We start from the raw sequence: 72,089 nt of genomic DNA on the forward strand, positions 1-72,089 counted from the left end.
AAAGGTGATGCCTTCATCATAATGGTCTTTATATAAATGAAGGCCCCAAGTGTATCCTTGTGCCCAGATTGAGGCTTGTTTCCCTTTTTCAGTGAGTGTGATAGAGAGAGGATTGCACCAACCTTTGGTCCTATTTTCAGGTTTGCACTTGGGGAGTATTTCAGGGTATTTATGCCCCTCAAAAGGGTTGTGGGAATCATTGGCTTTGCCAGTGATAAAATCCCAGGAAGAGGAGGGCTTCCAGTAGGTATCTCCTGTAGTCTCACACCCCCATGATGCACAATAATAATCTGTCTTGCCTCTGCATTTATGAAGGAGGTGACGGGGCCGGTGTTGCCTGGGACAAACATAAAAGGGATATGACCTAAGAACTGACTGGCGCCCCGGGTCAGAGCACCCAGGGTAGGCGAGACCTGCCCGAGGGATAAAAGGTGCTTCACTCTGCTTGAAGAGATGTTCTACTCCCCAAGGGGCTCCTGCAGCGAGGGCCAGCTTACAGAGATTGGGCTGTAGCCCGTTTGGCCACCAGACGTCTGGTGAGGTTTGAGAGCAGGACCAAACAATGTCTCCTCTTTCAGACAGCACTATCCAGGTGTAGTTCCAGGGGAAATGCCAGGACTTCGTGGGTGGTGGTGCTGGCTGATGACTCAGAACTAGTCGTGATCAGGAGAATGAGGATTGTTGGTGACTGCATCTGCAATGGAAGGAGAATTTGTCTCAGGCAGAGAGGGAAACTCCAGTCTGGATGGTGGTGAGTTAGCAGTTTTAACTAGTCTCTCAGGGAGCCATTGAGGCTTGGAGTTTTGCTGGTCATAAATGCAGACGGACCCTCTGCCCCAGATTATAACAGTGTCAGGACCTTTCCATGCGAAGGTCAGTGGATCTTTCTATTTTACTAACGCTTGAAGCTCATTGGTTTTTGGGTGCCATAACCAATCAGCAGCTGAGCATCCATGGGAGTCGAGTGTCAAGAAATTAATGACAAACAAGGCATGGCTAAGTTGGTTATGGGGGCTGATAGTCGTATACACGAGGGGATTGTTCTTGAGGTGGGAGAGCATGTTTTTAAGTGTTTGATGAGCTCACTCTACAATTCCTTGTCCTTGGGGATTATATGGGATGCCTGTGATGTGTTTTATCTGGAAGTCAGAACAGAAGCGCTGGAATTTAGCTCCTGTGTAACCTGGCCCATTGTCGGTTTTTATAATCTTTGGCTTGCCTAGCACTGTAAAACAGCGCAAGGTGTGGGTAATGACATCTTTAGAAGCCTCTCTGGTAAGGGGAGATGCAAAAATAAAACCACTAAAGGTATCTATAGTAACATGAAGATATTTCATCTTTTTAAAGGGGGTGAAATGAGTGACATCCATTTGCCAAATTTCATTCAGGATCAGTCCCCGAGGGTTCACTCCTAAATGAGGAACAGGAAGATGTGGAGCACAGTCATTACATCTTTTGACAATTTCTCGGGCTTGCTCTCTGGTAATTTTGAACATGAGCCGCAAAGTATTTGCTGAAAGGTGGTGGAGGGAGTGAGCATGCTGAGCTTGAGTTAGGGGTACACTACTAAAGGCTGGTGCTATTAAGGGAAGAGTATGGGTGGCTTGGTCAGCAAGGGCATTGCCTGCCGAAAGAGGGCCAGGGAGTCCTGTGTGAGCTCGCAAATGGCCAATAAAAAAGGGTTTGGAGCATCGGACTATGAGATATTGAATTTGTTTGAACAGATCAGCGGCGTTAGATGAAGGTTTAATAAAGGGAGTGGTTTCTAGGAGAGGTACTGAGTGGGCTATATAAGAGCTGTCTGTATAAAGATTGAAAGGGGTATTAGGGAGTGATTGGAACACTTGGAGAACTGCATAAAGTTCAACAAGTTGGGCAGATGAAAAGGAAGTGAACAGGGAAACAGGGGTTTTACCTTGAATAACATATGCTGCTTGTCCTGTTGCTGAGCCATCTGTAAAGATGAGGAGGGCTTCTTGCAAAGGAGAGGGGGAGGTAACTTTGGGAAAACCTAGGGGATGCAGTCTGCTAAACTGAATCAAAGGGTCAGTGGGATAATGATTATCTATGGTCCCAGCAAAGGAGGCACAAGCGATACCCCAGTCATCATTGGTTTGTAGCAACCAATCTATCTGCTCTGTAGTATATAGAACTACAATGATATCGGGATCTTTACCAAAATACTGTCTGCTTAATTTTCTCCCTTTTATGATAATAGAGGCAGTTAGGGAAAAGTAAAGTGTTATGACTTTTACAGGTTTGTTGGAGAGGTAGACCCAAAGAAGAGGCTTGCCTCGTTGTTCAGGGGTCTTGGCTGACTGCCAAAAAACTCCTACTGGAGCATGGGTGGTGGCACAAATGATAAGATATAAAGGAGAAGAGTAGTCAATCTGGAAAGAGGTTTGTAGAGAGATAGCTTGCTTTATCTGTTCTATAGCAGCAACTGTTAAGGGCATTAGGGTGCGGGGGGAGAGGGGATGTGAGTCGCCTGCTAGTAAATTGTTTAAGGGAGTTAAGCTTTCAGGGGGAAGTTTCAGGTATGGCCTTAAAGACTGTAGGTTGCCTAGCAATTTTTGAAAGTCGTGCAGCGTTTTGAGAGAGGAAGTTTGGAGCTCTATTTTGGGTGTGAAAATCCTGTGAGCCTGGAGGCTATAGCCTAGATAAGTATAGGGTTCAGAAAATTGAATTTTATTGGGAGCAATTTTTAAATGAGAGGCCTCTAGGGTTTCTATAAGGTGTTGAAAACAGGCAATGCCTTGGGCTTCATCAGGAGAAGCAATAAGGATGTCATCCATATAATGAAGGAAGTAAATATGAGGCCATTGTCTCCTGACGGGGACTAGAACTCGAGCTATGAATTTTTGGGCTAGGGTAGGGCTATTCGCCATACCTTGGGGAAGAACGCGCCATTGATACCTAGGCATTGGTTTGTTAAAGTTGATTTGGGGAAGGCTAAAGGCAAAATGAACACAATCATCAGGATGGAGAGGGATAGTAAAGAAGCAGTCTTGCAGGTCTATAACAATTTTATAATAGTTTATGGGTATGGCTGTGGGGGACGGGAGACCGGGCTGCAAAGCGCCCATAGGTACCATAACTTTATTAATGGCTCGAAGGTCTTGCAGCGGCCTCCATTTGCCTGATTTTTTTGCAATGACAAAGATGGGGGTATTCCAGGGGGAATTGGAAGGTTCAATATGACCTGCTGCCAGCTGCTCCTGTACAAGCTGCGTGGCTGCATGTAATTTTTCTGTCTTCAGAGGCCACTGATCAACCCAGACAGGCTCGGTTGTTTTCCATGTTATTTTATCGGCATACTGCTGGGGTATAGGTATGATTGTGGCCTCTAGGAGAAAGGGAATCCTAGTCCCCTTTTTTGAGTATTTGATATGATGGTCACAGGAGTTTTAATGCCTTGTGCATTCTTTCCTAACCCTTGGCCTGGCAAGTAGCCTTGTGTCAGCATCTGCCTGGTCACTAACTCATTTGGGCTACACATAATAATATTCATTTGAGAGAGAATGTCTCGTCCCCAAAAATTGACTGGAAGCTTAGGAATTACAAAGGGAATAACTGTCCCTGAATTCCCTTCTTGGTCTGACTGGGAACTAACTTGAGGGTTTTGAGACTGCCCAATTCCTTGTAGGTGGGTAGTGGAGTCTGTAAGGGGCCAGGAAGAGGGCCACTGCTCTTTAGCAATAACAGTGGCATCTGCTCCTGAGTCTAGGAGGCCTTGAAAGGCTTTCCCATTTAGGGACAGATTTAACATGGGGCGGGCGCACGTGATTTGTTGAGCCCAATAGACGTCTGTGGTGCCAATGTCACCTGTTTCGCGGTGCTCTTTAAGGCACTTGTTAGAGGAAGGGATAAGGGGTAAGAGGAGAAGTTGAGCAAGAGTAGTTTTTGCTGGGATGTATAGGGGGCCCTTAAGCATGGAGGCTAAGATTTGGATATCTCCCTTGAAATCTGGATCAATTACTCCAGGGTGTATTTGAAGCCCTTTTAGGGAGGCTGAAGCGCGTCCCAGAATTAAGCCAAAGGTGTTAGGGGGGAGGGGTCCTCAGATGCCTGTCTGCAAAAGCTTTGCCCCTTCTTCTGGAGTCAATATTGTGCTGGTGGTGGAACAGAGGTCCAATCCTGGGCTGTTTTTTGTGGCTCTCCAGAGGTCTGAAATTGACTTTGGGTTACTGTCTGACATTGATTTTGGGTTGCTGTTGAGGGGATGAACCCAATTGCCCCGGGGTTCATCTTTTGCAGGGGGCCCGGCGACTGCCCCCTGAAGGGGTTTCCCTGGTTCTTAACAGGGAGGGTCAGACCTTGAATATCAGTTTTTGACCAACAGTCTCTAGCCCAGTGATATCCTTTTTGACATTTGGGACAAGGGGTGGAGGGGGGGAATGAATTAGTTGATTTAGGGGCATTGCCTGAACCACTAGGGAGGGGCAGATTAAAGCTAGAATTGGGGGGTCGAGGGTTTCGAGGCAGTGGGCAATCTTTGGCAAAATGACCAGGCTGCTTGCAATTAAAGCAAGTTTTTTGTGTTGAGCTAATGCCTGCCCTTTGCAAGGCAACTCCAATAGCCAGTCCAATGGCATGACTAGTTCCGGCGCCTGCGCAGAGGCGCACAAAGTCAGATACTGACTCTTTACGATGATGTCGAAGTAGGTCCTGGCAGACTGGATTGGCATTTTCAAAAGCTAGGTGCTTGATAAAAGGGTTATCAGGCTCTTGGATTCTGAACATGTGTTCGGCAGCCTCTGTAAGATGGCTGACAAAGGAGCTGTAGGGTTCATCTGCTTCTTGCCATATCTTAGTAAGAGTGGCAGTAGCAGCTCCTTTAGGGGGTAACTTTTTCCAAGCTCCAAGGCCAGCTTGTCTAACTTGAGCTAGGAGGCCTGTGGGAAAGCATGCTTGGACTGCTAGAGTGTTATAAGGATCTTCACCTAGAATTCTTTTTGCTGTCCAGTCCCGGGAACTGAGTCGAGTAAGATTTTTACTTTCAATTTCCTTTGTGAATTCGGCAAGGTCGGCTTTCCAGAGAACAAAGTCTCCTCCGCTTAAGGCTGCACGAGCAAGCTGATGGAATTCGTTTGGGGTAAGCCAATCATTAGTGATAGATTCTAGCAGAGCTAGCATGAACGGGGCCACAGACCCGTAATTGGAAACAGCTGACGTGAGCTTTTCCAAAGCTCGAATATCTAGAGGTGAAAAAGATGTTGCGGGAGGCCCGTCATTAGGATGCGGGCCCCCATTAACTTGGTCCTCGGGGCCATCGCCTAAATTGAGGTCATCACGCCACAAATCTCTTTTGGTTCCAACCCCAGGAGCAGTATTCATGGGATGTTCCTAATCTATATCAGGGTCACCACTTTCTTCTTCAGGGTTATCGGGGTCAAATAATCTAGGGGAGGGGCTCCAGGGAATAGAAACTCCACTCCATAGGGAGACAGGGAAAGTTAAGACAGGGTTGGATGTTTTCTTTTGTTTTTGCCCAAGTGATTTTGAGCAGGGGTGGGGGGAATGCTCTTAGGAGGAGGTTTTGGGATGTAAGTTATGTGAGTCAATTTGGAGAGCTCTTGATCTAAATCATGGATGGCCTGCAGGAGTTGAATCTGCTCTTTTCTGTTTTTGACCATGTGCCTGAGGACTGAGAGGTCATTTGTCATATGTAGACGCTCACGGGAGAGAGTTGATGAGACAGGAAACACTTGGTCAAGAACAGGGAAATAATAAGGTGGCAGTGGGAGGAAGGGAGGCAGGCTTACAGTTGGAGGGCGGGGCGCGGCGGCAGGAACAATAGCAGGGCCTTTAGATGGCCAGTCAGGATTATTATGGCGCGCTGCCCTTTCCTCTAGAGTGGCCTCATCACCGGGACTAAGGGGCTCATCAGGGTTTAGGTCGATGAGAGTAGGGTAAATACTTGGGGGAGGAATAACAGGATCGGCAGAACTATCAAGGGGAGGGGACGGAGAAAGAGACTCCATTGTTGGCAAGGGCGGGAGTTTGTTTGGGTCCTGGGAAGAGTTTGTAGCGGGATCTGAAGGCTGTGTTTTAAAAGAAGGGGAAGCTAGTCGGGAGGCTTCGGAAGGGGGACGAGAACGGGATTTCAAGGTTTTTTCTCCCTCAATAACAACTTTCTGTAAATCGGGCCATTCGTGATGAACGCGCAGGATATCATTAATGAGATTCCAATAGCTAAATGCTGACACAGGTACTTTTTCTGGACCAAAAACTCTGTAATAGTCTTGAAGGCAATCGCCCACGCATTGCCACTTCTTTTCACTAATGGTCCCTTCTTGAGGGAGCCAAGGACAGACATCTTCTAGAAAGACAAAAAAACGTTTCAAATCTTTTTTCTTAACCCTTGTTCCTTGTGTCCTGAGGGACTCCTTGAGTCTGGCTATAAATAATTCTTCTCGGGAGGATTCTTGCCCCATAATAACTTTACTTACAGTCCTACTTCATTGCCAGGGAAATACACATGAGTCTGTCTCACGCCGGGTTCAGAACGTGGCGACTCAGGCGAGGGTCTCACTGCAGACACCTCCTTTCATAGGTGGGCAGACACCTCCTTTCATGGGTGGGCACACCCTCCTGGGGGTGACGTTCCCTCCTCTTTGGTCGATCGGGCCTTCTCACGGACCGTCTGAGGCCCCACGTTGGGCGCCAGTTGTCCCGACCTGCAGGACTATCAACGGGGGTCGACAACCTGGAGGAGAGAATTGAAAAAAAAAAAAAAAGAGAGAGGCAAGGGACACAAAGAACGACCAGCAAGACAGGATGTCTGATCAAGCTGGCACAGTTTATTGTTTGCAGGCTCAATTTATACAGGTTAGTAAGTAAGGGGTGGGTCAGGAGATAATTGGACCTTAGGTGGCGCCGGCAGAGAGGTGTAGAGGGGTGATTGGGTCTTGGTTGGCGCTGGCAGGAACGGAGGACCCAGAAGAGAAACGGGGAGTTCGCCATTTTGGGGGTGGGGGCTCTTGGGAGGGAGATTTTAAGGGAGGGGCTTTCCCCTGGGGCAGAGGGTGTTTCTTGATTAACAAAGGACAGAAAAAGCACATGTTGCAAGGTAGCCTAACCACTAGCTCTAACCTAGAAAAGCACATGTTGTGAGGTAACCTAACCACTAGCTCTAACCTAGGAGTTCACTAAATGCGTTTCTTGGTAATAGGAGAAAACTTGTTTCTAACGCGTGGATGGATTCATTGTTGCTGACTTTACAGGAAAGACTTTACTCAAACGTTGCTGTTGTCTTAAGGCTTTTGTGACCGAGTCGGCCTAAAGGCCCACAGGTTTGCTCCCAACACCACATAAACAAAAAGAAGGACAAAAATCACATAATCATCTCCATAGACGCTGAAAAAGCATTCAACAAAATCTAGCATCCATTCATGACAAAAACTCTCAACAAAATGGGTATAGAGGACAAGTACCTCAACATTATAAAGGCCATATATGACAAATCCAAAGCCAACATCATACTGAACAGCAAGAAACTGAAAGCATTTCCTCTGATATTGGGAACCAGACAGGGATGCCCACTCTCCCCACAGTTATTCAACATAGTACTGGAGGTCCTAGCCATAGCAATTAGACAAAACAAAGAAATACAAGGAATCCAGATTGGTAAAGAAGAAGTCAAACTGTCACTATTTGCAGATGACATGATATTGTACATAAAAAACCCTAAAGCCTCCACTGCAAAACTACTAGAACTAATATCGGAATTCAGCAAAGTTGCAGGATACAAAATTAACACACAGAAATTTGTGGTTTTCCTATACACTAACAATGGACTAATAGAAAGAGAATTCAGGAAAACAATCCCATTCTGAATTGCATCAAAAAGAATAAAATACCTAGGAATAAACCTAACCAAGGAAGTGAAAGACCTATACCCTGAAAACTACAAGACACTCTTAAGAGAAATTAAAGAGGACACTAACAAATGGAAACTCATCCCGTGCTCTTGGCTAAGAAGAATTAATATTGTCAAAATGGCCATCCTGCCCAAAGCAATCTACAGATTCAATGCAATCCCTATCAAATTACCAACAGCATTCTTCAACAAACTGGAACAAATAGTTCAAAAATTCGTATGGAACCACCAAAGACCCTGAATAGCCAAAGCAATCCTGAGAAGGTAAAATAAAGTGGGGGGGGATCTCGCTCCCCAACTTCAAGCTCTACTACAAAGCCACAGTAATCAAGACAATTTGGTACTGGCACAAGAACAGAGCCACAGACCAGTGGAACAGAATAGAGACTCCAGACATTAACCCAAACATATACAGTCAATTAATATATGATAAAGTAGCCATGGACACATAATGGGGAAATGATAGCCCCTTCAATAGTTGGTGTTGACAAAACTGGACAGCTACATGTAAGAGAATGAAACTGGATCACTGTCTAACCCCATACACAAAAGTAAATTGGAAATGGATCAAAGACCTGAATGTAAGTCATGATACCATAAAACTCTTAGAAAAAAACATAGGCAAAAATCTCTTGGACATAAACATTAGTGACTTCTTCATGAATATATCTCCCCAGGCAAGGGAAACAAAAGCAAAAATGAACAAGTGAGACTATATCAAGCTGAAAAGCTTCTGTACGGCAAAGGACACCACCAATAGAACAAAAAGTTGTCCTACAGTATGTGAGAATATATTCATAAATGACAGATCCAATAAAGGATTGGCATCCAAAATATATAAAGAGCTCACACACCTCAACAAACAAAAAGCAAATAAGCCAATTAAAAAATAGGTAGAGGAGCTGAACAGACAGTTCTCCAAAGAAGAAATTCAGATGAACAACAGACACATGAAAAGATGCTCCACATCGCTAGTCATCAGAAAAATGCAAATTAAAACCACAATGAGAAATCACTTCACACCAGTAAGGACCGCCACTATCCAAAAGACAAACAACAACACAAGCTGGCGAGGTTGTAGAGAAAGGGGAACCCTCCTACACTGCTGGTGGGAATGTCAATTAGCTCAACCATTGTGGAAAGCAGCATGGAGGTTCCTCAGAAAGTTCAAAATAGAAATACCATTTGACCCAGGAATTCCACTTCTAGGAATTTGCCCTAAGAATAAAGCAGCCCAGTTTGAAAAAAGACAGATGCACCCCTATATTTATTATAGCACTACTTACAATAGCAAAGAAAAGGAAGCAACCTAAGTGTCCATCAGCAGATGAATGGATAAAGAAGATGTGGTACATATACACAATGGAATATTATTCAGCCATAAGAAGAAAACAAATCCTATCATTTGTAATAACATGGATGGAGCTAGAGGGTATTATGCTCAGTGAAGTAAGCCAGGCTGAGAAAAATAAGTACCAAATGATTTCACTCATATGTGGAGTTTAAGAACAAAGAAAAAACTGAAGGAACAAAACATCAGCAAAATCACAGAACCCAAGAATGGACTAACAGTTACCAAAGGGAAAGGGACTGGGGAGCATGGGTGGGAAGGGGGGATAAGGGGGGGAAAAGAAAGGAGGCACTATGATTTGCATGTATAATCTGGGGGGAGGCATGGGGAGCGCCGTGCAACACAGAGAAGACAAGTAGTGACTCTTCAGTATCCTACTTCTCATGGACAGTGACTGTAATGGGGTTTGTGGGGACTTAGTGAAGGGGGGAGCCTAGTAAACATAATGTTCCTCATGTAATTCTAGATTAATGATACCAAAATATATATACATATATATGTATATGTGTATATATATATATATATATATATATATATACACACACACATATATGTATTTGTCCTTAGAATAAAGAAGAGAAATAGAGATGAAACACTATTGTTTTTTAGGCTGGGGCAGCTTCCAGAGAAGCTCTGGGTTAGACAACTGCATATCTTCTTAGCAAGAGAAAGAAAGGGAAAAGTGGACCAGAAAATCGCCTGTCCAGGAGAAGAAATAGCACAGAAATTCTGGTTTCTCAAAATTTATTTTCAATCATTTCAGAGACTAGGACTAAAGATGGAGGCTGGGTCTACTACCTACATGTGGACTGAAGCCTCCCAGGCACTCTCTGGGGGAGGCAAGGTCAACATGGTTATTCCCACTACATGAAAAAGGAAATGTGTGGCTAAAGAGGTAAAGAAGTTTTGCAAAGAGCTCTCTAATAGTGGTGAAATCCGGCATAGACCAAGCCTTTCTAAATGTGCACAAGGCTGTGCACGATCATCCCCTATTCCAAACCTCTGAGAACTCTTTCTCCTGTCACACATCCTGCAACCAGTTCCACTGGATTCTTTGCTTTCTTCCCACATGCCACATGTTCTCCTGCAGCAGGGCCTTTGTGCCCTCTGCTCCCTCTGATTAGAGCTGTCTTCAGATAGCTCCATGGCTTACTTTCTAATTTAATTCAGGTGTTTGCTTAAATATCACTCAATGAGACAAGGCTTCCCTGACTTTACCATCTGAATGGCACCTCATCACCTCTATCCTCAGTACTGTTTTACTTTTCTTTTTATCTCTGATTACCACCCAACTTATTATAATGTGCTTATTACCTGTCTCCTCATTATCTAGCTCTAAGAGGGAAGGAATTTTGTTTTGTTCTGTAATATACATCTAGACTAAAACAGTGCCTGGCAGCAGTAAAATATTTTTAATGGGAAAGCATCCGATCCTGAAGTCTGATCCTCAAATATGTCCCACATGACAGTTTTGTCTTACTCTGTCAGTTACCTGAACACTGGCGGGCCCCTGTCTGCTGGTCCGGCCAGATTTTTGATACCAGCAAGGTAGCATCTGGGTCATGGGTTGGCCCCTCCTCTCATTTTTCTCTACTAGTTTGAGCCTAAGAACACTTTGACTCCAAGTTTATGAGTAGAAATGATTTGGTAAAAATTATTCCCACATTGGTTAATTTTATCCAAAAAGCATTTCCTAAAAGAAACTCAACAAACTATTTAAATTCTTCAGTGCTCACCTACTAAGCCACTGTATATGCAACAGAAGGCTGTAGCCAAGTTTAAGAGCGACACACGCAAATCATAATTATTACATCAAAGCCATTTCCTGTCACTCTTTTTTGACAAAGACAGAACGGGCAATGCCACTATTTAAAGCAACCTTACACAAGTTTTTCCTACAGTATCTTGATTTTACCTGAAATTGAGATTCACAGTGGCAGCATTCCAAAGTCTGGACATGTCTTGGGTAAGCTGAATGCCCCAGCTGCACAGCCTGTGCATCATCACCACTCAGATTCAGTCAGGAAAAAAGAAACCATACCAGCCATTTAAACAGAAAGAACCACATAGGAATTGGCTAAACAGGTAGAGGAGGACTGAGAAAAGCCAAAAGAGAACACCAAGGTCACACAGAGATAACAAGTGCAGGAGTCAGGGGCTGGTATACCTGGAGCCTGCAGCTGTGGGGGGCCCCAACTTTCTGAGGAGGTGATGCTGGGGGCTGGGGCTGGGATCTCTGAGGGAACGTGATGAGGTTAGCTCTGGAATGACAGAAAATGTCTGGGAACTGGGACCAACTGCCACAGCAACCAATCCTGCCACTGGGTAAAGAAGCATTAGTGGGGTGATATGGGGAAAAAAACAGAAAGAAAATGGAAGGAAGCAAGTCCTCGCCCTCATCCAGCTCTCCACTCCCCCTCCAGCACCCTGTCAGCCGAGCTAACAGGGACATGGTTTGCAACTTCCCAGCCACAATATATCACAAAGCAGAGTGTCAAAGGGTGGTTTACAGATCAGACGCAATAGCTCAATAACCAGCACAGCATCAAAATAAGGCCAAATTAACATTAATGTCCCAATTTTGCAAATTCGTAGCATATACTGCCAAGAGAACTATTTCCTTCCTCTGCTTACAGTCCAGCCAAGAGTCAAGAAATAAGAACATCCAACATCTGAAAAGTTTTCAAAAGAAATCTGTACTTCCCTCTGCTGTCTTAGTAATTTCTCCAAGTCACAGCTGATATAGCCTGTCCTGAGGTCATTCACATGTGAGGAGAGAAGATTACCACTGTCCAGCTGCTCTGCCTATAGCTGGGTGGTAAATACTCAAGTCCAAACATGTTCTCTAATCCAATCTCACCTACAATGAAGGTGGCATCTGGAGTTACCACTCCTACAAACATATCTGAATTTTTTCACAGCCTGGAGAGGGATGAGGTATAAATAATTTTCTGTCTCTCAAACCCTTAACACTGGCTTGCATAAAGTGTGAGGCATATCTGTGTCTCTATCACCCTTCCTCAATCTTCCCTGCTGCAAATCTGCCCTCATGTCCGGGAGGGTCTGGGATTCCCACATTCTCACACCAGTCTCCTTGCCAAATGCCATCTCTTAGAAGCCACCTGAAGAGCTCATCTCAGCCTTCAAGACATCATGCTTCCCTGCCCAGGGAGATGCTTCCCAATATTCCAGAACAATTCCTGGACTCCTCTTATTCTCCAGTACCAGAGCCATGTTGCTTCCAGGCAAGCATGAAAACAGCCATCTCCTCATCTGTAGACCTTGTCATCAGATTTCACAAAGATTTCTGGTCTGTGGGTAATATCAAAAACTCCAGCCAAGTACTAATCTCAGTTTTGCTTGGGAAAGAGAACAGATGTCAAGCTGTTTTCTCCACCAATGAGCACAGAACAGCTCCCTTCTGAGCACTGGAGAATGGGCCAGAACATCCTGCTTGTGGGCCTCTTTCCCTCCACATCTATCAACTCCAGAAACCTGCTGCCTGGGGAAGGGATGGTATAACCAACCCCTCGCTTTCATGGATATGATGAAGCTTTGAACCTAAGTTTGACTCAGCTGATGTTTGGACACTATCACTTTGTATTGATATAGTCTTTGAATCTAGATCCTTTCAGTTGCAAATGCTAGAAATCCAACTCAATCTTAGGCAGCAAAGGGAAGGTAGCAACTTATGACTCTTGATCATGGTGTTCTAATGATACCACTAAGACTTGGTCTCTGTCTTTCAGCTTGGCTTCCTCTTAAGCTACTTTCACATTTAGCAAACTCACATTGTGGTGCAATATGTCACCAGTGGCTTAGATGTCAGGCTTAAATTTCTACCAGCCCAGCAACTCCAGCTGAAAAACAACTGCACTAACAAAAGTTTCAACAAAAATCCCAGGCCTGAATACAACTGGACCAGTTCGATTTACATGGACATCCCTGAATCAACAACCAGGAGTTGGAATGGGCTAATTGGTCAGCCCCTGGACCGATTCAGAGATAGGATCAGCCAAGCTGAATCACAGAACAAAATACGGGCCAGGGACAGGTTCTGCAAAGGAAATTTAAACTTTACCAGCAAAAGAGGGAATAAATGCAAGGCTAGCAAAACAGCTGCGTTTTTCAAACCACTGATATTTATCCTTTTTACCTCTTTTTAATTTTGTTATGATTTACATTTATATTATATTTACTTCTTATATATTCCCTAATAACATGTAAGCTTCTTTATATTCCCCGAACCACTTGACAAAATCTAGGACATAGTAGAGGCTGAATAAATGGCAGTTAGTTGTATTATCAGAATGCTTTGGTACCCAGTTTTCTTTAAGAACTCAAGCCTCTTTGGAATTATAAAAATACATTGGGGGATGCAAGACCATCTCCAAATGGTGAATGGGACAGTTGACTCTCTTGACTCTAAAAAATCCTGGATACTGAGAGGTGTTTAAAATGAAACACTTAGCTATGATCAGTCTCACCAAAATCAGAGCCTGAAGCAAGAACTTGGGAGCGGGTGGTTTATATGGCAGGTGATTTCAGGAGGTAGCAGAAGTGAGGAAGCAGGGACAATAAGGGAGGGGAGGTGTTTAAACCAATATGAGGGTGTCTTGTTGAGGTCACCAATGTGAGCAAAAGGGGCTTCATTCTGCTGGGACCTCTTGAGAAGCATATAAAAGGCTTCCCAGAATTATCACCTCAGGTTAGGAGGTAGGGATATTTCCCCTGTTGTTTCCACTCCTTATTGTTGAGGGATACTCCCCAGAGCAATAATTCCCCAACCTCCATTTCTTGGGTATAGCATCAGAGAAGCCCTGGGTCATAAACGGAGAGAAACACAATGGGAGCTTGAAGCCAGAGGCTATCAACTCAAGGAGAATCTGAGTTTTCATGGGATTATCTGACACAGCTTGGGCTTTAGTTGGAAGAGGGATGATGTAGTCACCAAAGCATCTGTTGCAAAATGTGTCTGGCAGAGTTATGCCAGATCATTTTCCAGCCTGGGTAGGAGACAGATGAAAATGGCAGGATTAAGCCTCCATTCTTATTGGAATTGTTTGGTTATCTTAAAAATTATCAAATCTCTGATCTTGCCAGTACCATCTCCCTCTGATTCTCAATACACATACTTTCCAAAACACCTGGGGACAAAAGTGCCATTTCACATCAGCTTTCAGCATTGCATCCATGAAGCCAGTAGATGTGCCTGGGAAATGGAGCAGTGCCACAGCCCAGGTATGGTAAAGTCTCAGTCCCAGTACCGCTCCCTGGGTGACTTCAGCAGTGCTATTTTCCAGTGAAATTGAGACCAGAAAAAGACAAAAATCATCTTCTCTGGGTTTGTTCACTCATCTCTGGGTGTAAGGCTGGATTGCAACAGAGCTCGTGACTACAACCTTAAAAAATTGAGTTCGGTCAAACTGGAAAATATATTTTCCCCAACCAAACCATAAGGTTCCCTTCACAGATGACAACAGCTGCACAAATCTGTGTTTCAGTTGTTTCAAATCAGTCTCCTGTGCTCTCTTAGATCCCTCACACAGATACCCATCAGTCTGTCTATGGGGAATGGGCAGCTGTATTTAGTGGGAAAGGTGGGCTGACTGAATGGGCAGCTCTCCCCAGAAACACCAAAATCATGGAACCACCATGGGAACCCAGTCATCCTGCAGCAGACACTGTCTTCTCTGAGGGACGGACTAGATTACTGAAGATGTAGGCTACATAGCGACCTTGACTGCATTTGTGAACTGATTACAAGTACAGAAACTGTTGGCCTCTGTCATTGGTCGACAGCTGGATGTCTTTCCCAGGCCTGTCTGTATTCCTCAGCACCAAAATAATAGTTGAGGTGAGCCAAGTTTCTTCATTCTAAGAGTCACTCATCTGTTTTTAGGTTTTAGGAAATGAAACTTAGAGTTGCTCAGGCAAGATCCTCAAGGTTGAGTTTTCTCCCTAACCCTGATATATGACTGGCATCAGAAGCACCCAGACGTTTTTCTGACAGGTCATCCTCTAGGTAGTTCCTTCCTCATTTCCTCCTCACTTGGAGGCCTCTTCCCTGAGCAGGACTCCCCTGAGCACACGTTGAGACAGGCTCTGGAGGAATCCTCACTGGGTGCATCCAACACAGGTAGAGAACCCAAGGCAAGGATCTCTGGGGGCAAAGGCGGAAACGTTCATCTCTGGGTAGATGCAGGGTGGGGGAGGACACAAAAAAGGTGCCACACTTCACCTGTCCCTTTGTGCCTCAGTGCTTTACTTTCATGTCAGCTCCTCAAACACCCTGTCACCATGGGCCTACCAATGACTTTCTGCATTCATCCTTACAAATTATTTAAATAGTATCATTTTTGCGAATGTTCTCCTTCATCTACCTTCCAGTTTCAATGAGGTAAACTTCTCCCCTGATCCATACACACACATCATTGTTTCTGTGTTCTTTTAACCTGGATTTCCTGGGAAATAGACCCTAAGATAACCCTAAGTTCCCCATTTGAGCACAGGTGGGAGACAATCCTATGAAGCATTTACATATGAGTGAGGAAGGGGCAGCAAGACAAGGCAGACAACATAAGTTACATTCACTATCTTATAGCACTCAGGTATAAGCAGTTGGGGCTCAGTTCCCCCAAACACCTGGAAGATGGTACAAAAAAAGGCTCCCTGACTGTCCCAGCTGAGGGATCATGGGTGTTTATCCACAAACACCTACTCACTGCTGAGGGAGCTCACAGGGTGACAGTATCCTGAACTCCCAGCCTGCCTTGCATGTGAGCCAGGAGAAAAGCTCCAGGCCTTGGAGAAACACTGTGCTTGTACGAGGACATTAGGGACATACAGAATAGGGGAGAGCATGGAGATATGTGCAGGTCACCCACAGCATCTGCTGTAGGTGTGAACCCCATAAGTCCTCCAGCCTGCCTAGTTTCAGCTACTGTATGACTGTCATTTCTATGAGCCTAGAGTCACAAACTGCCTCCTTGTGTCTGTCTCTCTGCTCCATCCCTCAGAAGATTCAGTTCATAGCAGATGCTTAGCAGAGAATTTAAAAATAAACAGAGCAGAAGCATGAGATAATTGCTGACCAAGAGAAATTGGAAAAGATTTGCTTTGGCAGGAGAGTAGGACCAAGTAACCGACCAATTAATAACAGAGGTGAGGAAGATAGGAGAGAGATCTCTAGGACCTGTTCCGATGGGAAAATCTGTTCTTCTTGCCTTCTTTGCTGCCTTGGAAACGAGCTCAATGATACTTCCCCTGGAGAGCCTGCAAATACCCACCTCATCCCCAAGAACAGGGAACAAGCATTACTAGTACATTTTAGTTTGTTTTTGCCTTCCTAGCCATCAAAGAGGAGAGAACAAGTTTTCTGTAGCTTCAATTTTGTGCTATGGAGGCACTTCCTCACAGGTCTTGCTTGGTGCAGGGGACAGCATAGGTGGAAGCTGGGCAAGGAAGAAGGAGAGGTCTGGCAGGGAGCTAGCTGTATGGAGGATGTGGGAAAGAGCCTTGCAAGGCAAAGTCCTTGACTGAGTGAGCACTTCACAACAGCTGCCCCTAGGACTGCCAGTGGGAGTGGTGCCACAGCACAGCTGCCCTTTGAAGAGTCCCTGTCCCCTCCCCCAGGACAACTCTAAGATCGAAGGACATCCGGCAAGGGTTAGAGAAGAGTATCTCCCATACCTGATTTGAAGAAGAAGGGGAATGGAGTTTGTGTTTAAGGAATTACCTGGGGATCTGGCTAAAATACAAATTCTATTCAGGTGGTCTGGGATTTATAATGATCTATAATCTGCATTTATAATGAACCCCAGTGGATGCCCTTGCTGCTGGGTGGTGGATCACTGCGAGCAGGAAGGGGCTAAGTATCTTGAGCTGCACAGTATGGAATGGGCACACCCATTACAGTTAGAAAGTATGCAAGACACTCTCCTTATTTTGGTTCTCATCTGCTTTTTATTAACTTACTTTTTTATTAAAGTATAGTTGATATACAATATTATATTGGTTTCAAGTATATAACAGTGATTCAACAGTTACACACATTATTTAATCCTCAGCCCAACTAATGCAGTTACTATCTGTCAACATACGAAGATGTTACAGAATCATTGCCTATATTCTCCATGCTGCACTTCCATCCCCATGACCAACTCATATCATGATTAAGATTTTGTTCCTCTTTATCCCCCTAACTCACCTACCCCAAACTTTCCCCATAGTAACCACCAGTCACTTCTCAGTGTCTCTGAGTTTACTAATGTTTCGTTCATTTTGTTTTGTTTTTAGATTCCAGCATAAGTGAAATCATATGACATTTGTCTTTCTCCTTCTGGCTTATTTCACTTAGCATAATGCTTGAGTCAATCCATGTTGTCATAAATGGCAGGACTTCTTTCTTTTTATGGCTAAATAATATTCCATTGTGTATATGCACCGCATCTTTTTTATCCATTCATCTATTGATGGACACTTTGGTTGCTTCTATATCTTGGCTATTGTAGATAATGTGGCAATAAACATATGGATGCATATATCTTTTCAAATTAGAAATTTTGTTAGTTCCTATCTGCTTTCAATTTACTATTGTGTCAGTATCCCTACAGGGAAGAGATTGTCTACCCAAATTGGACAATTTAAGGAGCACTTAATGAAAATAAATGTAAAGGTGTTTTCAGGGCATATAAAAAACACAAAGGATAGAACAGTACCCCAAAATTAGTTACACAGTTGATATAGAAATTCAGAGTGAGGACAAGGAAGCTGTGGGAAGTTGGAGTTTACTAAGAGCCTTGGCTTGGACCTAGAGTGGCAGCCGACCCAAGTGCCCTGAAGGGAGACCTTGCTCCCCTTCCTTCGTCTTTTCTCTTGTGCCCTCCCACTAGTCAAATAACCTGAATCAAGGAAGCTCTGGTACAGGTCAGCCTCCTGTGGTCCAGCCAGAGTGGGGAAGGATGGAGAAGTGGAGGATGGGGAGACACAATTAAATGATCACATTTTATAAATCTTTGTTCATTCACTTAAGCTTTTTGAGAACAAGTAAAGAAACATGTAACACAGGGATAGGCAACTTTGTGAAGAACCAGACAGTAAATATTTTAGTGTTTGCAGCTAATACTGTCACATCTACTCAATTCTACCTTTGTAGTGGGAAAGTAGCTGTAGACATATGTAAACAAATGGGCCTAGCTGTTTTGCAATGAAATCTTATTTACAAAAACAGGCTAGCAGACCACATGTAGTTTATGGACCCCAGATATAAAGAGATACAAACACATATATTACCACCCCGTCCCTCTCTCCGCCTTCCCACTCCCCCTCCTCCCCTCTGCCTGTACTCCCATTTCCTCTTCTCTTTCTTCTTCTCCCTTCCTGCCCGCTCCAAACTGCACTGCAGTAAGAAGAGGTGAAGCCAGAGCTGGGTGTTGAGGACAAGGAGGATATGCATAGGTGGTGGGTAGAGACAGAACATTCCAGAGAAAATCTGTGAGCAAGAATAGGAATCATCTTTGTGTAAGGGGGAAACAGATAAGAAAAAATGGGCTTAACAGTGAGTACTTTGGAAATCAGGCAAAAACTATGGACCATCTTCAAGGGCCATTAGACAACCCAGGAACAGGGATCCCAGCTGGAGAACAGGCCATGGTGTAGAGTCCTCATGTGAGCCCTGGTGAGTATCTGCAGAGAGCTATTTACAGTCATGGATCCCATGTAAAACTATTTACTCATAACACAATTTAAATTTGTCTTTTTGTCAGTAAACTTGTATCCTCCCACAAGTTGTTAATTAATTCTGCAGATGGAGTGCTTGCAAAAGCTTCCTCAATGCAAAGCAGGAGCCAAAACCACTAGGCAGTACATTCAGTAATGGACTCTGACACACCTGCATAAAAACAAAGAGCAGATGTGGTCTTCCAGCTAGCAAGACTGGAGCACTGATTACAAATATGGCAAGCTCCTTGTGTCAAGTCTCAAGGAATGATCAGCTGTGGTTCATAGGAAGAGGGCAGCAGTGGGTAAATGCCCACCAAAACTGTTCTTGCAGGCTCTTCTTAAGGAAAGATCCCCTGGGGAGGGAGACTAGCAGAGAGCACTTACCTAGACCCTCTCTGCATTCACCTCCTGGAAGCATCCACTCCAAGTGTTGCAGCTCTCCCCAGACAGGCTGGATGCAGGAGGGGATTAATGCCATGCCCCTACTCACAGCCTTTAGGGAAAGACAGAGATAAGTTGAATTTAGAGCATACATATCCATCCTTTTCAACCTACAGGTAGTGCAACTCTGAGGTATCTTCCATATCACCTCCTAAGAGTTTCAGCATCTGTGAACCCCAGCTGCCATCAGTGATAGATAATTTGCTCGTGAACACACCCTGTGTGGTCTTCTTCCTCTAGCTCTCACTTCCCCAGTCCCTAGAGTTGCTTCTTCCCAAGTGAACCACTCTGCTCAATCCTGGTCTACAGAAGTCCAGCCCAAGATATTTGTGTTCAATTCTTTGGGAGATGAAGAGGTCAAGCGCCCAACCCTGCAGAAAGTCCCTGCTTCCCAGCTATAGTCAAGATGAAGGTCAGAGGGAAGCATACTAACTCATTCAGTCAGTTGGTTCTTCCTGGCCTCTGTGTGCCCAATCCCATGCTTGCTGTTAGGGAACTCAGAGAAGAATCAAACTTGTTCTCGTCACAACACCATATTTTACGTTTAAGTAAATCCAAGTTACTGACTTGTATCCACTATGAATCTCAGTCCATAAATGAGGGTGTGCAAAAAATGTTTCATTGTTCTTTTGTTTTTAAGTTACTGTAATTTCAACTCGGAGTCCCCATTCCCCTGACTTCAATCACCCTCTGAACTGCCCATCCTCTTTAAACCATTCGTTACCCCACCCAAGTGACACAACACCCTGGTTAAGACATGGACTACACAGTCAGTGACCTGGACTTCAATTCTGGCTCTCTCTGCCAATTATTAGGTGGATCACCTTGGGCAAGTTATTTGACTTTTCTGGCCCTGTTTTCTCCATCTGTAAGAGGAGGATAAGAGTAGTACCTATCTCACAGGGATATTGAGGATTAAATGAAATGTGTGCAAAGCACTAAGGACACTGCAGGAAATTGGAAGGTACTATAGAAGTGTTCATTGCAGATATACAACCCGTCCAGTCTGACCCTTTTACAGCTATTCTTGAGATGTAAGAATGGGAAACCCATACATTTCTTAAAGTCAGAAACCTTTCCCCACTTCTAGCAACAAGGAATTTCATTTGTATCTTGGGACATCCCTCCCACTGTTTTCCTCAGTGGCACCCCCTCTTCAATCTCCTCCCGGGACACCTAGCTTACCTCCCTGAGGTACTTGTCAGAAAAGAAACCAGGACAGGTATGGCCTCTCTGACTGTGCTTTGTTCTACTCTTCCATTCTTCTTCAAGGCAAGAAAGAAGGAACCTGCTGCCTCCTTAAATGGGAATGGCAAATGGGAGAAAGGAGAGTGAAAAGCTTACATGAATATACCTCCTGGGGTTGGCTGCTGTACATTAATCATTTGTCAAACATTTATTATCGACCTAGTATGCACTAGGCACTGTGCCAATCACTGGGAAATAATGCTAGAGAGGACAGTACTAGTGTTAGTTTCTCTTTTACAACTTCTTACAGGGGGGTTCCAATGTGAATATGCACACAAATGACCTCCAGAACTCCCATGCCCCATTTTACAGAAAGCTAAACTCAGTAGCTCAGAAAGTGGCCTAGAAATATACATTTTTAATAAACATACCAGCTAACATAGATGTGGTGTTTCTCAGGCCCTACCTTTAGGGAAAGCACGGGCCTAAAATTCTAAATACTAGAGGAAAGAATCCATTAGGTGGCTACTAGTTTGCAGAATTTGTTTGCAGATGAGGATGCTGTGGCTTGACCTTATGTGTCTTCTCAGATGGTATACAAGGAGGAGATGCCTCATACTGAGTTAGATGCAAGCAAGAGTTAGTATAGGGAAGTTGCAAGGTACAGGGTCCTTTATCTGATGGACTGGGGGAAGGGTCTGGAAAGAGCATAAAATACAGCCAATACCCCAACTCCAGCTAAATTCCTCTCTGTCTTTCTTCCTCACCTCCCTAAGGGAGCTGAGTTAACATGAGGACAGCAAATTTAGGCTCTGGAAAAAGCTCTTGTGGTGATCCAGCCCAGGCGGGAATGCCTCCAGCTCTCTCTGACTCCTGGAAGATGGGCTATAGGGCTTGGGAGTCTGTTCTGCATGTCCCAGAGAGGTCCTCAGCATGATTCTCAGCCATAAGCCAGGGCTGGGCTTTCAGATTCAAAATTATTTCTCTGATAAAAATATAGATGCCTTAAGAAGAAAGTCTGAAGACAGGAAATATCATCAGGAAAAAATTAGGGCAAATGTATGAATTCTCTGAAAAATCATTTGTGTGGCTCATTTTTCAGTAATATCCCTGTAAGTGGTTTTTAAATAAGAAAGGAGAAGGACTGGTGGGGAAAAGAGAAGAGAATGGGAAAGATGAAGAATGAAGCAGAGAGTGAGGGGATGGGAGGTAGGAGGAATATGAGAATGCAGTCATTGCAGGCTGGTGTGCGAGCGAACTGTGTGTAGCCTACCTTCCAGCATGGGACTGGAATTTTCTGAGATTCTAAGATTTTGCATAAGGAATCATGAGACTTCAGTCAGAATCCAATCAGAGCAAAATACCCTGCTATATAATAGTACCCAATGAGTACAAACTTTGGGCCCAGCAGGCTTGGAGCAAAGGCAAGAGAGTAAACCTGGTTTGTTCCCACATGCAGAGGCTGCCCCTGCTCCACCAAAGCGCCTTGGTGAGAAGCTCACATCCAACCTCATGAGCAGACTTCTGGGGAATGTTGCCATTCTTCCCCTATAGTAACCACCTCTGTGATGCTCTGATAATTTATAGTCTCCCCTTAAGTAAAATGCTCATCACCACATCCAGCAGACTATTACTGTCTATAAGGCTTGGGTTCACTGTACATTTTTATTGATTTTAACACACAGCAAACTAACATTCCCCTGATGTGAAAAAGTAAAGAAATGAAGGCTGGGCCCTCCCCTCCTGTGCTGAATATCAAAGTGCAGCCTTGTTTGGGTTTCATTGGGGAACAAGTGGCTCAAGTACAAAGCCAAGATCAGGAGAACCAAAGGACATGAAAACATTCTGTCCTCTCAGAGGAAGCACAGGTCATACTGAGGACCTTTTCCTTAGTAAATGTCTGTGACAGTATGAAAGACCAAGGGAAAGGGTGAGGGGTTGCACACGTGGAGGAAGGGCTCAGGCATGGCAGTACCTGGGTTTTGGGGGTTCCCTGGAAAAGTGCCTTGGTGACCATTCTGATACACTTTTCTCCTCATCCATCCATCCATTTCTCACTTTCAGAACACCCCACATACTAAAATCATATCCATCCTTCCAAACATCACTCTCTATACATCTCTCCCTTGCTCATAACCCTTGCCTGACTCTCCACTTCCAAAAGCTCAGCCTTTCAGGCCTCCAGTTTGGCCTACTTCTTGCTTCCTCTGGGCTAGTCAGGTCAGGGCTTCCTCCAGACACTAAAATAAGACATTCATCTTTACCTCCAAACTTTTGCTTGAGTTGGCCTTTCCATTTGCTCCTCCCTTCTGCCCATCCAAATGCTACCCACTCCTCAAACCTATCCACTCAGGAAACCCTGTGCCCATCCAGTCATTGAGGCCTGGCTCATGCAGGCAGTACTCTAGGAACCAAACAGTTAGTACCTCCTTCCCCCAAGCTTGGCTCCATGCTCTCAGCCTCTTGTTGAATATTGTCCCTGAGTTTTTCCTCATTGATCACAGGAGACTATCTCATGAGTCTATGCCCCCTACTCCTACCCAGACCACCAATTACCTGTCAAGGTAGAGTTATTCTCCTATTGAAACCCCAGGGGGTATACAAGGATGCTGGACATCAGCATGTTCCCAATACATGCTGACATGCTGTGGCTGGCACTCCTGGGCACCCAGTCCCCACTCTAGAATGACAGAATAAAAACCTTGCATGAAGTTCCAGAATCTGTAGTTTTTAGCATCTCCAGATGTACCATGAAAATAAGAACCAACAAATTGATGTCTGTTGGTGAACGATTTGATATGAGAGGGAAAGAAGCTACTTGAGAGAAAAAAACTAGAAAAAAAGAGAAAGGAAATACTATTCTTCCCTGAAGCCCTCTTGGGGAGAGGGATGGAAGATTATATTTACTGGGAATATGTCTTGGTGAGCATGCTCAGAGTAGAACTTGGCCAGCTCTAAGGCTGTGGCACTGGAAAGTGAGAAACAGCTCTGCATGAGACAAGCAAGAGGAGTATGTTTGCTCTGAAAAGGGGCAGGAGGAAAAGGTAAAGGAAAAGAGAGAGAAGAGATAAATGGTAACAGCAGTGCAGTGTGCAAAGTTACCATCCCCCATGGCCCCAAATCTTATAAAAATTTTATGGAAACTCATTAAATATTTGCTGTGAGGAAATTTTTAGTGAAACCTATGGGAAGAACTTGAGCTGGGTGCACAAGGAGACATGGGGCTGAACTGAGAAATATGGCAGAAGCAGGAAATCTATGTGAATTTGCTGAGACTTTGAGGAAACCTAGGGCTTCCCCAACTTATACAATCAAATGTAATTTGACAGTCCCACAAGGATAAAAGAAGTAAATGGAAAATCCATATAATCTCATGGAACTGAAGCTCTTATACTACCAGTCAGAGGCCTGTGCTCTTGAGAACATAGTGACGTTGACTGTCATGGTAGGAGCTTGATTACTCAGTATCAAGTGTCCAAGAGGAGGCAGCCTGCCAAAGAGGAAAGCCCAGCCCTGGAAGTTTAGATACTGTGGTTCCCCAAGGCATGTACTCATTTTCACCTCTTCTTTTGGTTAGAGCTCTCAGAACATGTCATCAGGATTATGTATAACCCAAGGCTGCCAGGCCTCACTGGTCTGTGAGCACCACTAAGGTGGTGACAGGCTGTGTAGCATGCCTATTTCCAGCTGATGAATATCCCCCTGGAAATGTGGGCACTCAGCCTTGTATTATCAAGGCTCCTCCAGTGTCTCAATCAGAAGTTAGCCAGAATCACTGGGGGAGCCTTGCTGGGTCTCGCTGCATACCCGGATCAGTCTATTACAGTCCTCAGTGGGTTGATGCTATATTTCTTTAGCTCACCTTTGAGCTACTGGCCCTGCCACTCACCCCAGGGAGGCTTGGGACACTCCCAGACCACTGACAGCATTGATGTGCACCATCTTGCTCAAGGTGGTTATTTATTGCCTCACTACCATATGGGTACAGAAATGGTGCCCCACCTGTGTTAGGCTCACTCACAGAAGCCCTATAACAGAATAGCTAGGTTAAGCCCCAAAATGTTATTGCCTTCTCATCTTTGAATATGTTCAACTTTCTACCCCTGAAAGTATACACATGCTACAATGGGACTCTCAGGAGAGAATCACATAACAGATACCACACCAGACCCAGAGCTGCCAACTCCCTTCAGAACCTCAGTCCAGTGTAGAAACTGGTTCTTCCTTCCACACCCTCTTCCCTTGGGAGCTTCTTTCTCAGGGGCTCTTCTATCTGGATTCCTACTTTGACTTGTATCTAGTCTCTCTCAATATGCTCACCCATATCTGAATGGCAATCCCTGACACTGAGTTTTCATTTCAACTCAGTCTTTACAAATAGAAAGAGTAGAGAAGGTACAGATCTCCCATGGCCACATTGCCCCTGGGGCTCAGCCAGGACACTCTGGGCATGTCCTTTAATGCCTGTCTCCTCCCCCAGTGGTGATTCCCTGGAAAACAGGGAGCAGCATGTCTTATGAACCACACTAATGCCTGCTTTCTCAATTGTGTCTGCTCCAGTTCTGCCTCTCATTCACTGGGTGACCTTGAATAAATCCCTTCCTCTTTCTGAGTCTCAGTCTCCTCATCTATAAAGTGATGATGCGATTGATACACAGAAGTGCCAATAAGACACTGTTGAAACTCCGAGAGCCAAATTACAAAAATAAAACAATGGATTGAGATTAATGGACACACAAGAATCTTAAGGACAGACAGCCTCCCAGAGCCAGAGCAGGAAAAGCCAACAGAGTTCAGCAGAAGCCTAAGGGCAGTGTCATAAACAGGTCTAAAGAAAGACCAAGTCAGAGGAAGGGGAAGAATCAGCTCCAAGGCAGCCTGGCTCATCTCCCCACAAGTCTCTCCCAGGCAGGGGCGGGTGAAAGTGGGCCATCACAGCAGAGAGAGAGCCGGTCAGGCCTTGGAGACATTTGTCTAATTCCTCAGCTCTGACTCCATCCATACCAAATAGACTTCTAATTTATTTTTTTTCTTTTTTCCTTTGCGTGGATAAACTAATGCTTTGTAAACACTTTGTAAAATAGAAATCATTGTACACAGTTAAGAGCTCATTATTTTGAAATGAAGATGGATCTTGATATCAGGCCTTTAAGCCACATTCATCTTCAAGAAGAAAAACAACCACCTGGTAAAACTACAGAAACATTCTGTCAGCTTTTTGTAAACTTCCCTAAACTCACCAAAAGAGATATTTTCAAGAAAAAGCAAATCATCCTATTTTTTGGATTCCAATAAATGTGAAGTTTTAAAGGATCATCTGATTTACACTTAGTCCTAAATTTAAACTACATTCTAATAATGCCATAAAGAAGTGTTACTTAATTTTTTTTGGAAACTATCTTAGTTAAGGTACTGCTAGTTTCTATAATAAATAAATGCCAAAATATCAGTGGCTTAACACAATAGCTAATATGGGTGTTGGTAGTTAGTGACTTTCCTCAAGTGGTGATTCAGTGACAGTTTTATTCCATCTTGTGATTCTACTATCCCCTAAGATCTCAGAGGCTTCTGCATTCAACCAACCAACCAAAAGAGAAAGGTACAATGTAGGGGGCACCCCTACTCCTTAAAAAAATACAAATCTGTTGTGACATATCTGCCAAGAACCATTCACATAGCCACATGAAGGTAAAGAGAAATGTGTCTCTGGATAACACCTCCTCCCACCAGAAGCAACTTCACACTATGGAAGAAAGTAGATTTTGACAGACAGCTGGCCAACACTGCCACAGATCATAACCCACTACTGAAAAACAGATGGAAACTGAGCACCTTCTCCCCAGAAAAAAAGAGGGCCTGAGTGGTCCACTCATTCATTTATTATCATTTTACCGATTAAATCTCCCCCTGAAGGTTTTTGGACAGAGCAAATACATACATATATTTATATTCATTTCATTCTCTCTCTCTTTCTCTTTCTCCCCCCATCTCTCTTCCTCTCCCTTTCCCCCTGCCAAAGATAGAAAATAAATTGAAAAGATAGAGAAGAGAGGAAGACATTAGAAAACTAGGTATTTCCACACACATTTCTGGAACATTAAGAATACAGAAGAGTGTTTACTCATAAAATAGAAAGGAGGAAGCTGGTCCCAAGAGAAACCATGGAAGGCTCTGTAGATGAGGAGACAGCTCTTAAAAATAAGAACAGAATGCCTCTTAAAAGGGAAAATTCCATGAACAAGTTCTTGGAAACTAAAAATACAATTGTTGAAATTAAAAATGCAAAAGAAAGTTGTGAAGGTAGGGTAGACTAGAAAGAGAAGGAGATGGAAAATAAAAGCATAGTTTACTGCTGGTTGATACATCAGCTCCTAGCTACACCTGTAAGCAAGGACACCAGTGACAGAGGAAATGCGGGCAAGGCATGCCTCTCACGTCTTTGTCATCTGTGCCATTTTTCCAAGCTAGGAGGTGTTGAAGATGTACTAAAATCACTAATGGAAATCACATTTAGAAAAAGTTGAGTAGGGAATTTTAAACTATATTTTAAATGTGGCTTTTTCCTTTGTCTACAGAAAAGCATTCAAGAATTTAAAACTTTTGGGGAGGGAGGTTGAGCTACTCGTTCCTAACCTCACTATCTACTCACTAGGGCTCGGAGAAACATTTGCTTCTTCTAATCTGAATAGGCAATTAGCTACCAGCTTTTGAAAGCCCCATCCACCCTGTGGCTTTCCACTTCCTTTCCAAAGCAGTACATTTCCTCAAGTGTGAATTAACCCTTCTAGAATAATGCAGTAGGAGGTCTGTGGTTGTAAAACCCACTACAGTGTTCTAGATTGCATCGATGCCCCAGACCTGATGGCCTTGAATTAATCTGAGTTGAAATACACACTATCTTCCAATTATCCAGCAAGTAAATTTTGAAACATGCATTCACACACACACACACACACACACACAACACACACAAAGGGCAAACTTAAAATCTCAGAGACAGCACAGTCAAATGAGTATTGGGGCCAGGCAGTTTGGGGTGCTGAGTGCTGTGGGAAGAATAGAAAAGTGGCAAACTGTGGAGTCCATGACCTCCTATGTCCATATAAAGAAGCAGCTACTATTCCATGACATCAGGTCTTGAAGCCATATTCTATGTGTTGCTATTTGTTCTATGTGTTGTAATTTTGACACAGGTTTGTCAGATCAAATACATTTCTTGGATAAACTAGAAATGTAGATTTTTATGTAAAAACCTTCAAATATTTAAATTTGTTAAATTCAATTGAAATACTTTGTGGGCTAAATTTGGGTGTCTGTTTACCATTCCTGGTTTAAATTAATTTTAAAACTGGATCATGTCCTAGCAATTTGTAAAGCCTTCTCTCTCACACAAAGTGTGAATTCTCTGTGGAGATTGCAAAGTAACTTTAGCTGCTTTCTTCAGCCACTGTCCTCTTTCATGTGACACTAGAAAGCTGTGGCTGAACTGTTGGGGATTGATACATGTCTGTTTTCTTGTAAGGGGCCATTCTTTGAAGTAAAAGAGAAGACACCCATGGCCTACACGAGCCTAAGCTTGTATATAGCTAATATACCACCAGACACAATTTCAGTGCAGCAAAAGATGCAATATGATTTTTTCTGTCCTGCAGGTGCTGCCAGAGTTTGAAGAAAAGAGGCCAGGTCAGACCAGAGATCTCTGAGCTTCCTGGCAGAGGTGGGGCTGGAACTTCATGTCCTCCCATGAAATGTGGGCTGGCATCTGGGACAAGTTCCTGACCTAGAGGTAAAATGGAGTGGGGTGTGAAATGGCAGAGACTCAGCAGTCTCTGCCGTGTAATGTTAATTGTGATACTCCTTCATTTATCTTTGGGTCTATAAAAGGAATAAAGTGGAAAAGAAGTGGGACAGGAGCCTCCTAAGAAGCCAAGGACGTGGACGAGTGGGGGAGAAAGATACAGTTTAAATGCAAGATGTTCATCAGAGAAAGGAGATTGTGTAAGCAAATGTTAACTAAGTGCAATTTGAAAGAGCTTATAGTGTGCGTGTCACACTGTGGTAGTTCTAATTAATCTCCAACATTCCTTTCATGACCCATGGATTTCAGCCACTTCATTTGTGATGGAAGAGTGTAGCTTGCATATGGTGACTATTATTCAAATTAAAATATCCCCTCTCTAACACATGAGAAAGATGAGCCATCCATCTTCATAACATAATTCAGACATAATTCTCAATAACAAAAGAGAAATGGAAATGTGATACAACTCTGCTATAAGTCCAGACTCTAGTCCAGACCCTCTCCAATCCATCTTTCTTGCTGTCACTGGAGGTTTGTTTTTAAACCATAGATCCAATCATGTACTGCCCTTCTTAGCATCCTCAAAGTTTATCCATGGACACTGAAGCTTTGGTTATCACAAAGTGGAGCTATAATTGAATCAGAAGCAAGCATGTTTGAGAAGGAGATGGTAGTGCTTATGACATTTCACATGCTTACCACTCCAGATTTTGATATGCTTTCTCCAACCCAACCTAAAAAGGGGATACCCAAATATGGGTGAAAATAATCACTACTCTATTTAGCCATCATTACTCAGGAGATTATATAACATTCTGACATATATGGTTTAGAAGAGAAAAGTCCTAATACTCAAGCCTGGCACATAATGTCCTCCTCTGATATTTTCCAGAAGACAGGATGAAAGATGGTGTTAAGAGGCTAATATACCCAGCATCAAATCACACTGAAGCACAGATCAAAATTATTTTTAGCTTTCAGGATTTATTTGGTCCTTTTTTCACACAAGGAGAAAGTTTCTGTTTGGGCAACCATGTGTTTAGCAATACTGTAGTCAGCATAGGCAAAGTGCTATAACAAACCACCCCAAAACCTCAGTGGCTTTACACAATACAAAGCTATTACCCACTCAGTGAGGATGTTTACCCATCGACCTTCCATGTGGACACTCCAGCATCCAGCTTCCTCCTGTCCTGTGGCTCTGCTATCTCCTAGGGTCACAGAGATTTTTGCTAGCTCCTCTTCATTCAAAGAGAGAGGATGTGAAGAATTGAATGGAAGGTTGTTATGTGCCAGGACTTGAGGGGGTACTCATCACTCTGTCTAGTTCCACTGGCTAGAACTCAGTCATGTGACCCCAGCTGGCTGTAAGGGAGCCTGGAACATATGGTCAAGCTACATGCCCTGAAAGAAGGCTCCTGTGATCTCAGAGAGGTGCTTGCTAAAAAGGCAAGCTATCAGAACTGAGGAACAACCAAGAAACAGTTATGTTAGGCAGAATTTAACATTAGTTTGCTTCTGTTCTACTTATTTTATGCCATCATCTATTTTTGGCAAGTGAAACTGGTTTTCCTTCTATGGCAATAGTATAAAATTTCCTTTCAAAATGAATTTAAATTTAAAAAGTGAATCTATTTAAGGAGAAAATATTAAGTAAAATACAAGAGGAACATGGTAATGGCAAACTTTAAGAGAACAGATCAATAAACACTACACCATTTGACATACCTTTGAATTAACTTTCCAGCTTATTTTTAAGAACACTGCTTCCATCCCCACCTTCTGACATCAAGTCCAGTAACCCTCAAACCATCCTGCCCTTGAACACTGGCTTGCTGTGTTCTCAGGGGAAAAACATTATGTTAGTAAACCAAATTTAGTTTTTAACTAAATTCAGTTTTTAACTTTTTTCACAAAGATTAAAAAAAATACAACTTGGACAACTTGGCTGCTGGATCCACAGTGAGACTTTGACAATATTGTGTATTTATTTGAAATTAAGTTTTAATATATCAGAAGGTCATGGTATTTTACATTAAGATTTTCGTGCCTCTTCATCCTGCACCCAACCCAAACCCCACCCCTTTTGTAACTTGTCACTTCTCAGTGTCTATGAGTCTGCTGATGCTTTGTTTATATTGTTTTGCTTTGTTTTTAGATTCCACAAACAATGAGACATCCAGATGAGCTACCTTCCAAACAAGTTAGAGAATTATGCCACAGTGTTTGCCGTGACTTCATCCACACTTCTCCCCTATTCCAAGGCCCCCAAAACCCAGTCCATTACCCAGTCCTACCTCCTAGAAGTCCCTCTTGTGTCCACCTCATCCCCCACCCACACTGCTACCACAGCCTTCCTGGACAACAGCGTGCCCTCCTCACACTTCCCACCAACTCTTTCCAGACCCATTCTCCACCCCTACAGCCTGAGCAACCTTCTTAAAATCCAAATCTCATCATGCAATTTCCTGATTGAAACTCTTAAATGTTGCTCCATTTCTCCATGGGATAAGCATCAGGTTCTTGCCTGATTCATGCAACCTATGGAGCTTCATGCCTGCTGCCATGTCCAGCCTCATGTCCCATCAGCTCCCCAAACAGCTCCAGCCTCCTCTCCCCATGAGTCACTGCCTGAGATTCCCTGTCTACTCAAGACAGCATTCTTTTCCTCCCCTGCTGCCAAAGAGCCCACTTTGCCAGACAAGGCTTGGCGGGAGCCCCTCTTCTGAGCTCCCATAGCACCCTGTGCTCACCATTTTCATTGCAATGCTCATTTGTTCAGACCTCCCAGAAGATACCGATTATGTCTTATTAATCATTATAGTCCCAAGGCTAAATTGAATGGCTTGTAATAGATAACTCAAGTATATTTAAGGAGCGTGTTTTGTCTATCCAGAACTTCTCCTAACTTCTGCACCTGACACCTCTTGTTTTTGAGAATTGCTCCTTCCCCTCTCCAGCCAAGGGGGCTTCAGAGGCTCCTGTTCATGAAACCTGGTTGCATCTCATCTCTCATCAAGCCAAGTCAAGCCAAGCCAATCATGGGGATTTTTCAAACTGGAATTCAAGAAAAGACTGATTTTTCTGTGATAATAAAACTGAGAAGTGTGTGGATGTCAGATCAGGACAAGGTGGATGGGAAGAAAAGGCCACACACAGAACAGCTGAGCTGAGAGGTGTCAAGGGGACACAGTCATCACTTGACCCTATAGTCCAGCCATGTCTAAGGCCTGACACACACCAGCCCTTTCCCTGGTTATAAAGTCTTCTCATAAATTCCCCTTTTCTCAAGTTAGTTTGTGTTGGTTTCTATCCCAGAAATTAATTAAGAGTCCTAATTTTAAAAATCTTCCTTAGATTTTGAGCTCCTTTGTGTCAGGTGTAACGTTAACATATCTGTGTCTCCAGTGACCACACAGTGCCTGGCAGAAGGTCAAAACCTGTAGCAATGGGGAGGCCTGAGTCTGCCCAGCTGTCATCTGACTCCCTGTGTTTGTGTCTAGCTATGTCCTGGTGAGAAACATTCCCTACTCCCTCCTATATCTATTGCATGTGGACAAGCTATATAACAACAGAGATGGAGGCCAGGGACAAAGAGGTTGGCATTCCCCCTTCATTTTATGTATAAATATAAAACGTCTAGGGAAAGAGATGGTTTGATTAACATTTTAACCAAATCCAAGCTACTATAAAGTGAAAGAGAAATTCACTGTATTCAAATAAAAACGTGCTAAGTTCAGTTTTTGAAAATTTTAAACTTTCCAATGAGCTACCTTGCCAATAAGACATAAAGGTTCTTACGGCATAAACTGTCTTTATTTCAGTGTCTGCCTCACAGAATCCAGCTCAAGGCTGGGCGTGAAGCTGGTGATTTAGAATGGGAATGAGTGAGGAAGGAGTCTGCAAATGCAATGTCTCAAGCTATTTTTCTCCAGAGTTAAAAAGAACTTTGTAACTACAGTGCAGATGTTTTTCCCTCCTAGATGGAGTTGACGTACTTAACCTTATCTTCAAACCTGATTCCATGGCCTAGAGCTGTGCGAGGTGTTACCACTCTCTCTCCAGGGTGTTTCTCAGCCTCCTGACCTGTGTGTGCTGTCTCTGATTTGTCCCAGATCAGTCTGAATTTCAAAGTTCAAGCTTTCACTGCTTTCCATGAGAAATACCATCACTTCCAGCATTTCATGCTTTTTGGAGACTTTACTGAGATTTACAGGGAAAACTCACAACACAGAGCACATCACACCCACCCCCTCATTGTTTCTCTTGCCCTTTCACATTTCTGTCCCCACTTCTTTTCCAGACTAACAAATTCCTCACCTTGAGTCATGCAAAACATTTCTGCTCATGTCCAGGTCCTTTAAGGTCCCATGTCCTCTCTACTCTTAGAAACTTATCAAAATATCCCTGCCACAGATACCCAGTGGCCTCCCCAGAAAGAATAATGGTGAATGAATAATTCTCCATTATATGATATGGTCACTCAAAAATTCCAATAGAAATTTAGAATTTCCCAATAAAATATCCCTTATTTTATTGTTCTTATTGTTTATTTATTGTTATTGAGGTATAGTTGACACAATATTATATTGCATTCAAGTATACCACACGATGATTGAACAGTGGGTAACATCATTATATCCTCACCCCAACTAGTGCAGTTACTATCTGTCAACATAACAGAATCATTAACTATATTCTCCGTGATGCACTTCCATTCCAATTTATAATTATGATTGAGATTTTGGTGTCCCTTTACTCCCCTCACCCTCCCGACCCTCTCCCTTTCCCCCTCCCTCAAGATAACCACCAGTCACTTCTCAGTGTCTTTGAGTCTACTGATACTCTGTTCATTTTGCTTTGCTTTGTTTTTAGATTCCACAAATAAGCAAAATCAAATGGTATTTGTCTTTCTCCACTTGGCTTATTCACTTAGCATAATACCCTTTAGATCCATCCATGCTGTTGAAAATGAAAGGATTTCTTTTTTGTTTAATGACTGAATATTCCATTATGTATATGTACCACATCTTGTTTATCCATTCATCTATTGATGGACACTTTAATTACTTCCCTATATTGGCTATTGTAAATAATGCAGCAATAAACATAAGGGTATATATATCTTTTTGAATCAGAGATTTTGTTTTCTTCAGGTAAATTCCTAGAAGTGGAAATACTGGGTCATATGGTCTCTCTAAGTTTTTGTTTGTTGAGGAACCTCCCTACTGCTATCCATAATGGTTGCACCAATTTTCATTCCCACCAACAGCATAGGAGGGTTCCTTTCTCTGCATCTTCACCAACACTTGTTATTTATTGTCTTTTGGACAGTGGCTATTCTAATTGGTGTGAGGTGATATTTCATTGTGGTTCTGATTTTCATTTCCCTGATAATTAGCTAGTGGAGCATCTTTTCATGTGTCTGTTGGCCATCAGTATTTCTTCTTTGGAAAAATGTGTGTTCAGGTCCTCTGCCCATTTTTTAATCAGGTCATTTGCTTTTTTGGTGTTGAGGCAAACTTTCTCAGGGTATTCACAGACTGAACAAAATATTCATGGAGGAAAGAACAACAGAACTAGAACCAGTAACTAAAAATATTTTTATGTTAATTGCAATTAAAGCAAACTCCACAAGATGAAAAGTTACCAAACACAATCTGGGTGGAAATGAACCTTTCAGCACATAGTAGCTCTCAAGTATCTGCTTCAGAATTATCAATCAGGGAGGAATACCGCAAAGAGGTATTGAGATAGATACTTCTAATCAGTACATGCAGTTCTTAACAACAGACACAAACAGGGTGGCATACCATGCTCAGACTGGGCCTGCTATTTGTCTAGAGGCAATCAAAATAGGCCTGCCCTGATGAGAATGTCCTGAACCCAGTGATGGCAAAAGCAATCTTAGTGATTTTTACTCAGAATAAAGAAGTCAGATTTCCCCTAGGTAGCAGTCAAGAAAGCATATGTGGCCAACTTGGAAATAATGTGTTGCTATCTGCCCAGCATCCATGGGTATTCACTTTCTTTTGGTATTAAAAACCAATTTTGAAAAATAATTATTCAGTGTTTCTTGGTTTCAACCCTATTTTTTTCCATAAAGAAGTCTGTATCATTAAGTTTCAAACATCCCAGTCCTTTCTTAGAATTACTTGGCTCATGAATCCTGCTGTGAAGCTTTGGTGAGTACTGATCTACTGAGTGCCAAAGATGGCAGGTCTCTATGAAACCATAGAAGATAAGATTAAATGCATGTGTGTGTGTGAATGTACAGGCATATGCACACAGAAGTATTGTGTGCCAGGCACTTTTATGTGTTTTGTGTAAGTTCCACCCATGGAGTTTACAGCTTATCAAGCATACATATAGAATTATGAGTTAAAAAATGCACAATACATACCTAAAGAAAGTTCCACACAGGGGGCTTGGGGGTCCAGAGGCTAGAAACATCTGGCTGGGTAAACAAGGGACAGCTTTATGCAGGAGATGGCATTGTATGTATTGCCATTGCCTGTCTCCCTCCTCTTGCTATGTATTTGTTGAAAGAATCCCAACAGAGCCTGAAGGGGGTTGTAGACCCTGGTTGTATATGATAAACTGATGGTTCCTCCAGGTATCTATTTGCATGAGTTGATATCATAAAATGAATAAGGCCTGAAGCAAGACATTTCACATTCAGATCCCTGGGGGTAGTGTAAGTAGAGGCAGGGAGAGGAAGAGCTGAGCATTGCCCATAGGGATAACGTCTACTGGGAGAGGCTCTGCAGGGAGAAGATGAGAGATTGTTTCCATGAGGTGTAAGGCACAAGTAGCCATGCTTTGAGACCCAGGAGGCAAAGCATAAAACACAGACTCCTTCTCCTCCTTTCTATGGAAACTGATACCTCAAAGGAACAGGTGCAGGACAGGGGAATAACGTTTTCACAGAGGCTGCCAGCAAAGAGCACTGCAGACATCAATGATTCAAATGGATAAGTCCTGGAATGTGGGCTCTGTCACCATGAGTGGTGCAGTTGAGGGTGGAGGTGATGAGAGGCTGCATATGGCTTAGCTGCTGTCCAGACCTGCCAGGTTCTGAACAGGTGACCATCCTGATGATTCAGACAGAAGGCTTTGCCCTTCCAGAGCCACAAAAAGATGTAGAAACTGGCATGCAGGCACATTTCTGTGCCTCTTCCCAGGAAACCAGATACTCAGGATGGGGGAGAGGCTTCTCAAGCTCAGATCAATCTTCTATAAAAATGTGTAAATCTACAGTAATGTTTAGAAAGTTAGGAACAAATGAAAGCACCAAAAACAAAACAAAGCCATCAGATTCATAACTGGATTCTATGAAGTTAACAAAAAGCAAACTTAGTGGGAAGCTGTTTCATAGTCTTGAATTCTCACAAATGTCTACTTTAAAATACTACAGCTCCTTACATGACCACCATATAAATAGATCCCAACCTGTTAGGTAGAAAGACAAAAATAAGCAGGATGAAAAGGAGAAAGGGCTCCCGAAAGATGACTAAGGGAGTTGAGCAGATAGAGCCAGAAAACCAGAAATGACTCAGAGAGTTAATCAGATGAAGAAGGCACAGTGTCCAAGAGTGACTCAGGAAATGTCCAGGGTCCCCGCAAATAAGAAACATCAGAAGCACAGGCACAGCACAGCCCCTGTCCCCATTTCACCAAACAAAACAAACCTAGAGAGCTGACAGCTGTCAATCACGCCCTGCCAAAACCACATAAAAGAAGCCTCAGAATGAGCATCCACACCTGCCTGTCATCTGTTACTCTATGCAGAGTATATTAAAACTTACTTTGCTTTCTTGACTTTGGTCTCTCAGTCTCACTATATCTGACTTCCCTGTGACACTGAGCCAAGTCCTTTCCTTCCTAACAAATCTACTTTGGGGCCATTCTTATTAGCATCTCCAACAAATATATGTGAACCAAACATGCCAGCCACGAAGTGGGCCAGAGGAAAATCAGCCAGGTAGGCAAGTTAGAGGAGATGCAACTGAAGATTCTTGTTCATGATTAGGGATGCGAGACAGGCAGAAGCCTCTGCATCACCATTAACCTCATTTAGAGGATTGCAGTTTCTGCAGGTCTCCAAAGAGCTTTAGCCAGTGGCTCTGGAACTCTATGGTCCTAACCTTGCCTTGCATCTTTCCTCATCAGGTTTTTTTCTCTGCCTCTGCCATTTATGGAAATGTCAAGTACTTCCCTGGAGAACACACTCAAGTCTTGCCATTAGAAACCTGAATTTGCTTTTAAAAGCCTGCTTGATTTCCAGACACTAGAAGAGAGAATTGGACCTGATGGACTTATCAGCCCCCATCTCTCCAGGATGTCACCACTTCCGCATTTCTGGAAGTAATGCTGATAGAAATCACCTTCCATACCATCACAGTTTTCCTAAAGAAAGCAGGATCCTCTGGCTCTGCCACACTCCTATATATTCTTGAGGGAAGAAGAAAGAATAAAAGCATTTCTGCTCCTGTTTTTTTCTCTTCCCTTCTTACCACCTCCTGAAACCATATAAGCTCTACAATGAAAAAATAAAGCAGAATGTGTGTCACCACCCAGAGGAGTCAGCTTCATCTCATCAAGGAACTCTCTAAACACCAAGACCTTCTCCTGGGGAGAGGCAGCAGGGCGGGTGGAAATGCTCTGGCAGGAGTCAAGATGCAGCCTCTGGGGACGCACGGAGGAGGCCACACAGAAAGTGAATGTTCGAGAAGCCTTCATCACATGCCCTTTTCAAGGCTCGGCTGCTGTCCCTTGGTTTGTCCCTTTTACAGAAAGGGAGATCAGGAGGAAGAATAAGACAGTTGAAAGGGACAAGAAGGTTAAGGAAAATGGCTTAACTGAAAATAGAGGCTCTTACTTTGATCTACAGCTTCCTTATTTACACAGCCCATTATCTGTTCCCATCCCCTGAGGTGATTTCAGCACCTTTGGCTGTCATTTTCCCTCCTGACCCTGTCCTCATTTCAGCTCTGGGATGTCTAAACAAAGTCTCTTCAAGCCTGAATCTCTCCACCTCTTCTTTCCCCTAATCTACCTTCCCATCAGTTATACACTCTAAAATGGTCCTCCTTGAACAGATACACTTCTCAATTCTCTCTAGAGGGACATTAACTATTTTGTTTCCTATCGCGTCCCACCATCTAGGGTGACGGCAGGAGAACGATCACCGAAGGCCTGGTTCGTTAGGAATCTTTATTATGGGCGTCCGAGCATCCATCTAGCGAAAGGCAAAAGCAAAAAACAACAACCACCCACATCCTCCAGGGCAGCAGCTTATATAGCATATCCCAACCAATCAGCTGACTGATCACACGCCAGGTTCAGTCTTATTGGAAGCATGTGAAAAGCATGCTATGAGCACAAGCATGGAAATGGGGACAAGCCAATCATGGAGACTTCCTTATGCCCTGAGCTGTAGGGCCAGGAAGGGTGGTGTCTAGGAAGCAGGCGCCATCTTTAGGGCATTGTCCAGCTAGAGTGGGGCTCAGCCTCGGCCGTAGGCTGGGCCCCCACATCTCCCCCTTTATTGTTTTATAACCAAAGGGCTGTCGGGATCATGCCTGTCTTAGGTCATCCGGAGTCTGCGGCATTCTTACCCATCCTCAGGCAACAGACAGCTTAGGTCTACGCCCTGTCTTAGGTTGATATGTGCAGCTCCTGATCTTACCCGTCCTTGACTACTGATTCAGCATATTAAGCCATACTCTAGGGGAGATGCCTTCCTCTAGCGCTGCCATGGCCTGCAACAGGACCTTCTGTTCTCCCTGTTGCTGTTTTTGTATGGAACAGACTTTCCTCCCCAGCAGGAGGAGGCCCACAATTAGCAATATTCCTATGACATCTACACCTGACCAGGCTTTGGTGGCGTTTAACATCTTGCCTAACTGTCTGGACAGGTTGGCAGCTTTAGAATAATTATGAAAAGGAATACCAGTAATACACCCCTGTATAAGAATGGACGCAACCCACAGACAAAACCTCCCCCAAGAGGTCCAATTGTTCTTGAAGAAGGTTCATGCATTGGTTGACCAAGGCCATCCCATTCTTAAAATGGCCGTTGATGACGTTCTGCATTGTCATTGCGTCTCTGCTGTAGGAATGGTGATATCCACAGCAGGAGCAGAAGCAGTGCGATCATCTTGTACCTCCGCTCCGGGGTTTTCCACTCTGCATATCAGATGTTCAGGCACCCAAACGGGGTTCTGCTGGTCCTGTGGAAAAACACAAACCGAGCCTCAGGTCCAGATTATCACTGGGTCCAGGCCTTTCCATGTTCCTTCCAACACATCCTTCCACAAAACTTTAGGCATGTGTTTTGGATTGGATTGTTGGCCGTGCCGCTCTGCTGCACTGCGGCCATTTTTGTCCAGTGTTAAAAAGTTTAAAATGAATAATATGATGTTTAATTTGTCTCTGGGGGATCTAAAGTCTTCTCCTATTCCCCCTTTTTGTTTATATAAGGCATTCTTGAGGGTGAGGTGGGTGCATTCCACCATACCCTGACCCTGAGGGTTGTCTCTAGCTCCCTGCTGCTCTCATGACACAAAACGATGTCATCCATATAATGATAGATGCCTTAGGCAGGGCCATGGGCAGTGGCAAACCCAGTTGTATCGAGCCCATAAGCACCATCTGCTTATTTACAGCTCTAAGGTCATGTAAAAGCCTCCACTTCAGACAAAGGAATGGGCTTTTCTCGACCCGACAAGTTCTTCCCAAGTCCACCTGTCCCGGGGCAGCCCTGTCTTTTCATAATGCAGTTAGACTGTTCGCTGTAGAAAGTTTCCGTGGTCAATTTGAGATTCATTTGGGTTAGTACATCTCTTCCCCAGAGGGACACGGGTATGTTTAGCACGAAGGGTTGAATTATCCCCTCGTGCCCTTCTTGGTCCATCCAAGACAGTGAAGCAGCACTACATAGGGGGGCTTGGGCTGTCCCGAGTCCTCTTAAGGTTTGTGCAGCTCGATTTAAAGGCCATTCCTTTGGCCATTCATCTTCCTTTATGATACTATGGTCTGCTCCTGTGTCCAGCAATCCTGAGAAATGCCTACCTCTGATCTCTAAGGTGTGCATGGGCCTGGTTCCCAAATCCAATGTAAGACAAGCCAGCGGAGCCCCAGAAGACCCAAACCCTTGCTGTCCTCGAACAGCATTTTTATGAGCATACAAATCATGTTTGCTAGGAAGCATAAGAATTTGAGCAATGCGATCTCCTGGGCTAATAGCCATGATTCCTCATGGGGAGGAGACCATAATTTTAACTATTCCTTCATAGTCTGGATCTATAACTCCTGGGTGTACTATTAACCCTGCTTTAGTAGTGGAGCTCTGGCCCAATAAAAGACCCACTACTTCTTTTGCCAAAGGTCCCTTAAAATCTGACTCTACAACTTGAACTCCCATCTCGGGGGTCAATACGAGTCTAGTGGCAGCACAGATGTCCACTCCTGCGCTTCCTGCTGTTGCTCTCTGTGATCCCTCGGTGCTGGGTGAACTTCCTGATCTGTCAAAGGGTGGTGAGTTCTGGGTATCTGTTGAACCACCCCATACATTTGTCGGCCCTGAGGTAGAGGACCCCTCCTCCCATTTTTTGGCTCTTGAGGGGGCAGCGGTCGGCCTTCCACATCTACCACTGACCTACACTCACTGGCCCAGTGATTTCCTTTTCTACATCTCGGGCATAATCTTGGTTTGGGCCTGCTAGCAGGTTCATTGGCTTCCTTCAACTTGGGACAATCTCTTTTCAAATGACCCATTTGTTTGCAGTAGAAACAGGCCCCAGGAGGGGTTGACCTGCCACGAGCATCTCTCAATCCCTGAGTTATGGCTGCGGCCATAACCTGTCCTTGCACCACGCTGTCATTAATGTCCCTACAAACCTTAATATAAGTACTCAGATCTTTGTTCTTCCAGGGTCTTATGGCCTCCCTACACCATTTGTTGGCCTGCTCATAGGCCAGCTGCTTCACAAGGGGCATAGCAGTATCAACATCACCAAATATGCGACCGGCTGTTTGCATCAGTCTGGCTAGAAAGTCTGCATATGGCTCATTAGATCCTTGCAACACCTTTGACAGCTGACCCTGTAGGTCACCTGTGCCTTGCAGCGTCTTCCAGGCCCTCACTGCTGCCGCGGCTATTTGCATATATACTGCTGGGGGGAATCCTACCTGATTCTGTTGACCCAAATATGGACCCGTGCCCATCAACATGTCTAAGTTCCATTGATGATTACCTGCTGCGGCATTACGCCAAGCCGTGTCCTGTGAAAATTCTTGCCAGGCTGTCTTAAATGTCAGGTACTGACCTCCTGAGAGGGCTGCTCTTGCTACATTGGCCCAATCATCCGGCATCAGATTAAGAGAAGCTACTGACTCCACTAAAGAAACAGTGAAAGCTGCCTGGGGGCCATACGTTGTGGATGCTTCCTTCAGACTTTTAATGACCTTGAAATCTAGGGCTTGATGATACCTCTGTTGTGTATTAGGGTCTTCAAATACAGGGAAAGCCGCACTTCCTTGTTCTCTCAGCCACTCCCTCCACCCCCTTCTTTCTAGTCCGGAGGAAGAGGCGGGGCTGAAGGCACCATTTTCAAGGACGGTTTCAGGGTTGTTGAGAGGGGGGTATCCTCCGACTCCTCTTCCTCTTTCTGTTGCCTCAGCTGCGTTAGGGAGGGATAACTGCAGGGGATAGGGTGTTCCTTCCTCTGGGCAATTCTAAGTCTCCTTATATGCTTTTCTAATTCCTCCCCCGATAGCTCCCCTTCCTCATCTGTAGATCCTCCTCGCTCGGACCCCCTCTCTGAGGTCCTAGCGGAGAATCTTTCCTCCCGGACATCTTCCAGGACTTCCTCCCCCTCTCTTATAGCCTCTCTGCAGCTTGGCTTATCCTCCTTAAGGCACCCCCTGACTAGACTCCATATAGGAATCGTCCCTACCGGGAGCGGTTCCACTTGATCTGCTTTGCGCAGATCGTTCCCTAGTCTTTCCCACAAGGGGGCAGTGATCCTTCCCTCATCCAAAAACCACTGTGCATGCTTCTCAACAGTATGTAAGAAAGCCCTTGCGGTCTTAGCCTTTAATGGAGTTCCATTAGCCCTTAGGAGTGCCTGGAGTGGTTCCTCCGCCCGCATCCTAGACACCTCTGAACCCATAGTGTGGAGGAAAGGAGGTTGACTCTATTCTAAGTTGAAGTTATGTGCGCCCGCGCTCGTACCCCTGAAATGAGTCTCCTTACAGCCTGAGAGACCTCGCTAACTGGTTTTCATCGCTTCCTGTGAACTTTAGTCTACATCACTTTACCTGCGAACTTTCCACAGTGCTCTTATTCTTTCGTGAGGAAATGCAGAAACATATACAGGCTAAGACAGAATAAGACAAGGAACACAAAGGCTAAACACACACACCACAATTGCTTGCATTCACACGACCTGATGTTGCTTTCACTTTGTCCCTGACTATACTCACCACTCTCCAAAATGTCAGTCACTCGTGTAACTCTTCCAAAGGGTGTCCACTCGGATTGCCGCAGGGTGAGAAGTTCCACTCCGTCCTCGGACGCCAGGTTTTCATCCCGGGTTTTGGCACCAGCTATCGCGTCACACCATCTAGGGCGAAGGCAGAAGAACGATCACCGAAGGCCTGGTTCGTTAGGAATCTTTATTATGGGCGTCCGAGCATCCATCTAGCGAAAGGCAAAAGCAAAAAACAACAACCACCCACATCCTCCAGGGCAGCAGCTTATATAGCATATCCCAACCAATCAGCTGACTGATCACACGCCAGGTTCAGTCTTATTGGAAGCATGTGAAAAGCATGCTATGAGCACGAGCATGGAAATGGGGACAAGCCAATCATGGAGACTTCCTTATGCCCTGAGCTGTAGGGCCAGGAAGGGTGGTGTCTAGGAAGCAGGCGCCATCTTTAGGGCATTGTCCAGCTAGAGTGGGGCTCAGCCTTGGCCGTAGGCTGGGCCCCCACAGTTTCCCCAGCACCATCTGTCCTAAGTGGCCTCATTTATGAGGATGAAGAACCATCCAATTTTTAGAAAAAATGATTCCTTTCCTAAATCTAGGTGTGTAATCAGAGTGAGAGCTGTCATCTTTTTTGGGGGATAGGCACCTTTCCTAAGCCAAGCTAAATACTGTATACCCACACCTGTAATGGTGATTGGTCTGGGGGTGGAGCTATGGCACAAGGCAGGCCAATCAGAATGCTTTCATGGGGATTTCTAGTTGGAACTGATGGAGGAAGGTCCTTTTCCACTCTGGAAATGAAGTGTGAAGTAAAGACCAATCAGATGAGAAAAAGAAATGGCTATTCAGAGCTTTTCTAGCAAGGGAGCCAGCCACCATCACTTATGTTTTGGGAGAGATTTCAAAGGTAGGCAGAGGAGTGGGAAAGCTTTATTGTGAAAAAGGGGAAGGATTCAGGTGTGCCTTGACTGGAGGCTGTTGACATGGGCAAATTGTAGGCAGGCTAAGTAGAAGCAGGACATCCTGTGTGATTGGTTAGGGGTACATATTTGGCTTTATGTGATTAATCTTAAGTTGGAAGTGGGAACAAAAATTAGAGAAGCTGTCAGTTGTTAACCAAGTTCTTCCAGGATTGTTACTGTGATAGCCCTCTGACTTCCCACAAGTCTGACAACAGCAGCATACTTCCTAGAGAGTTGTGTCAGGGTTCTGTTTTTATATTTGTTCTTAGCATTTTCCATTTGTACACTCAGTCACTCAGTAGTTACAATGGGTAGAGCTTAGAGCTGCCTTTGGCCAGGTTTCCTGCCTGGTCCAAAATTCACTCAAAAGAAAGAGATCAACTTGCAGAGAAAAGCAAGAATGAAAGGCCAACGAGCCTTAGTCCCAGGATAGCTGCATCCCTAACTCCTTTTGTGGTTTGCTGAATGAATCCATTCTTTGATTTGAAGAGCCAATACATTCCCATTTTCTACTCTGATAATTTGAGTTAGATTGCAGCAAAGAGTGTCCTGTCTTTTACACTCCCTAGTAGTGACTCCCCAGTCAACTATCCTAGTGCCCTCTCTCAGTCCTCATACCCTTCAAACCCCCTGGCAATCTAATGCTATTAATCACACACTTGTTCCATGAATTACCTTGGTAGTTTTCCTTCTTCCCCTTTCCAGCCCCTCTGGCTATGAATCACTCTCCTGTGTTCCTTTAATGACCCTCCCTACCCAAACACCCTTCCACCACCTGGCTTCAGCTGGCCTCAGCAGAAAGTTCAGAAAGATGCTAGAGTATTTCATGAATAGTTCTATCACAAATATCTTCTTTTCAAATTTTACCTTCTAGGATATACTAGATCATATTTTCTAAAAGCAAAGAATAAGGACAGAATTCTTGTATAAGTGATTTATTGAGAGATGTTTTCAGAAGAGAATGTTAGGAAATGAGAGAAGGACAAGCAAAGCGATGTGGTGTTTTCAGAGAAGTCCCTTTAGCATTCTGATTCTATGGGGTGCTCTAGAGTGGGAAACTGTGCCACAGATGTTGGCTAAATCTGTCCCTGGAAGAAGTGGTGGGAGGGGTGCTACCCAACCCCCACACATAATCAGGCAAGACAGTTCCCTTTAGCTGAGGATAATTCTCTTAAAGAGGGTATAGGTGTGAACTACCATGGGCCAACACCCACCTCAGATGGGAAATGGGTGCACTGGCCAGATTAGAGGGTTCTTGGAGAGACACCAACAGTACCTGTTATGCAGAGAGATCTGTTCCTGAGCTAAGGCAGAGGGGGCAGGATCTTCCAGCACAGCCATGGTCACTGGAAACCTGCCATTGTGCAACAGTGGTTCTGCATGTCTCCAACATCCATCAAAAGGCATTAATGAAATGTGCTGTGCCCAGGCACTGCACCCAAATCTGGGGACACAGCAGTGAATGGCTCAGGTTGCATCACTGAGACATAGAAATCACTATGCACAGGAAACCCCAGTAGAAACTTCAAGACTTGACAGTAGAATATGATGGTTAAGAGCATACATGCATGATTTCTGGAGTCCTGGGTCCTTGTAGTGCCTTCTCTCCTAGCTACTTGATCTCAGGCAAGTACTTCAACATTTTTAAGATTCTGTTTCATCATGGAGGGAAAAAATGACTCCCACTCACTTTATAGATTGTGTGTGTGTGTGTGTGTGTGTGTGTGTGTGTGTGTGTGTAAGGATTAAACCAGATAATGCCGGTAAAGTAATTAGCACAGGACCTGGCCCAGAGTACTTTTCTCAGTAACGTCAAATAATAATAAGTTTTTATCATTGCCACAGCATTGGTTAGGACTTGCAGGAAAAAAGATCCTTAATGATATTCTTATTCATTTGTTCATATTCAAATATTAATATTTTAGTTTCAATGCATTAAATGAACAGCTGGCATCATGCTGGACCTGCAGTCATGATGGAGGTAAAAAGCAGTGATGCTTTAACTCAGGACCCAGGGCAAAGTATCCACTTACTCCACTTCTCCCTAATATCCCCTTTGAGTCTACCATCATCGGGTAGCTCTCCTTTCTCTTACTAGGTCACCAGCAACTTTGGAGACTCTCCAGCAGTTTCCCTTAAACATAATTTCAGTTTCCAGGAAGAGAGGCTGAAATGGACCCCTGGAATAACCACTCTGATCCAGCACTTCTAGTACAAAAATGGAGCCAGAGAAGGGCTCTCTGTGTTCCCAACTAGGTCTGAAACTGCTCACAGACTGGAATGGGCACTACTCCCTGCATCTTCAGAAAGTATCTGGAGGGAATAAATACTCCTCCTCTACACACACACACACACACACACACATGCATGCCAGATAAACCTTTTTATTTTCTCAAAGACTAGGGAGCTTTTGTAAGAATAGAAATAGGTTAGCATAACAGTAGCCATCTTAAGGGCCTAGGAGCCATTTTCTGAGTGTGTGTGACTTAAAAAGAAAAACAGGAACTGGGTAAGGCTTTGAAAAACAAGTTAATCAATAATGAGCACCGGAATCAGGCAGCAGTTCCTTGCTCCTGCCTAACCCCAGGATGTATGTCTTGCAAGAATAATGTACAGCTGTGGAAAATTACTATGAGTTAAGTGCTTTAAAAATGCTATATAAACCCTTGGCTCTGAGTGCTTGGGGTCCTTGGTGAAACCTGCTGTGTCGGGCAGACACTTGGACCCCAGCTAGCTGGAATAATAATAAACCTCTTGCTTGTTGCATTGATCTGCCGTGGCCTTCGTCTCCTCACTGGGGGGAAGCACAGACCAGAATAAGGCCATTGGGTCTTACATTTGGGGGCTCGTCTGGGATCTTGTGCTCCCCCATCCCCAGAGGAATGACAAGCCGAGGATTGGAGGCTTGCCCTGGCCAGGTAATACTGTGTTTGTATCCGTGTGTCTCTTGTCAAACCTGTAAGAACCTTCTGTGTTTAATCAGAAAGTGCCTTGCCGGATGGTGAGTGCACCCAGTGTTTTTGTTCGCAAACAAACCTGAAACCTGTATAAACCCTGTAGGAACTCCAATCTGTATCTGGGTTGGCATTGACTTAGGTGGACACGCTGGCAGGTCACCGGCCAAGGGTCTTGGGAGATGTCCCTTGCCCCTGTCTGGAGGACGAGGTCCTCATCTGTGAGGAAAGTCAGCTGCCGCTGCAGTCCGACAGGCCCTCAACTCAGTTTCAGTTTTGCCTCCGCAGCTGAGGTAGATTCTTTTCTGTAGGCGCCTGTTTGTTAGCTATTGTGTTTATCCTAGTTTTGTTACTGACGGAAGAAATGGGACAGATGCAGACGACTCCTTTAGACTTGACTTTAAGACACTGGGGGGACGTAAAGAGTAGAGCAAATAATATGTCTGTTCTTGTTAAAAAGGATAAATGGGACACTCTGGCCTCAGTCGATTGGCCAGCCTTTCAGGTTGGCTGGCCTCCCGGGGGATCTTTCTCTCTACCCCTCATACAGGCAGTCAAGAAGAAAGTTTTCAACACTGGATCCTGCGCACGCCAAGACCAGACTCCTTATATTCTTGTTTGGGAAAGCTTAGTCACAGAACCCCCCTCTTGGGTTCAGCCCTTCTTACCCCACCCATCTTCACAGGCTTTTGCACTCCGCAAAGACCTGAAAGAACCTAAGAAAGTTCTGCCTTCACCCCTCAATGCAGATCTCCTCCTCCTCAATTCTTCCCCTCCATACCCTCCTACTGGTCCCCCCCAACCTGCCGCACCCCCGGTCCCTATTCCTTCCCCTCCTATCTCTCCTGTTCCTCCTGTCCCTCCCGTTCCCATCATTCCCCCACCTCCTCTGACCCCTCAGGCCAGTGGAGGGCAGAACGTTGGCCCAGCCGGAGGGACAAGGAGCCACCGGGCCCCCTCACCAGGGGCCACTGTGACACTTCCCCTTCGAGCCCTTGGCCCCCCCTTCTGAGGATGGCCAGCAACTCCTACAGTGTTGGCCTTTTTCTTCCTCAGACCTATACAACTGGAAGGCCCCAAATCCCCCTTTTTCAGAAAATCCCAGAGGGTTGATCAATCTGATTGAATCTTTACTTTTCACCCATCAGCCCACTTGGGATGACTTCAACCAGTTGTTAAAGGTCCTGTTTACCACGGAAGAAATAGAGCAGATCCTCCTAGAGGCCCAGAAGAATGAACCCGGGGGCAGATGGGCGACCCACCCAGAGCCCAGCCATTATCGAGGAGGGGTTCCTCCTAACCAGACATGATTGGGACTTCAACACCCCGGAAGGTAAGGAGCACCTGAAAGTCTTCTGCCAGGCTCTGATGGCAGGTCTCAGGGGAGCATCGAAGCACCCCACCAATTTGGCTAAGGTAAGGGGAGTCCTTCAAGGACCCCATGAATCCCCCTCAGCATTTTTAGAAAGACTCATAGAGGCTTTTCAGCAGTACACTCTGTATGATCCAGTCAGTGAGGAACATAAAGCCACAGTTATTGTAGCTTTTATAGATCAATCTAGTAGAGACATGAGGAAATTGCAGAGGCTAGAAGGACTGCAGGACAAAACCCTGTGAGACTTAGTGCAGGTGGCAGAGAAAGTGTATCATAATAGAGAGACTGAAAAGGAAAAAGAAGGTAGAAAGCTGCAAGAGACTGAGGAAAGAGAGCTGAGGAAAGAAAGACGGCAAGAACGCAACCTGCATAAAATCCTCACCACTGTTGTGAGAGAGACCAGAGAACCTAAACCAGGGCCAGGCGGCAGGAGACAGCAGCTAGATAAAGATCAGTGCGCGTACTGTAAAGAGAAAGGACATTGGGCCACAGAATGCCCAAACAAGAGAAAGAAACCTCAGCAGTGGGAAAAACCCGTTGCCTACCCTAAAATTCTGACCATGCACGAAGACAGTGATTAGGGGGCATGGGGTTCAGAGCCCCTCCCCAAACCTAGGGTAACCCTAACTGTGGAGGGGAAACCTACTCGATTCTTAGTAGACACCGGGGCACAGTACTCAGTATTGCAACAAGCTGACGGACAGCTCTCAACTCAGAAATCATGGGTCCAGGGAGCCACGGGGAATAAATTGTACTGTTGGACCACCGCATGGACGGTAGACCTGGGAACAGGATTAGTGTCTCACTCTTTCCTCGTGATCCTGGATTGCCCATATCCTTTATTGGGAAGAGACTTGCTCACAAAAATGAAAGCCCAGATCCATTTCCTGCCAGAGGGGCCGCAGCTTAAAAGGCCCTCAGAGGACCCCAACCAGATATTGACTGTGATGTTAGAAGATGAGTATAGACTCTTTGAATTCGAAAAATAGAACCCAGGCTCAGGAGATCTCAGCCTGTGGCTAAGAAAGTTCCCTCAGGCATGGGCAGAGATGGCAGGAATTGGGAAGGCTAAACATAGGCTGCCCGTGTTTGTCAAACTAAAACCACAAGCCACCCCCATAGCCGTTCGCCAGTACCCTATTCCGAGAGACGTCAGAGAGGGAATCTGGCCCCATATCACCTGATTCCTCCAGTTGGGGATATTACGCAGATGTCAATCTGCCTGGAACATCCCCCTTCTTCCTGTCGGGAAGCCAGGCACAAATGAATACCGTCCAGTCCAAGACCTGCAAGAAGTTAACAAGCAGGTAATGGACATTCATCCCACAGTTCCTAATCCTTATAATCTTTTAAGTTCCTTTCCACCTCTCTGAGGCTGGTATACCATTTTAGATTTAAAAGATGCCTTCTTCTGCCTCCAACTTGCGCCAAAGAGTCAAGAGCTTTTCGCCTTTGAATGGAGAGACCCAGATGGAGGAGTGATGGGGCAACTCACGTGGACCCGGCTCCTGCAAGGATTCAGAATTCCCCCACCCTCTTTGATGATGCTCTCAACCAAGACCTGGCACTATATTGAGAAGCTAACCCCCAGGTAACCTTGTTGCAATATGTTGATGATCTTCTGCTTGCAGCCGAAACAAGAGAAGATTGCCTGAAAGGGACGGAGAAACTTCTGGCAGAATTAGGAACTCTAGGATATTGGGCATCAGCCAAGAAAGCACAAATCTGCAAACGACAGGTAAGCTACCTGGGCTATGTGTTATGAGAAGGGAAGAGGTGGCTGTCAGATGCAAGGAAAGAGACTGTTCTCCATATCCCCCCGCCTGAGACTCCTAAGCAAGGCAGAGAATTCCTGGGGACCTCAGGATTTTGCAGGCTATGGATCCCCGGGTTCGCAGAGATTGCAGCCCCCCTTTACCCTCTCACCAAAGCTAGATTGTTCTCTTGGGGAGAGGAAGAACAGAAGGCATTTGATGCCATTAAGCTGGCATTGATGTCCTCCCCAGCTCTGGGACTCCCCGATGTGACAAAACCCTTCCACTTGTTCGTGGCAGAGAACAGGAGGATAGCCAAAGGGGTGCTGACTCAGAAGCTCGGACCATGGAAACAGCCCATAGCATACCTGTCTAAAAAACTAGATCCAGTAGCCGCCGGCTGGCCTGCAGGCTTGAAAATAATCGCGGCAGCAGCAGTACTAGTCAAAGATGCGGACAAATTGACCTTAGGGCAAAATCTAACCATGACTGCTCCGCATGCACTAGAAAGCATAATCCGGCAGCCCCTGCATCGGTGGCTTACAAATGCTCGGATAACTCACTACCAAGCCCTGTTGCTCAACTCCGACCGGGTGACATTCTCTCTGCCGACCAGTCTCAATCCGGCCACTTTGCTGCCAGACCCCAATCTTGAACCCCTGGTGCATGACTGTCAGCAAGTATTAGCCGATGCCCATGGGTGGTGTAAAGACTTGACTGACCTGCCTTTACCAGATGCTGAAGCCACCTGGTTCACAGATGGAAACAGCTACCTAGACCAAGGAAAGCGTAAGGCAGGAGCGGCTGTAGTAGATGGAGAAAAAATAGTGTAGGCTCAGCCCCTCCCTGAGGGAACCTCGGCACAGAAAGCTGAGCTCAGTGCTCTTATGAGAGCACTAGAACTGGGGTCTGGAAAGAAAATTAACATCTATACAGATAGCAGATACGCCTCTGCGATGGCACATGTGCATGGAGCCATTTACAAACATTACCTAGAAACTCTAGGATATCTGGCATCAGCCAAGAAAGCACAAATCTGCAAATGACAGGTAAGCTACCTGGGCTACGTGTTATGAGAAGGGAAGAGTTGGCTGTCAGATGCAAGGAAAGAGACTGTTTCCGAAGGAAGAGAAATAAAAAACAAGCCAGAAATCACGGCACTCTTAGAAGCTCTGCACAAACCAGCCAAAGTAAGTATAATTCATTGCCCCGCTCACCAACCCGGGAAGTCCTACATCACTGTAGGCAATAATATGGCTGATCAAGCTGCCCAAGCAGCAGCCGCAAAGACTGTAGAAATCTTCCTCTCTGAAACCCAGCCTGAGCCAAGCCTGCCACCCTATCAATATAGGCCAGCAGATTTAGAACTAATCTCCAAAGACCGTACTCACTATTTTGATGAACAGAAGAGAGCCTGGTGCACCCAAGATAGAAAAATCATCCTGCCCCAAGCAACTGCCAAAGCCATAACCAAACAGATGCACCAGTGGACACACTTAGGAGCGCATAAACTTACTCAGGCTGTTTTAAACTCTGGGTGGTATGTGCCGAACCTGCAGCAGATAGCTGAATCCTTAGTTAAGCCGTGCATTCCATGTCAAGAAACAAACTCACCCGGGAAGAAGAAATGGACTAGAAAACGGGCAAGGGGGAACCGGCCTGGACAGTTTTGGGAAATAGACTTTACTGAAATTAAACCAGGGAAGTATAAATTTAAGTATCTCCTAGTGTTTGTAGATACCTTTTCAGGATGGGTCAAAGCCTTTCCAACAAGGCAGGAAACAGCTGCAGTAGTAATAAAGACAATATTAGAAGAAATATTTCCTCCGCTCGGGATACCTAAGGTAATAGGATCTGACAACGGACCCGCTTTCATCGCCTGGGTAAGTCAGGGAGTTGCTAAGTATTTGGGGACCGATTGGAAATTACATTGCATGTACAGACCCCAGAGTTCAGGGCACATAGAAAGGATGAATCAAACCCTGAAAGAGACCTTAACTAAATTGACCATAAAGACTGGCTCAGACTGCGTGGTGCTCCTTCCCCTGGCCTTGTTCCAAGCTCAGAACACCCCTACTCATCTCAATTTAACCCCCTTTGAAATCTTGTATGGCTCCCCCACCCCACTTACTTGCCTGCATGACCCCCTCCCCATTACCCAGACTGACAACTGCGATTTATATAATAGGTTGAAAGCTCTCCAGGCAGTCCAAAGAGAAGTGTGGACCCAACTAAAAGCAGTCTACAAGCCCGGCACTCCAGAAGCAGCCCACCCATTCCAAGTTGGAGACTTTGTACAGTTTGTAAGGTGGCACCGAGCACAGACCCTCGAGCCATGGTGGAAAGGACCCTACTTAGTGTTGCTGACCACCCCAACAGCAGTCAAAGTTGACAGGATTGCCGCCTGGATTCACGCATCTCATGTGAAATCTGTTATCTCAGCTGAGACAGCTGAAGACCATCTCGCATGGAGAGCCCAGTCTACTGAGAATCCTCTCTGGCTTAAAATCACCAGAAGACCCCTAAAGGGACCAGGTGCACATCCGGAGACACCAGCGCCGTTCAGCTGACCCACGCACCATTCCCAAAAACTCTATTCCAAGATGACCACGTCAGCTGGACAAAGACAATTCACAAAAGCTAAGACTGTGCCGCTCATATTATATATATTGTGCCTTTCCCCTATTGCACTCAGCGACCCTAACCCCCATGTCCCCTATTGGCTCACCTGGGAAATAGAGAACTGGGAAACTCATGAAATATACAATCGCACTTCCCACACGACCCCCTTAGGCACGTGGTTCCCTAACCTGTACTTTAACCTAGATAGAGTAGCAGACTTAGAAAAGAGAGGCGGAAAGGGCAGGAGTCAGCATTCAGGCCCCCCTCTTTCCTGCGCCCCTCAGTTCTGTCCGGTTGGAATGGGAGTGGGGAGAGACTGGCAAGAAAAGCAGCGCCGAGTCTCTGTGAGTCAAAATGGGTTTTATGCGTGCCCAGGGTTTCGAACAGGGCCAGCAAAGCAGCAGTGTGGAGGGGCCAAGTCCCGATACTGTGCACGCTGGAGTTGTGTTACCACCAATGACGGGGAGTAGAAGTGGCAAGTAACTCCCCAGCTCATCACTCTCTCATTTGTTAAACCGTGCACCTGAACTAGGTACAGTCCAGACTGTAATCTGCTCAGGCTCCAGTTCACAGAACAAGAAAAAAAAGACACCCGATGGCAGACAGGGTTAACCTGGGGCCTATATCTTTATCAGACCCCTCCTTTTGGAACCCTTATCCAAGTCAAATTAAAAGTTGAGCCAATAGTCGAGATAGCCTTAGGTCCAAATAAATTATTGAAACCCGAAGCACCCAAAACCCCTAGACAGCCCGTCAAAGTGACACAGCCCCCTAAGTCCCTTCCCCAGAGCCTGAGCCCAGCTTGGACACCAGCCCCCGCTGTGGAAAGCCAGCCATACCGGCTTCTTAGTCTAATCAGAGGCGCTTTCCAAGTTGTCAACAATTCCCATCCTGAGCTAACTCGCTCCTGCTGGTTATGCTATGATGTTGCTCCCCCGTACTACGAAGGTATAGCATTTGTTAATGCTCTCAACCAGTCTTCTGACCCCTCCCAGTGTAGATGGCAGCAGAAAGGACCTAGACTCACTTTATCCTCTGTAAGTGGGCAAGGAACCTGCATTGGGAAAGTTCCTAAAACTTACACCTCCCTCTGCAACAAGACAGAAGTAATAAGCACCACCCCAACTTATTATATTCCCCCATCTAACGGGTGGTGGGCCTGCCAAACTGGAGTCACTCCATGTGCTCATTCCCAGAAGTTAGGCAAAACGTCTGACACTTGTGTTCTAGTACAATTAATACCCCGCCTTATTTACCATCCTTATGACAAAGTCCTGTCCCAACTAAGCCAGTCTTCACCCCGAGTCAAACGAGAACCCTTGAGTCTGACTATCTCTCTCTTACTAGGCCTTGGCCTAGGAGCAGCAAGGGTAGCCACAGGAGCATCCTCACTAGTTCTCCAGAACCAGCATTACCACAGTCTCAGAGAATCCATAGATGCAGACTTAGAAGAAATAGAGAAATCCATATCCACCCTGCAAGACTCTTTAACTTCTTTATCAGAAGTAGTCCTACAAAATAGAAGAGGGTTAGACATGTTATTCCTCCAACAAGGCGGACTGTGCGCTGCCCTTAAAGAAGAATTTTGCTTCTACATAGATCATTCAGGAGTAGTAAAAGACTCCATGGCCAAAGTTAGAGAAAGGTTAGCTAAAAGGAAAAGAGAAAGAGAACAAAACCAAGGGTGGTTTGAGTCCTGGTTCAACTCCTCGCCATGGTTCACTACCCTCATCTCTACTCTAGTAGGGCCACTAATAATCTTAATATTAATTCTAACTTTTGGCCCCTGGATCCTAAACCGCCTAGTTACCTTTATCAAAGAATGCATTAGCACCGTGCAAATCATGGTGTTGAGACAGAACTATCAGAATGTTGACCAAACAGATGACCCCTAGTTTCATGATTGAAATAGGTACAAGAAGAAGAGGGGAATGTAAGAATAGAAATAAGCTAGCATAAGAGTAGCCATCTTAAGGGCCTAGAAACCATTTTCTGAGTGTGTGTGACTTAAAAAGAAAAACAGGAACTGGGTAAGGCTTTGAAAAACAAGTTAATCAATCATGAGCACTGGAATCAGGCAGCAGTGACCCCTGGTCAGCTAGCCTTGGTCAGTTAATTCTACATACCAAGCTTATCGTGCGGACCCACCCTGACAATTGAGGAGTGGTCTTATCTTGCTCCTGCCTAACCCCAGGATGTATGTCTTGCAAGAATAATGTATAGCTGTGGAAAATTACTATGAGTTAAGTGCTTTGAAAATGCTATATAAACCCTTGGCTCTGAGTGCTTGGGGTCCTTGGTGAAACCTGCTGTGTCGGGCAGACACTTGGACCCCAGCTAGCTGGAATAATAATAAACCTCTTGCTTGTTGCATCGATCTGCCATGGCCTTCATCTCCTCACTGGGGGGAAGTGCAGACTGGAATAAGGCCATTGGGTCTTACACTTTCTGGCCCCAGGTTTGGCTGCCCAAACTGCTTACAACTTCTCTGAAGATTTACATGATCTCATCCATTAGATGCATTAACATTTTAATGAGTGTCAGCATCAAGCAGTAATCTCCAGAATTTCTGGCAAAAATGCAGCAGAAATCTTAATTCATTCAACATCACTTTTAAAATAAATAGCACAGAAACATTGTGACCAGATGCTCAGATTCCATTTCCCCCATCCAAATGGGCAGAATGGGATTTCTATAACCTCTGGATTGCAGTGCCTCCAGGAAAAGGCTCCACAGAGAATGCAACCTTTTGTTAAAAGCCTCAAGGAGCCCGAGCCTGTTAAATAGGCAAACACTGACAAACTGCAGCAGGAAAAATGAAACACAAACAGGAAGTGAGTATTCCTTCAAGCAGTGATGCCAAAGCCCAGGGATGCATTGCCTTAGCCCTGTCTCATAAGGCCAACAGAAAGTTCATTGCTTTGCAGGAAAGATCTGTTTGCACAGTCTAATCATTCATATGACCACTTAAATCCAAATCCAATTCACCGCTAATTTCAAACTTCTATCAAATGTGACAGACATATTTGTTTCCAGCTCCCCATAGATGGAATGGTCTGCTTTGCAACTGAATAGACAACAAAGGAGATCAGAATTAAGGGGCACCAGAAAAATGGAAATACTTTCTAACTTTCCAGTGTCCAAGCTAAATATTCACTTTCTGGCTAGTTACTCCTCAATTAAACATTTGAAAGCAGAAAAGCTGGCATGCAGCCATACTCAGGCCATGCTGGATTCATGCAGTTCATAAAGGTGCCTCAGCCAGCCCTAAAGGGTCCAGAGATTCCTAATCAACATCCTCCCACGCAGGTCTGAGCAGGGCTTTCATTTCAGAGGGTCTTAATAAATTACTAGGATTATACATTCTTTTCTAAATATATCAGAGGAGTCCTCCCTTGGGTCTTCTGCACCATCATTCTTTCTTTCCACATGGAAATTTTAATTTTTTTTAAAAAGTCAATCTACCTAGAATTCCCAGCACAGATTTATTTTGACTGACACTAAGCACATTATCACTGATAGCCTAGCTTTGTCTGAAATCCCCATCTGTTTTCAAGCAAGGAAAAGCAAGGAAAATCTTTACATCTTTAAGAGACCTGAAGCTAAAATATGAATTACAGCTTTGGGGACATCTATTCCCACCTAGACGCACAAAAGAAACTAATATATAACATATTGAAAACTGATGCTCTTCAAACTTTCTTCTCTTGACACAATATAAGTGATCCTTGGCCTCCCTCCAGGTTTAGGGCAGGTGTAATGGGGTAGAGATAGCTGCCTTGTGCAATGTCAATATCAATTTAGACCACCTGCTATTCCTTATTTATTCTTATCATTGATTCTGCAACTTTTTGCCCATGTCATGCAGTTACATTCTTTCTAATATGAAAAGTCCTTAAGGATTTATAGACATTTTCTCATGCTATAACAAATTACCATTCTTGTTAGAATTTTGGTAACAACACCTAGTGGGAAATGTTACCAAAAAAATGAAGGTTCTATCAAAGTGATCCCTGGCTACTGAGATGGAAATGAACATGAGTCATTTTTAGTTATAGTCAAAATGAAAAAGTTAAGTTGCAACCACATCTCAGACTAAGATAAAAACAAATCTAAGTTCCTTTCTGTGCTGCCAGCTATTAAAGAGTAAACCTTGAGGAGAAAAGGAAGCAAATAGAAATGGGAGTTTGTTATACTACATGCTCTCTACATTTGTCTACATGGTCTACAAAGGAGTATGATTTACTTTTCGGTCAGTCTGGACCCCTGTCCTGGTCACTATATTCCAACTCAACTTTTTTAATCTTAATATTAACATTTGTATATTAACACATATTCAGATGTTCTCCACAAAGACTTTTTATCTGGGATAGTCGGCTGAAATCATTTCTTGTTTCTTTCAGACGATCCCAAACCCTGAGGACTTGGGCACTGCCAAGCCAGATAGGAGTTAATAACAGGATTTAAAGGAGAAACGTGTTTTCCATCACCGCTATTGCCTCATCCTTCTCCACACTCTTGCTCTTCTTATAAGGGCCAGTTCCCTGTCTACTCCCTCCAGCAGACCTCCCCAGACAAGATTAGCCTCTCTGCCACTGTGGGTGCTGCGCCCGATCACAAGCCTTCTCATGGCTGGCCTTGAGTGGGGTTGCTTTTGAGAGCATCTGGAAGGCAGAGGCCAGATCTGATTCAGCCTGATTTCTTCCCAGGTCATCCTAGTCCAATATGGAAAAATCAGCCATTAGTTATCTGTTTAGTTTCTGTGTTAATATTCAGTGTGCTCTGGACTGTCTTCCCCCCAAATTCATGTGTTGAAATCCTAATTCCCAATGTGACTGTATTAAGAGGCAGGGCCCTGGAGAGGTGATTTGGAAATGGGGATGGAGTTCCCATGAATGGGATTAGTGCCCTTATAAAGGAGGCTCCAGCAGGTCCTTCACCCCTTCTGCCATGTAAGAAGATGGCTGCTATGAAACAGAAAATAAGCTCTCATCAGACACCAAACCTTTAAGAAATACACTTCTGTTGTTTAAAAAATACTCAGTCTATGGTGTTCCATTAGAGCAGCCTAAATAAACTAAGACTAGTTGGAACCATATGAAATTGCCAATATTCAGCCATTTTTGACTTACAAAAATGGCAATTTCATATCATTAGTTTTAATAGATGAATTAAACTATGTCAAAAAATAAAAAATTGCATCCATTTCTTTGAATGCTAACATCCTCACTCACCTCGAGTCAAATTTCTGTTGGAGTCCATGAAATTTCATATGTGTCCTGAGACTATCTGTCTTCTCCTTTATTTGCCTGAATAAGCTGCCCAGATAACCAAGGCTGTGGACTGACCAGCTGCCGCCAACCAGAATACTATAAACAGATCACAATGGCAGAAGCTGCCTCAGGTTCCCACCACAGCTGCTGTGCTCAATAGCTTCTTTTGCATGTTAGTGCAAAGGTACAAACCCTCCACTCTGCTGTTATTGCAAAAAAGCACAAGTTTCTCAATAACGTTCTGCTCATTTTCTATCTTCCTTCCATTTTTGAGGCCAAAGTGAAACTAAAAAAAAAAAAAAGCCTTCTGGTAAAAGACAATTTTCTTCATTATGAAAACAAGGTAGGGTTTCTCCCTATTTTTTATTATATTTAAAATGATAGGTTGTTGTGACTTTTAATGTTATCATTACTAATCTATGACCTTGTACATAGCACTTTATAAGACACTTTCAAATGTATCATTTCATTTGATTCCCAAACAGTTAACTGTCTCAGGGATGCCTCTCTTCACCTTATAACTGAGGGAACTGAGACATTGAGAGTTTAAGTGACTTTCTGAGAGCAAACTTTCTGATTCCAGGGTTAGTGCCATCTTAGCTGGACCACACTGTCTTTTCTGGGATAAGAATAAACACACTAGATATAGTCTTCGCATGAGCAGGGACCTATATTCACAAACTCAATGCTCACAGGAAATCAGCAGGTGCAGATTTGAGAGAATAATATGGACCAGAGAGCACTGAGGTAAACATGGACACATGTTCTGCCTAAAGGCACAGCTGCCCCTTAACCTCAGCAAGTGTTACCACTTGCTTCCTGAGCTTAGATGCACCTTAATATTTCACTCTCTGGACCCACTGGAGATAGACCTATCTGACTTGTGAAATAATATTTGATGAAGGCATCAAAGTAAAAGATATTGGCCATTCTTAGGGTCTCCAAATACACATCTGGTCATTTAAATGCCTAAGTATAGAGAAGATATTTCATAAATACAATGAAAAAGGAAAAGAGCAGGTAGGCAGCAGTACAAAAAGATAAGAAAGGAAAATCTCTGAGTCACAAGAGTGGCTACAGTTTTGATTAAATTGTGATCATTAATGTATGTCTGAGGCCAAACTCCCACTCTAAGAGACACTTATCTTTAGCTAGTTCCAAATTATCTAGTTGCATTTGGAAAAACACAGTGAAAAGTGGGACATGTTTTGGTACAGAATTATAGCTATACTTTCTTTTTCCTATTTTTTTTCTCTCTCTACAGCTTATAAAACCTGGAGTCCCAGGCTCTATGAGACGGTCTTTCCCAGACCCAGCAAACTCGCAGGGAGGGCCTCAAAGGGTTTCACCTTCTGAATATAAGGCAAAGTTGTGATTCAAAGATTCATACACCTACCATGACATAATTAGACACACAGATATGAAGAAATGCTGTGCCCTGAACTTCTAGTGGTCACTTGGGTCACTCTCTTAGTACTTGTTTCTAGAGGCTACAGGAAACTGGCCTTGGTGTGAATTCTACAAAAGAGGAAGTTCCAACTGGATTTCAAATTATAGTATTTATTTCAATCCCAGAAGCTATCTTAAAGCTCAGAAGGCTTCAAGAAAGCCTCAGAACAATGAGAGGTAATTTAGATATTTTTATTTTTTATTCATCCCTTCGTTATTCTATTAAAATAGTACTTGAAAACTCATGCCAACAGAAATGTAATATAAACAGGTGAAATGGGCTGGGTAGAGTGCAAGTAAAGTGTATTCCCACATGTTCAGTATGCCAATAAAGAAATAGTCTCACTTCCATTTTCCTTAACATGTGGTTCTCACAATCTTCCCTTTTCCTCTGATAGAAAGAAGGCTGCTTAGTTTGAGTTTCTTAAAAATAAAAATCTGGGGGGCGGAGCCAAGATGGTGGCGTGAGTAGAGCAGTGGAAATCTCCTCCCAAAAACACATAGAGCTATGAAAATATAACAAAGAAAAATCTTCCTAAAATAGAGACCACAGGACACAGGACAACATCCAGACCACATCCACACCTGCAAGAACCCAGCACCTTGTGAAGGGGGTAAGATACAAGCCCCAGCCCGGCGGGACCCGAGCGCCCCTCCCCCCGGCTCCCGGCGGGTGGAGAGAAACCGGAGCGGTTTTTTTTTTTTTTTTTGGCGAGCGCTTTTTGGAAGCCTTAGAGGGACGGGCCCCCGTTGCTGGGGAGGCAGGGTGGCGGGACCGGTGAGGAGGTGCCTGGGAACGGCGCCGGAGGACAAAGAATATCCCGCGTTTCTCCCTGCGAGACCTGGGGGCCGGTGCCTGAGACCGGTGCCTGAGGACGGAGGAGGTCGCGCGTTTTTCCCCTTTTTTTTTTTTTTCTCTTTTTGGCGAGCGCTTTTTGGAAGCCTTGAAGGGACGGGGACCCCAGTGCTAGGGAGGCACGGTGGCGGGACTGGTGAGTGGGTGGCTGGGACCGGCGCCTGAGGACAAAGAATATCCCCCGTTTTTCCCTGCGGGACCGGTGGGCGGGTGCCTGAGACCGGCACTTGAGGACAGAGGAAATCGCGCGTTTTTCCCCTTTTTTTTTTCTCTTTTCTGCGAGTGCTTTTTGGAAGCCTAAAAGGGACAGGGACCCCGGTGCTAGGGAGGCAGGGCGGCGGGACTGGTGAGCGGGTGCCTGGGACCGGCACCTGAGGACAAAGAATATCCCGCATTTTTCCCTGTGGGACCGGTGGGTGGGTGCCTGAGACCAGCACCTGAGGACGGAAGAAATCGCGCGTTTTTCCCCTTTTTTTTCTCTCTTTTTGCCGAGTGCTTTTTGGAAGCCTTGAAGGGACAGGGACCCCGGTGCTAGGGAGGCAGGGTGGCGGGACTGGTGAGTGGGTGCGTGGGACCAGTGCCTGAGGACAAAGAATATTGAGCGTTCCTTCCCTGCGGGACCGGTGGGTGGGTGCTTTTTGGAAGCCTTGAAAGGACAGGGACCCTGGTGCTAGGGAGACAGGGCAGCAGGACCAGTGAGCGGGTGCCTGGGACCGGCACCTGAGGACAAAAAAAAAAAAAAAATCGCTTGTTTTTTCCTTTTTTTTCCTTTTTTTTTCTCTTTCTTTCTGTTCCCTCTCTCATTGTTGCTGTTGTTGTTTTGGTTTGGAGAGTGCTTTTTGGAAATCTTAAAGGGGCAGGACAGGTCACTTAGACCAGAAGCAGGGAATCTGGGGATCTCTGGACACTCTAACCCCCTGGGCAGCAGGGAGCACAGAGGCCCCTTACGGAGATAAATAGTCTCCTGGCTGCTCCCCCTCCAACGGGGCTCCACCATTTTGGAGGAACAGCCCCAGCCAGGCCAAGCCCACAGCAACAGCGGAGATAAACCCCAAAGCAACTGGGCAGGAAGCAGAAGCCCTGTCTGCGCACAGCTGCCCAGCACAAGCCACTAGAGGTCGCTATTCTCCCAGGAAAAGGCTACAAACCAACAAGAAGGGAAGCTCTTCCAGCGGTCACTTGTACCAGCTCTGCAAACTATCTCTATCACCATGAAAAGGCAAAACTACAGGCAGACAAAGATCACAGAGACAACACCTGAGAAGGAGACAGACCTAACTAGTCCTCCTGAAAAAGAATTCAAAATAAAAATCATGAACATGCTGACAGAGATGCAGAAAAAAATGCAAGAGCAATGGGATGAGATGCAGAGAAAAATGCAAGAGCAGTGGGATGAAGTCTGGAAGGAGATCACAGATGTCAGGAAAGAGATCACAGAAGTGAAACAATCCCTGGAAGGATTTATAAGCAGAATGGATAAGATGCAAGAGGCCATTGAAGGAATAGAAGCCAGAGAACAGGAACGTATAGAAGCTGACATAGAGAGAGATAAAAGGTTCTCCAGGAATGAAACAACACTAAGAGAAATATGTGACCAATACAAAAGGAAAAACATTCGTATTATAGGGATACCAGAAGAGGAAGAAAGAGGAAAAGGGATAGAAAGTGTCTTTGAAGAAATAATTGCTGAAAACTTCCCCAAACTGGGGGAGGAAATAATCGAACAGACCATGGAATTATACAGAACCCCCAACAGAAAGGATCCAAGGAGGACAACACCAAGACACATAATAATTAAAATGGCAAGGATCAAGGACAAGGAAAGAGTTTTAAAGGCAGCTAGAGAGAAAAAGGTCACCTATAAAGGAAAACCAATCAGGCTAACATCAGACTTCTCAACAGAAACCCTACAGGCCAGAAGAGAATGGCATGATATACTTAATGCAATGAAACAGAAGGGCCTTGAACCAAGGATACTGTATCCAGCACGACTATCATTTAAATATGATGGTGGGATCAAACAATTCCCAGACAAGCAAAAGCTGAGGGAATTTGCTTCCCACAAACCACCTCTACAGGGCATCCTACAGGGACTGCTCTAGATGGGAGCACCCCTAAAAAGAGCACAGAACAAAACACACAACATATGAAGAATGGAGGAGGAGGAATAAGAAGGGAGAGAAGAAAAGAATCTCCAGACAGTGTATATAACAGCTCAATAAGCGAGCTAAGTTAGGCAGTAAGATACTAAAGAAGCTAACCTTGAACCTTTGGTAACCACGAATCTAAAGCCTGCAATGGCAATAAGTACATATCTTTCAATAGTCACCCTAAATGTAAATTGACTTAATGCACCAATCAAAAGACATAGAGTAATAGAATGGATAAAAAAGCAAGACCCATCTATATGCTGCTTACAAGAAACTCACCTTAAACCCAAAGATAAGCATAGACTAAAAGTCAAGGGATGGAAAAACATATTTCAGGCAAACAACAGTGAGAAGAAAGCAGGGGTTGCAGTACTAATATCAGACAAAATAGACTTCAAAACAAAGAAAGTAACAAGAGATAAAGAAGGCCACTACATAATGATAAAGGGCTTAGTCCAACAAGAGGATATAACCATTCTAAATATATATGCACCCAATACAGGAGCACCAGCATATGTGAAGCAAATACTAACAGAACTAAAGAGGGAAATAGACTGCAATGCATACATCTTAGGAGACTTCAACACACCACTCACCCCAAAGGATAGATCCACCGGGCAGAAAATAAGTAAAGACACACAGGCACTGAACAACACACTAGAACAGATGGACCTAATAGACATCTATAGAACTTTACATCCAAAAGCAACAGGATATACATTCTTCTCAAGTGCACATGGAACATTCTCCAGAATAGACCACATACTAGCTCACAAAAAGAGCCTCAGTAAATTCCACAATATTGAAATTCTACCAACCAATTTTTCAGACCACAAAGGTATGAAAGTAGAAATAAATTCTACAAAGAAAACAAAAAGGCTCACAAACACATGGAGGCTTAACAACATGCTACTAAATAATCAATGGATCAATGAACAAATCAAAATAGAGATCAAGGAATATATAGAAACAAATGACAACAACAACACTAAGCCCCAACTTCTGTGGGATGCAGCGAAAGCAGTCTTAAGAGGAAAGTATATAGCAATCCAGGCACACTTGAAGAAGGAAGAACAATCCCAAATGAATAGTCTAACATCACAATTATTAAAACTGGAAAAAGAAGAACAAATGAGGCCTAAAGTCAGCAGAAGGAGGGACATAATAAAGATCAGAGAAGAAATAAACAAAATTGAGAAGAATAAAACAATAGCAAAAATCAACGAAACCAAGAGCTGGTTCTTTGAGAAAATAAACAAAATAGATAAGCCTCTAGCCCAACATATTAAGAGAAAAAGAGAGTCAACACAAATCAACATAATCAGAAATGAGAATGGAAAAATCACGACAGACTCCACAGAAATACAAAGAATTATTAAAGACTACTATGAAAACCTATATGCCAACAAGCTGGAAAACCTAGAAGAAATGGACAACTTCCTAGAAAAATACAACCTCCCAAGACTGACCAAGGAAGAAACACAAAAGTTAAACAAACCAATTACAAGCAAAGAAATTGAAACAGTAATAAAAAAACTACCCAAGAACAAAACCCCGGGGCCGGACGGATTTACCTCGGAATTTTATCAGACACACAGAGAAGACATAATACCCATTCTCCTTAAAGTGTTCCACAAAATAGAAGAAGAGGGAATACTCCCAAACTCATTCTATGAAGCCAACATCACCCTAATACCAAAACCAGGAAAGACCCCACCAAAAAAGAAAATTACAGACCAATATCCCTGATGAATGTAGATGCAAAAATACTCAATAAAATATTAGCAAACAGAATTCAACAGTATATCAAAAGGATCATACACCATGACCAAGTGGGGTTCATCCCAGGGATGCAAGGATGGTACAACATTCGAAAATCCATCAACATCATCCACCACATCAACAAAAAGAAAGACAAAAACCACATGATCATCTCCATAGATGCTGAAAAAGCATTTGACAAAATTCAACATCCATTCATGATAAAAACTCTCAGCAAAATGGGAATAGAGGGCAAGTACCTCAACATAATAAAGGCCATATATGATAAACCCACAGTCAGCATTATACTGAACAGCGAGAAGCTGAAAGCATTTCCACTGAGATCGGGAACCAGACAGGGATGCCCACTCTCCCCACTGTTATTTAACATAGTACTGGAGGTCCTAGCCACGGCAATCAGACAAAACAAAGAAATACAAGGAATCCAGATTGGTAAAGAAGAAGTTAAACTGTCACTATTTGCAGATGATATGATACTGTACATAAAAAACCCTAAAGACTCCACTCCAAAACTACTAGAACTGATATCGGAATACAGCAAAGTTGCAGGATACAAAATCAACACACAGAAATCTGTAGCTTTCCTATACACTAACAACGAATCAATAGAAAGAGAAATCAGGAAAACAATTCCATTCACCATTGCATCAAAAAGAATAAAATACCTAGGAATAAACCTAACCAAGGAAGTGAAAGACTTATACTCTGAAAACTACAAGTCACTCTTAAGAGAAATTAAAGGGGACACTAATAAATGGAAACTCATCCCATGCTCATGGCTAGGAAGAATTAATATCGTCAAAATGGCCATCCTGCCGAAAGCAATATACAAATTTGATGCAATCCCTCTCAAATTACCAGCAACATTCTTCAATGAATGGGAACAAATAATTCAAAAATTCATATGGAAACACCAAAGACCCCGAATAGCCAAAGCAATCCTGAAAAAGAAGAATAAAGTAGGGGGGATCTCACTCCCCAACTTCAAGCTCTACTACAAAGCCATAGTAATCAAGACAATTTGGTACTGGCACAAGAACAGAGCCACAGACCAGTGGAACAGATTAGAGACCCCAGAAATTAACCCAAACATATATGGTCAATTAATATTTGATAAAGGAGCCATGGACATACAATGGCAAAATGACAGTCTCTTCAACAGATGGTGCTGGCAAAACTGGACAGCTACATGTAGGAGAATGAAACTGGACCATTGTCTAACCCCATATACAAAGGTAAACTCAAAATGGATCAAAGACCTGAATGTAAGTCACGAAACCATTAAACTCTTGGAAAAAAACATAGGCAAAAACCTCTTAGACATAAACATGAGTGATCTCTTCTTGAACATATCTCCCCGGGCAAGGAAAACAACAGCAAAAATGAACAAGTGGGACTATACTAAGCTGAAAAGCTTCTGTACAGCGAAAGACACCATCAATAGAACAAAAAGGAACCCTACAGTATGGGAGAATATATTTGAAAATGACAGATCTGATAAAGGCTTGACGTCCAGAATATATAAAGAGCTCACACGCCTCAACAAACAAAAAACAAATAACCCAATTAAAAAATGGGCAGAGGAACTGAACAGACAGTTCTCCAAAAAAGAAATACAGATGGCCAAGAGACACATGAAAAGATGCTCCACATCGCTAATTATCAGAGAAATGCAAATTAAAACTACAATGAGGTATCACCTCACACCAGTAAGGATAGCTGCCATCCAAAAGACAAACAACAACAAATGTTGGCGAGGCTGTGGAGAAAGGGGAACCCTCCTACACTGCTGGTGGGAATGTAAATTAGTTCAACCATTGTGGAAAGCAGTATGGAGGTGCATCAAAATGCTCAAAATAGACCTACCATTTGACCCAGAAATTCCACTCCTAGGAATTTACCCTAAGAACGCAGCAATCAAGTTTGAGAAAGACAGATGCACTCCTATGTTTATCGCAGCACTATTTACAATAGCCAAGAATTGGAAGCAACCTAAATGTCCATCGGTAGATGAATGGATAAAGAAGATGTGGTACATATACACAATGGAATACTACTCAGCCATAAGAAGTGGAAAAATCCAACCATTTGCAGCAACATGGATGGAGCTGGAGAGTATTATGCTCAGTGAAATAAGCCAAGCGGAGAAAGAGAAATACCAAATGATTTCACTCATCTGAGGAGTATAGGAACAAAGGAAAAACTGAAGGAACAAAACAGCAGCAGAATTACAGAACCCAAAAATGGACTAACAGGTACCAAAGGGAAAGGAACTGGGGAGGATGGGTGGGCAGGGAGGGATAAGGGGGGGGAAGAAGAAGGGGGATATTAAGATTAGCATGCATGGGGGGGGAGGGAGAAAGGGGAGGGTGGGCTGCACAACACAGAGAGGACAATTAGTGACTCTACCACATTTTGCTAAGCTGATGGACAGTAACCGTAATGTGGTTGTTAGGGGGGACCTGATATAGGGGAGAGCATAGTAAACATAGTATTCTTCAGGTAAGTGTAGATTAAAAATTTAAAAAAAAAAAGAAAGAAAGAAAGAAAAGGGGGATTACTCCTTAACAGGATAAAACTATTGGTAAATCAAAGATCAACGCATGCTTTAAATATCCTTAATGTTGATCACTTAAAGGGTGTCAGATGATCAGCTATGGAGGTACTCTTTTCTGATAATATTCCTTTCTCTTAATTAAAAAAAAAAAAAAAAAAGCAGTTACTGTGTGCTGACCTCCAATGAGTTCTGCACAGTGGTATAGAGGGCATGTCAAAGTGTGGGCAAAGGGTCTGTTTGTTTCTACGCAGAAGATCAAAGCCTAGCTTGGCTACCCAGAAAATGAACTAAGATACGATATGAGGAGGAGCTTCCAGCATCAGCACTCTCTGGAGGACTCGTGCCGGGGGATGATCATCAAAAAGCCTCCACAGGGATCCGGACGATGCTGCGGTTGTGGCTGCATCCAGCCCACCGTCTCCTGGACTTGCCATAAGAAGGAGGAGGGAGATGTCTATCCTGGCATGTGCATACAGTGAGACAACGAATTTGACTGGATCTGTACTGTTGGAACTCAACCAGGAGTTGGGAGGGGTGCAAGTTGTAGCACCCCAAAATCTCATGACTATAGACTATCTATGGTTAAAAGAACATATGGGATGTGAACAGATCCCAGAAATGGGCTGCTTTAATTTGTCTGATGGTTCAAGTACAGTTGGAAAATATCCATCATATCATAGACAAATTTTCACAAATGCCTAGGGTGCCTAAATGGTTTTCTTGGCTTCACTGGAGATGGCTGGTAATTATAGATTTGCTTTGTTTATGTCACCGTATTCCTATTATGTTAATATGTGTGTGCAAATTAGTTAGTAGTTTAAAACCTATACATACTTAAGGTACTATACAAGAAGATATGTCAAAGAAATAATCAATCCTCCCAAGTTTCCTTCATATGCTACATCTATAGCTTTTCTTCTTCCTTCCTAATTACAAACCTTAAATAGAATTCGTGCCTCATATCGAATTTACCGAGTATCATAATTCCTCCAGGTGGTAAAGATACCTCGAGACAAGTGCTGGGCATAGAAGCCACAGGGCATAAATCTGCAAAGAAGTAAAAAGCTAACCTTTGCAAACAATATGGCTTCTCTCTCACTTACCAACTTTACATTTCCCTGTATGGCCCCGGAAGATGACTGGTTAGCCAGAGACGGGTAAGATTCCTCAAGGGAGGAACAACCTAAGACAGGCACAGTCACAGGGGGGCCATCAGGTGAGAATTTGGGGATCAACAGAGGTGAGGCTCAGAACCTCACCCCCCCTGCTTTGAGAGAAATCTTCTGCATCCGTGGATGTCTTGCTGCCCTTGTCTAGCCTGGATTAATACTTAGTCCATAGGCACACACCTGATCATCTGATCATCTACATTTGCCTTCTTACAGCACTAAACTATGTTTTCTACCTTTATCTTGCATCTACCTACCACTTCAGCATTTTATTAAAAATAAAAATAATAATAATAATAGGAGAAATGTGGGATCAACATATAAATCAAGTACAAAAATCAAATGAATATTCATATTTGACCTGATGGTTTATAGGTCATATTGCATGATCAAAACCGAAAGTTTCTGGGATGAATGCCCTTGTACTGTTCACCATGTAAGAATTTATTCACTCTGTAAGAATTCGTTCACCATGTAAGAACTTGTTCGTTATGCTTCAGAAGATTGGAGACTGACGTGAATTAGGCTTGAGATGGATTAATGATTGTACATTGAGCATTGACCCCCCTATACTGAATTTTATTGTTGTTAACAACCATTTGATCAATAAATATGAGAGATGCCCTCTCAAAAAAAAAAAAAAAATCATAGGAGATGTCAACTGTAGTGGGGGCTGTTGAGGGATGAGGGAGGAAATCTGAAGGACCACAAGGGGGATGATGGATGTGTTCATTATCTTGATTGTCATAACGGTTTCTCCACATGTGTCAAAACTGTTGAAATTTTATATTTTCAATGTGTGCCACCTATCTTGTGTGACTAGATCTCAATAGATCTGTAAAAGAGATTCAAAGTATGAGATATTTTTAAAATATGGAAGACAATTCCTTCAATAGTATTTAAAGTAATTCGATTATAAAAAATAAATAAATAAATAAAATAAAATAAAAATCTGAAAAAAGGGTTTGAAAATAAGTAGTTTCTTTGCGGAACAGTTCTAGGAGATTCTGTTCAGGGAATGAGAAGATAGAACAAAACAGGAGGAAAGCCAATAAAGTGTGTATTATTAAGCATGGTGAGCACCTGGGCTCAACCTGCTGGGGACTCTCTGGAAAACAAAATGGAGCATGCCCCAGAAAATTCCACCTGACAAAGTGGCTGGCCCTCCTACCCCTAAACTTCTTGTCTATTACCAGCAGTGGACCGATGCTGGAAGCATGATCTCTAGTTCTTCTGACTTGCGCTGCTGTAGCCATGACCAATAATAAGCAGCCCTGGGCATAAGAAAGGACTGCAGAGGGAAAATATGTAGGGGACCAAGAGCATCTGCTATAGGTGCAATAAATAGTCCATTTTCCTCTTAACTCTCCTATTATAAAACCAAAAGAAAAAGTATGATATAAATGACCACCCGACATACCAAACAAGAGAGTATGTAGACTGGGATAAATGAGAGAGCCTGCCCAGTCCAGAGGGCAGTCGGAGTTTAGCTCCAGCTGAGAGCTGCCATGCAGGAGTACAGGCAAGATCTAGGTTTTCCAGATCTTTCCTTTTTCAAGAAATTTGGTAATCTGGCTGTTTTCAGGGAGCTTATGGAAGGCTTGGTGGGTGATGAAGACAGTTGCAGAATAATGTGGAATATAGCACATTCCTGCAACTATTATAAACAAAAGGCCACGGAGTCTGAAAAGGCATAAGATTTTAAAGAGAGAGATTAAGCTCTTCATTGCTAAATTTAAAGACACCCAAGCAATTCAAACTGACATTAAATGCTATTGTTCAACAAATGTGGCTGCTTACTACATGTAAGACACATTACCATCAATTCAAAGTCAACTCAGAGAAGAGAATATTGGGCAGAAGAAAATTTAGCTCACATGGTAGGGGACAGAATACTTATCAAAACTGTGAGACAAGTAAAACTTGCCTTTGACACTTTGACATACCTCAAGTTCTTTCCTGAAGTCACTTTCATATCAGGAATGCAATCACATCATGGTTGAATCCCTATGATTCCAGAGCCTCCCTGGCCTAAAATGAGGTATCCAAAATCCCGTGTGTGCAAAGGAGTCAGACACTGGCTCAAAAGGGGTTGAATGAACCTCCAGGGATGCACAGGACAATCCACAGGAGAAAAACATTAGAAATGATTTTTTAAAAATAAGCTTACTAATATTTAATACAGGAATGTCCCTGGATTTCTCTCCAAGATTATTTGTTACATGGATATATATCCCATGTGGTCCATACAGTACATTTAGAGAAGTGAGGGTTTCACAGATCAGAAGCAAGCATTACTTCTGCAGATTTTTTGTCTTTGGTTAGTGAATTTGTGGATAGCAAAATCTCATTTTAATGAAATCAACACACACCAATGGACATGAGGCTTAAGAAGATTCCTACAGAGAAATTGTAAAATGGATATAATACTGGTGAAATGAGCACAGGGGACCAACCAGGAAATGGGGTGATAGAACACCATCTCCTACTTTGAGTTCTTTGTCAGCCACATATGAGGTTACAATCATGATTATCTAATTAGATTGTTCAAAAAAGCCACAAAAAAACAAAACAATCAATCAATAGATTTTGTATGTACTGTCATTAATGATAAGCTTCACCCTAAGGGTCAACTGTGCACTAAGATATCAACTAAAAATAGTACATATTATAATTTATAAATAAATATTGATATATGGGGAGGCATGCTAACAGGTCTTATTAATGGGGTGTATGATGAAAACTCAGATATCACTGATCTAGGTAGCTAAAGTTAATTGGAACAAATTAATAAAGAGCTCTATAAAAGAAAAAAACTTTTTTAAGGGTTATTTCATCATAAGCTCCAAAAGACAGAATTAATTACACATATTTAACCTTTCAACCAAAATAGAAAAGAGAGAAAATCTTGGACTTTAAACTATTGATTATCTCCTTATTTGTAAAAAAAAAAAAAAAGGAAGAAAAACAGACAAGCACATAAAAGCAGAATTTTCTCCAAGCTTCAAGCGTGTCCCTGGAAGTTGTCATAATAAAATCCACCTTCAAGTATTTCATGAGCTTGACCCTGACTGGGAGGTTGGTAAGTTGCAAGCAGAGAAGCCATCTGTACTAGGCACCATTTTTTACATTGCTTTCCCCAGGTGCCTGACTTTTCAAAATACTGGCTTAAGGCAAAGGGGACAATTTGCTGCACAACAGGCTATGCTGTGCTAGAAAGAAGTCCCCCCTGATCTAAGCTCTGGCTGCCTCTTTTGTACCGCTGATTGGCTTTTTAATTGGCTCTGTAAGGCTGGTTAACTTTTCAGTTTGAATCATGCACACAAGTTCATCTGAGTGTTTGACAGCCAAATTCCTATGCCCAGTTTTCATAGCAGCTTAGAGCCGTATTATGCAAGTTTCTCTACTGAGCTGAGTGGAACTTAAAAATGACTTTTCACAGACAGGATTTCAGGGTTTTTTTTTAACCTATTCATTCCCTTTTGTTAGCTTAATTGGAAAATGGCTTCCCATTCTTCTTCTATATTTCTACAATTTTTTCCCATCTGCTGATAACTTACTGTAAATCAGCAAAGGCCAAGGATTACCTAATTTCCAAAAAATTATAAAAATAGTGTGTGCGCAAGTGTGAGCATTAGAGATCTTAGTTTCTTTATTCTCAAACAAAAAAAGTTAAAAATTTCATCTCCTCAAGAGAATTTTTCCCAGAGTAACCCAATTATGAACAGAGGAGCTGGCTCAGGAGGTCTGGCCCACCAGCCTCCTCTCCTATCTGTTAATGGACCCATTCTAGCAGAGCCCAGAGAAGATACCCTGACAACTGGAGGCTCACATGGATCATGCCATCATTATAATTTTCCAGTTCTCTAAAAGTCTGTTTTTGGCAACTTCCAGGGATTCTGAATTTATCACAATTAAGTGTTTGCTAAAATGCCATAGATTTCCATTGTTTCAAATCATTTGAAAAGAATTAGCAGGTGCTGGCCACATTCTACAATATGATTCTATGACAAGTATGTTTTTTCCTTCTGCTTACTTTGGAAAACTCTTCCTTCAGAGAAGCAAAGTTCAAAACATACTCTCTACCAACATTACTCATTTCCCTGGGTGTCTCTGCCCTCTTCCTGCTACCTTTGAACTTCTTAAGTACCAGGATTATGTCTTGCTTCTCTTTGTATCCATCATCTCTGGAAGTGACACTTGCCTGAGAAATGGTTGAAACAGGAATAAGTGGGTAAAAGATTTGTTTCCATATCAGAATATCTTATTAAGTGCAGCATAGTAGGAGGGGGAAACACAGACTTGGAGTTCGTCCCAGCCTGGGCTCTGATGCTCACTAACTGCACACTTAGGCAGGCTACTTAACCTCTCTGAGTTACCATTTCTTCATCTTTGAAATAAACATTACAACAGTACTTACCTCAAAAGGTTGTTATGGTAATTAAACAATAGCTTCCCCTTAGTTTAGCTTCCTGTCCATCTCTGCCTTCCTACCTGACCCCCACTTTTTGGAGAGGTGACTGCAGGTCTGATAACTGTAGTGCATGAAAGATTCATGGGACCAGTCCTAGGCAGACAGGCCACAAGACAGCAAGGGATTGGGAGAGAAAATATTTACTGCTCCCTTCTGCTCACCCTTTAAAGGCCTTGACCAATGGGCCTCTTTGCAAGTTGATGTGGAATTTGCCCAAGACTCTGCCCATTGCTGAGCTAGGCAGTGGACATATAGTGTAGACAAGCAGAGCAAGCCTGCAGCCATGGGGCATTCAGGTTTTACCCAGCACAACAAGCTGAGCATCATTCAGCCACCACCTGGAAGTGGACCCCCAGATAATGTCCTATACTGGAATTAATCACTGTGGCCAGAGAAACGTGGCTCATCAGGCTGAATGAAGAGGAAGAGGTGTCTCTCCTCAGAACTGTGTCCTTCTACTAGAAGACAAGGGATGGCTGCTGTCTGTTCTGACCCAACTCTAGGGACAAGGTCTGAGTCATGCAAAGGGAAGCCTCAGGCAAAGGCTAAAGAAGCTGTCTTTGGAGAGGTCACCTATGCTGTGAGGCAGCCCTTCCTCTGATCTTGAGTTGGACAAACTGTGAACTCCAATGGCTCACCAATTATCTGTAGAGGGAAATGAGACTGGAGCTTTGAAAGCCAGGGCAGCAATCCCCTGAGTAATGCCCCAGAATTCTTCCCACAGGTACAGACAGTGCTTAGGGGGAGACTCTGGCTGCCCAGGAGGAAAGAAAAGATGGCTGAGGGAGCTGGGTGAGCAGTCAGAAATCCTAGTGAGTCCCTGAAAA

This window comes from Manis javanica, chromosome 17 (assembly GCF_040802235.1).
Source record: "Manis javanica isolate MJ-LG chromosome 17, MJ_LKY, whole genome shotgun sequence".
NCBI classification, from domain to species: Eukaryota; Metazoa; Chordata; class Mammalia; order Pholidota; family Manidae; genus Manis; species Manis javanica.